The 63,752-nt window shown below is 34.0% G+C and overlaps 3 protein-coding genes and 2 pseudogenes across 4 annotated transcripts; 3 read left to right on the top strand and 2 right to left on the bottom strand.

The window, feature by feature from the left end:
- Window positions 1–4,503: 4,503 nt before the first annotated feature.
- LOC107865792 lies at window positions 4,504–7,006 on the bottom strand (annotated as a pseudogene).
- Window positions 7,007–12,616: 5,610 nt separating this feature from the next.
- On the top strand, window positions 12,617–17,071 carry LOC107861665 (linoleate 13S-lipoxygenase 3-1, chloroplastic). The gene is given in 8 exon segments (NM_001324819.1): window positions 12,617–13,048; window positions 13,143–13,423; window positions 14,055–14,295; window positions 14,395–14,721; window positions 15,157–15,350; window positions 15,464–15,765; window positions 15,876–16,139; window positions 16,270–17,071. Coding segments are annotated over 8 exon segments (2,730 nt in total). The 5' UTR covers window positions 12,617–12,684; the 3' UTR covers window positions 17,027–17,071.
- Window positions 17,072–25,451: 8,380 nt separating this feature from the next.
- LOC107861664 (trimethyltridecatetraene synthase-like) lies at window positions 25,452–28,023 on the top strand. Its single transcript, XM_047410253.1, has 2 exons — window positions 25,452–26,700; window positions 27,221–28,023. Exons 1-2 carry the CDS (start codon window positions 25,801–25,803, stop codon window positions 27,848–27,850), a joined length of 1,530 nt encoding a protein of 509 aa, XP_047266209.1. The 5' UTR covers window positions 25,452–25,800; the 3' UTR covers window positions 27,851–28,023.
- A 16,906-nt stretch (window positions 28,024–44,929) lies between these two features.
- On the top strand, window positions 44,930–47,956 carry LOC107861663 (annotated as a pseudogene).
- A 1,374-nt stretch (window positions 47,957–49,330) lies between these two features.
- LOC107861662 (exportin-T) lies at window positions 49,331–60,714 on the bottom strand. 2 transcript variants are annotated; one of them, XM_016706972.2, is made up of 15 exons: window positions 58,615–60,714; window positions 58,400–58,522; window positions 58,219–58,308; window positions 57,913–58,017; window positions 56,586–56,645; window positions 56,100–56,162; window positions 55,917–56,012; window positions 52,842–53,006; window positions 51,291–51,464; window positions 51,123–51,188; window positions 50,945–51,043; window positions 50,456–50,602; window positions 50,032–50,211; window positions 49,905–49,950; window positions 49,331–49,815 (listed from the first exon to the last, which is right to left on the bottom strand). In XM_016706972.2, exons 1-13 carry the CDS (start codon window positions 60,337–60,339, stop codon window positions 50,122–50,124), a joined length of 3,003 nt encoding a protein of 1,000 aa, XP_016562458.2. In that variant the 5' UTR covers window positions 60,340–60,714; the 3' UTR covers window positions 49,331–49,815; window positions 49,905–49,950; window positions 50,032–50,121. The 2 variants fall into 2 exon arrangements, with proteins under 2 accessions (XP_016562458.2, XP_016562459.2); XM_016706973.2 differs by having other exon boundaries at window positions 58,400–58,489.
- Window positions 60,715–63,752: the final 3,038 nt, after the last annotated feature.

Below are 63,752 nucleotides of genomic sequence, written 5' to 3'. Positions count from 1 at the left end.
GACTCTAATGCGGATACCGAACGAGAAAAAAAAAATCCCATGCCCACAGAAAACAACAAAAATAAATAAATAAATTATAATTCTTTTGACCTACCTTTCTACGTGATAAATCTAGACTTTAGAGCATATATATACCTCAACTAATGACCCATTTGGTCAATCTTCCAAAATTCATTTATTTTGAAAAACATTTATTGAAAAAATATTTTTTTAAAGTAGTAATTTGTGTCTAACTAATTAATTTTAAAAATATTTTTGCAAAATAATCACTTGACTTTATATTATTCAAGTCTATATGAGGAAATTCATTAAACTATTTTTCTTTAATTTAAGAGTTACTCAATTTTGATTTAGTTATAACTATCACATGAAGTCATCAGAAGGGGAAAGATGCATTTTATATGATTCTTTAGCAAGTTGAATAGTGACTTGCAGTAACACTTTAACGTAATCAAATGATATCTTTTGTTTAAAAGAAAAGTTTAATGACTTTATATGATACTCGGGCAAAGTTAACTTGAACAACATATTTAGTGTAGTTCATAAGTAGAGTCTGACAAAGTTTACTTCTTATATTACAAGAAATAGGTTCGAGTAAACTTGATAGATAAAATAATAAGGGAAAAAAATATTTTAATCCCTGCGTTATGATCTTATTAGGATTTTGGTCCTTGTGATAATTGACTTTTCACTTTTGACCTTTAATTAAGCAAACTAAATTGTTTTAATCCTTTTTAAACGGTGATTAATAATTTAAACAGACTTAAAGCTACTGTTAAGGATAAATACGGTACGGTATTACCAATATTTCTATTATAAAATAAAATAAATCTTTTTAATCATGTTTTCTGAAAGGCAAAAGATTAGGAAATAAATATAATATATTTTATAATAATAAACAAACGTGAAGAGACTCACAAAAGGAACTATCTGGAGCCTAAGAAACTACGCCTATGTCTGAACTGAACTTTGGGGAAGACAAAACAAAAATGTTGAGCCCTGGAAAACTAGGCGAGATACTAGTCCCAACTCTAAATCTAAATCTCTTGTTGTTCTTGTTAAGACGAGACCCTAAAGCTAAATCTCTTGTTGTTCTTGTTAAGGTGAGCTGCACAAAAATGACAAAAGGCACCATCTACAATCATTTGAGGCGATCCAATTTTTTTATACCAAGGTAAGCTTCCTAAGTTCAAATCTATTCTCAATAATCAGTATTTAATGGGTTGAACCTTGCGAAGAGATTAATAGAGCTTTGATAGTATCCTGTAATTGGACATTCTAGACTTTCAATTGGACAATCTGCTAGAGCTGCATGCAAATTAGAAGGAAGTACACAGAGCATTTGAAGATCCTTGCAATTATCTAGGAAAAGACATTGTAGCTTAGATAGGTTGTGAAAGTGGGATGATAGGAGAATGTAAAAATCATTTCCTCCTAAATTTTATGTGTTCAAATTCATTGCATCTTGAAAATTGTACGATTTAGAGATGCTTTCCAAGAGAGACAAGATAAAGATGGTATGTTTATATTGGATGTACGATTTTCTTAAATTCTCTCGAGATAAAAATTGTGCTTTTGCAAGTTGAGAAGATTTTTGCTTATGCATGTGGCCTGAACCAATCATAGGTATTAATTATGATTATTTGATATACAATGGAAATAATAGATGCAGTACTGAAGTTTGTATTAAAATAATAGAAACAAACATTATGCAATTTCTTTCCGTCTGTGTTGGCCTTGGTGGGCAAAGTTACCCATTGCTACTGAAACAAAGTTAAACAATAGAATATTTCATACCCTTTCCTATTGAGTATTTATTTCTTTATTCTCCTCTTTGTATAGGTCCAACTACGGTTAACGTTCGTATAACTGAAAATAACGTTTTCACTTCTAGTTTCGCTGGTACTAGTTTGAAATTTGCTCCCTTTTGTTTTACCGTTGGAGCCCATTTCAATCCTAATAATTTGACACATGGAGCTCCTAGAGATGAAATCCGTCATGCGAGTGCTTGGGAAACATAACAACCACGGCCAATGTCGATGGTAATGTGCTTGTTTTCTATTTTTTCATACCGCATTAACTCTATTTTTGTTTGTTAAGATGGATGATGACTCTCTGTATTCTTGCTTATTCTTACTTCAGTGGTGGTTCATTTTGGTTGGGTTTATTTTATGTACAGCAAAGGTGATTACTATCGCTATCTTGCATAGTTCAAAAGCAGCAACGATAAGAAAGAGGTTTCTGATCTTTCATTGAAGGCATATCAAGTAATGGTTGCTTGTGCCTGGCTTTTTTTGAAAAATATAGAGGTACACATGTCAATGGCCACACCATTTTTCTTTGTTCAGGCTTTTTATGCAAGAGCTGGCAGATTTTCTGTTTGATTACTTTATATTGAAGACTTAAATTCAGGCTTTTGACCTCTTAAGACTTAAAGTAGCCGTGATATACATTGTGTGTGCACGCAAATTATATATAAGTGTGTGTTTGACCAAACTTTTTCAAAATGTTTTTTAATGTATTTTTCTCAAATTGCCTTTCAAAATAGTGCTTTTAGAAAAACACTACTTTATTTTAAAGTTACCGATTTCAAAAAAGAAAAAAACTACTGTATTTTAGCTTCTGAAAAAATAAAAAACTTCTGTTATTCCTCAGAAACACTTATTTTCTCAAAAGCTTGGCCAAAAGGCTATAAGTTACGATTTTCAGTTTATTTAGAGCACTAACTTATGAGAAAAATCAAATGTATACTCTGGTGAACTTATTTTCTTTTGGAATAACAAGAATGAACTTTTATTTACTTTTTTACTGTATCATTCTAAATGTTAAACTATGTCAATCCACCAGGATTTAAGCATCAATTACACTAATATGTTTCAACCTGAGATAGTTTGGCATCTGCCACATTGTTAAGTGCATAATGTGGAAGAGAATTACTTGTGAAGTATTTTGTTTGCTTAACCTTACTTAATTTTAGTAATATCTGAACTACGCAAGGTATTTTTTTTTATTCAACATATTGGCCTAATTAGTACATTCTTGTGTAGTTGAGCAAAATACTTGACTATTATCTGGATGCTTTCAGGTTCATGTTATAATGAAGGATCTGGTTCACAAGTCAATTAGCTAGACTACAGTATGTTCACTTGCCATTTTAAATTAATATTTTGCTTTTCCCTTTGCTAATGTATACATGCTAACTGGGAAGCTAATAGATAGCAATTCTATAACATGTATGAGAATCTAGACTGCGATATACTGGTTACAGCCTACAAGTATGTGTTCCTTTATATATTCTTGGTTCTTTCAATTTCATGATGCACCACACGACGAAAGGTGATACTCAAGTGTTTTGTAATTTTCTGTTTTTCTGTTTTATTATCTTTTTCTTAGCTGGGGTCTATTGAAAACATCTTCTCAATCTCACATCTAAGGTAGGGGTAAGGACTGTGTAAACTTACCCTCCTCCCCAGACCCCACTTGGTGGGAATATACTAGGTATGTTGTTGTTGTTGTTGTTGTTGTAGGTTGTTATATCCACCTTATCTGGTCATTCGATCTCACTTTGTGTGCTCTATGTTTGTTATTGTTATATGTTTAGGATAATTTACTGACTTTACCTTTTGTGCACCAAGTAGATACTATTGACGGGTCCAAACTCAGTTGTTGGAAGAGCACTTGTAGTTCACGAGCTTGAGGATGGCCTCGGAAAGGGTAAAAGTTCTACATTTTGTATATTAATCCATTTAATCTTTGAATATAAAAATGTTATTTCTGTGTGTGCATCAAATTTATTTGCTAAACTGCTATACTACATTTACATTTTGGCATGTGGTAAGAAGAAACACTCTTTCTCTCTTTTCCCTGCTGCTCTCTCTTCCTTTTTTTATAGTTCTGGTTTAATTGGTCACATAAATTTAAATGTGTGACTCAATGTATGTGGGCGTTCACTAGAGTTATTATTTGTGTATGTGTTTACCTTACAGTTCCACTGGTCTGACGTTGTTATCTCAACTTATCTACTTACAAGAAGTCCATGTACTGCCCATCTCTCATATTTAATGATCTTGTTTTTTCTAGCTCCTGTTCTTACAAAAGTTACTGCTGCTGTTGCACTTTAATTTGGGGATGGACTGGTGTTTCCTTGACAGTTATTACGCTCCTAATGTTAGCTTGTTGCAGTAGGTAAATTTTTCCCTATTTGATTACTTTTAAGCAATATTGTCTCTATATTTTTTTCAACAGATAAGTCATAGGTTTGCTTTTGTTGTTGACAGTGACTGAATACAATATCTCAGGCTCTCTAGGAGCTGATACATATAAACTAATATAAGAATGAGATTGAATAATAGGTAATTGTTTATGCTTCATTGAATTTTAAAAGGAAAAAAATAATAATTCACATATCACTAGAGCATGATTAACTTTAAAGTCATTAAGAAAGAAACAGATCTAAACTCATATGCATCATGTCATCGATTTTATTTAACTTTATTTAAAGAACTACTTTTTTCTTAGCCCGTGGACCACTTCTTACTCCCTTGCTATTTTGAGAAAGCGCTTCTAGTAATTTTGATAGTAGGACGTATTGTTTTCCTATTTTCTCGATGATGATTGGCCTTGTACCTTCTCTGGAGTACTCACTAATTTCATTTAAAATAAATTCAGAATGCCTCAATTGTTCTTGACGTACCCTTGCCTGATTAAGTTGATTGACCTACAATGTACAAAAGATACTTAAGTCACTTAAGTTCTAATACAAACAACATGAGTAGAAAAACAAAAAAGGTGATTACATCTTGTTCTGCCACAAATGAGGAACTGAATTGCATTGATGCTACATTCTCAATAATAATGCTTGAGACCTACAATAAAATAAAAGTTTAGTATTATTACTCTTGATGAATAGAATCAAGTTATATAATTACTTACTTCTGATGCATTAGTAGGTGTTGAGGGCCCTTCCTTTTTGACTTGCTGGTACATCTGTTGATGTTGAGCTTCAGTTTGGTTTCTTGACATAAGAATAGGGCACTTTCTACTATTATGACCTAAGATCCCACACGATCCATACTTCTTTTTTCTGCCTTTTCTTGATATTTTTAACAAGGTAAGCTTTTCAGAATTTGTTCCTTTTTTAGTTGTCTCATCAATTTCTCTCTTCCTTGATTTTTTTGGTCTACCTGATTGTGCTTTGTATATGGGTGGCAGTGGTAGTTTGATCCCCGTCTTAGGCCATTGATCGATGTTGACAATTGGCAAGATTGATAAATCATAACTCTTCAAGTATTGCTTAACTGTGTAGCATTCATGAACATACATTTCAGGCTCGTTCTTCTTAACCCACATTGCTACAATAGCATGACTATAAGGAATTCCTGTTAATTTCCATCTCCTACAAGAATAGATTTTCACCTTTAGATCAACAGAGAATAACCTAAGATAGATGTTCTCAAATTGATAGTGAAATTGGTCAGATTTAATGACAATACATTCAGCAGCTTTAGCTTTATTCTTCTCTAGCTTCACTATGATCCTCGGACAAATTCTTCGATAGTACTTCATCATCTTATCTCTGTTCTTTTGAAGTCTGGACATCATGTATATTCTAATTGATTCAATCATTGTCCAAATATGCTTGTCTCTTACAGGTAGAAGTACACTGTTGAATAACTCACACAAATTATTCAATAACACATCACATTTTGGAAAAGAAGAGAAAAAAGCCCTTGACCAGTGAATGAAAGGCTTATTAATGAACCATTCTCGGGCTTTTGGATCTAATTTTGTCATTTCTTCCATACACTTAGAGAATTCAGGTCCAGTAGTTGCTCTAGCAGCTTTTCATAGGACATTTTTTAGTGTTTGTCCCCCAAAACCTTCCATCTTCAAATTATTGTGCATATGTCTGACACAGAACATGTGTGCAACATCTAGCATTGTCTCATCAAATGCTGGAAATAAACCTTTTTATTTATCTGAAATGAAAGTCCATGCAAAGAAATTTTGTGAGATGCCTAAGTCCTCATCGAGAAGTTTAAGAAACCAACTCCAAGTTTCACTCAATTCACCTTCCACTATTGCGAATGCAATTGGATACATGTTGTCGTTTCCATCAATGTCTACTACTGTCAATAGTTGTCCCCCCTTTTGGTTTCCTTTCAAATGACATCCATCAATTCCTATTATAGGTTGACATCCTGCTAAAAATCCCTGCTTACTAGCTGCAAAACACAAATAGAGTCTTAAAAATCGTTTTCTACCATTGACCATTGTGGTTGGATTTTCGTCCAACTTTAAAATACATGTAGTCCCTAGATTACTCATCCCCAGCTCTGCACAGTAATCCCACAACATATGATATTGCTCTTCTCTAGTCCCTGTTATTAGATCTAATGCCTTCCTCTTTGCCATATTAGCTTGATTTCGAGTAATAGTACAATTATGAGCCCTCATCACATGAGCTTGAAATTCTTTCACACCCCATCTTGGATTAATTCTAAACTCTTCTATGTATTTCTTAGCTAAAAATTCATAGTCAATAGTCCTGTTATCTCTTTGATTGCCACATGAATGGTCAGGGCCTATTGTTTTGATCATGAAAGGTTCATCTTGATTAGCTTTCGATGCAAAGATAAACCATTTGCAGTTTGTCACCTTACAAGTTGCCCTCGACCTCCTGCATTCATTCTTTTTGAATTTGATATCTTTTCTTTGACGTACAACATGCACCTCAACTGCCCATTTAAATTCTTTACTATTACTGAAAATCATATTAAGCACAAACTTAAAATTTGGGTCCTCCAAATCCCTAGTTGTATTAAAAACAATAGATTTTTTTTTTATTTTCATCATCAGAATCTCCACCTAAACTCATTAATTGCTCATCTGATGAAGCACAGTCATCTTCTTGAGTGTCTGTGGGGCACATATCCACTATGTTTGAGGTAACTCCAAACTCCATGATTTTTTCTTTAACTTGATTTCTCTACTTCTCCTATTAACACCAACCCACTCTGCGGTAGAGTCGGTGTTTTTATCAAAAAGCATATCATCTTCTTCTAAAGAATAATCAGAATCATGAAATGACTCACATTCTTCACTTGTGGCATCACTCTCATCATCTTTCTCTATTACAACCACTTCTACTAAGACCTTTTCACCATGTAGTATTGGGTCACCTTCAGAATCAACCACGTCATAGCTTCATTGATCCTCATCTGTGTGCTCGACGAATATTTCTACCTCTTTACTGCTGGAAATTTTATAGACAAGGCTATATATATCCAAATCAGTAGATAAAAGTCTCATATCCGTCTCAAAAAAGGCCCAAATTTGAACCAGAATTTTACTTTTCTATCATTAACTTTTCATTTTTTCATACACTGCCTCATCTGAATGATAGAATTTTCATCACCATTGCAATAGTCATAATAAGCTATTTGTCCACTAACATAGTTCATCTCTGGGTCAAACACCCACCAACCTTTGTAGTGTAGTTTAATGGCGTACACATTTGGATCTTCGCCTTTATTTGTCATTTGAAAAACAAAAATAAAAGTTGTAAGAGTTATTAATACTTACAACATTAGAGAAATATAACCAATCATATAAATTCAGGATGTGCACCATAATATTTAATTTTTATGATTCATGTTGAAAACGTTTTATTGAAATTATTCATTATCCAAAATATAATCACTATTATGTGTTGTTGCAGCATTCAATTTATATGATTGTATCAAGTGCATCATCACAGATTGATCATAAATATGCCTTAAAATACTTGATCATAAATTGACTGTATCTAGTGCATTATCACAAATTTAGATACATTAACTTAGCATTGTCTGGTATCTCAACGTCAAGGCATAAAGTAGGAAATTTTTTTGCTTTTTGTAATATTGAATTGTATGCATTTGCTTCCAATATTACTTCATATTTTGTAGATCAAGTAAAAAAATAAATATAAGCCATAATATACATATATAGATGTGCTTTCTTTCAAATGATGAACTATTAATTTTGATTGCCATATAATCAAAAGTTTGATCCTTTTTCATCGAGCATTATTGAAGATCTAGTCTAATTACTAATTAAACTTGACTGAGTACTTACATATCGGCGTGGATTGCAGTCCGCTCTTGTAACGTAGTTTCATTATCGAAAAGACTGATTATCTTCTCTTCACCAGGTGCAGTTTCTTTATGTGTCCTGAGAGTTCGCTAAATTATTTTCTCACACAAAAGGGAAAGTAAGGAGAAGAAGTGTTCATCAACCTACGGAAACAAAAGTTATTCATCCATGAATTAGATGATTCATCTCCATCGAAAAGAAAGGAGGAAGAGGGTTGATTATGAATGAGAGGAGGATGTTATAACGATTTGTAATAGTGTTACGCTAAGGGTTTTTTTGTTCATAAAAAAATATTTCTTGTAATACCTTATTTACCCCTAACAGTAGTTGTAAGTCCGTTTAAATCATTAATCACAGTTAGTAAAGGATTAAAACAATTTAATTTGCTTAATTAAAGATCAAAAGTGAGAAGTCAATTATCACAAGGACCAAAATCCTAATAAGGTCATAACGCAGGGACTAAAACAATTATTTTTCCAAATAATAAATAAAATAAGAGAATTGAATGGTCATCCGTGAAATTACCGTCTTAATTGTTTTCGGAAACTCTAGGAAAACCCGCAGCCGCTACACCCTCTGCCCTTCGGGTGAGCACTTTGTGGTGAGCGCTGTGTGCACACTGGGTAAATCCCTCACTGTGCAATAGCTTGCAAACCACACAGGAGATGTAAACCGCACTAGGTAAACTCCGTGCGACGAGCTCAATTGAGAAGGCATTAGGGATGGATCGAACCCGCAACCTCCGCTATGGAAGTCCCCTCAAACCAACTCAACCACCCCTATTCTTAAATTATACTTTTTTCTGGTCCAAACTCATTAAATTATTAGTGGCTGAGAATTATAATTTAATAATTTAGTCTTGGTCGAAATTCTGTTTTCCCTATTCTTTGGTTTAATTTTCTTATTCCAATTCTTTTCCCTCTTCGTCAGCTTGTTCAAATCTTACTAAGAAAAATCTTTCCAATTAATAGGATTTTGTTTCTCTTAAGGGTTGCATTATTAGACTTCTACTCCATAAAATAATAAAATATTGATGTAGGTTTAATTACTTGAGTCGATCTTAGACAAACACCTCATCCAAATAGTCACCGATTTTTGGCAATGGAATTTCTTGATCATCAATTCTTTTTATTATTCGACACCTTCGAAGAAAGTGCAACCATGTCTTTTGAATCGTTGTACGAGTGAGTGAGTACGACATTTTGATTTGATTTTTCACTAGTCAACATATTACTTGTCAATGCTTAACAACTACATACCATGACCCTAAGTATGAAATTAACAATCCAAGTCAAATTAAAACATAGAGAAAATTTATACTTTCAAACATTCTGTGGTCGGAGTAAGACCAACATCCCTGATTTTTCAATTGGAAAATATGAAACTATCTATTCAATTTTCGAAATTATCACTAAGATAAACTTTAATTTAAATCTTCATTAAGATCCTAAATTAAACTAGCCAATACTGTATATAAAACTGATGTAACGGCATAATATTAAGTTTTGAAATGATCACTAATAATATTTCATAGATTTTCCATAACCCTGCGTTGATTAATTTTGAATAAATTCTAGAGTTTAATTAATTAGTTGTGTACATGTCATTTTAAAGGCTCTATCGACGTGTAAACATTTCAAACTATGAATTATATAATCTTAAAAATAAGGTATAGCATACATGTGAAAATAAGAGGCATATAAAATACTTTTATATTAACGTGACGATGTGTATATAACTCAAACTCATATCCCTTTACGTGTTCGGTAGGAATTAGGAAGTGAAAAAGCGGCACTATTTAGTTATCAATTTCACCGAAATTACATGGCGGCACACAATAATAAAAGATACTGTACCTAAAAAATGGTCAACCTTTGCTGGTCGTGCTCTTCAAGGAGAATTCCAGCACGCCATTACTTGATAAAAAAAATTGTTACTCTACATGTTTAGTACATGATGTGTTTAACGTAAATATTAAATTTTGAAGATTCTCTTACATGGTTGGCCTCAATTTTTACTTATATAGTCAGTAGTGTCTGTGTCCCTTCCTTCTTTGGTCTATCACGTCAAGTGGTTTGGGAAAGCTCTTTCTGTGATACTCATGAGAAATGCAAATTATAATTGCCATGCACATGCATTACTCTGACCGATCCAATGTGTCTCTCACGGCTTGCAATAATATTTAATGGACCTACGAATTTCAATCTATGACTTCAAATATATAAATTTGAAATGATTTTGCGATTACACAACAAGTTTTTCTCGGTAAAAACACTTATTTGAAAAACACTCCTGAGAGCACTTTCAAAAAATTTGTTCAAATACTAATTATTGTTCAGAAGTGTTTTTTAAACTTATGGATCAAGGATAAATTGATTTCAACTAAATTACCTTTTTGAAAAATACTTCTAAAAGAATATTTTTAAAAAATAAACTGATGTTAGAAGTTTAGCTAACAAATTTTTAGTTTGTATTAGGAAGCTTGATAAACCTAGAAGCTACAATATGAATTTAGTTTACTATAAAACTAGTAGACTTTACCGCACAATTTAAAGAGGTTTGTTAAAAATATTGATACTATTAATAATGGATACTTAGAGTATTAAAAAATGAAATGACATAAATTTTATTGTTAATGTCTTATTATCGTACAAATAAAAACATTTAATAAATTCCGATTTGTTCGTTATTATTGTGAAGATAGAAATTTAAGTAAAATAAAATATTAATTTTTTGATTAGAATAAGAAAATCATCTTATAATTGAAATGTGAAAGCACATCGATATATGCAATGGTCAAACCAGCAATGGTGCTTGTCTTGTTTTTCATTCTTCCTCCTCACAACCAACTATTGATGTCTTGGAATAATTTTGTTCTTACGGTAATTATGACAATCACATTCTCAATTAGTTTTGACTCCTATAATAATTCATCACAAATTAAATTTGCTTAATATAAATTTCACCTCTAAAACATCAGGCTTTCATGTAGTACAATAAGAAAATACAAAAAATAAAATAAAAAATTAATTGATATTCAACGATATTCAATTATTCACAAGATCTTCTATAAAATCTATACAACATTCTGAATGATACTACTACTGATCATATAACTTACGACAAAATAATATTATGTTTTCTCCTATTTCTATCTTCTTGCTTTAATTGAGCAAACTTTTACTAAATAAAAACAAAACTTACTATAAAGTTTTGATTTAGTGACTAAGTAGGTCCGCCTAGTTATCACCCTTTGAACCTAATCTTATAGAACTCCTCTTGTTATCTTCATCAGTTTGTATGTACGTACTCGATACGATACCAGATCTAGCTAGGAGCATTACTGAATATTATATAGTGGATGCATGGACCCGCAAGAGGCCATTCAATATCTCAATGAGTGACTAACAGACAACCATGTCATAAACCACTTTGCACGTAACAAAAATCTATGGGCCATTGACGTTGGTGCAGCCCTTTTTTTTAAAAATAAAAAGAGAATCAACATCACTTTAACGGTTGCATGGACTTGTCTAGTATGATTTATATCTTCCGTATAATTTACGAGCTATCTTACAATGAATAAATTATCTTAAAGTTTTCACTCGAAGAACAAAAACTATAATGGAGGTTGTGGTTTTCTGTGGGTTCCCAGTGAAAAAAAAAACACACTTGACTGTCATTTTGAAGGAAGAAATGTACTTATAAACTGAGGCCCCAAAAAGAAATAAAAAGGGTTAATTTTGGTCGTTATTACAGAAAAATGGAGGAACTTTGCTCACTATTTGACTTTTTGGTTGATATTATTTCAATCGTTAAAAAAAAAGAATTGTTTTTGCATTTGACCCTTCATAGCTTCAACCTGGGATATTTTAAAATCATATTCAAAAATTAGGGGAAACTTTATTAGAATCTTTTTTTCTCAGAAGAAATTGGACACATTGGAGCTCTGTTAATGATATAGTAGCTAAATACAAGACGATGCACAGACAAATTTAGAATTTGAAGTTTATAAATTTACAACATGATCCAAAGTCAATATAGAAATAATAGTATATAATTGAATGTATTAAATATTTAGTAAATTTCTTATGTATTTCAAAATTCGATTTTTTTTTCGAATTTATGTAAACCCAAAATTGATTTTAATAAAAATTAGTGGAGGAGAGAGAAATTATCTTTCTTCCCACTTTCTCCTTGGCTTCCCACAACTCGGTTTGACTAAATTCCACCATGTGAAAAGCTTGCACTAAAATGAAATCCACTTTACATTATTATTAAGACAGGACCCCTGAAAAAAAAAGTTTTAGAGCTACCCCTTGATACTATTCATGTGAAGTAAATCAAAAACGTGTGGACGGTGAATCACAATTTTTTATTCAACTAATCCCTTTTTCTATATATACCCTTCTCATACATTTCACTATGCCCAAAATAATAAAAAACACATTCATTTCTACCTAATAAAGCCTCCATTTTGATTCCTCTTTCTCTCCGTCTTTCCAACTACTATATATTTGCAACACAAATTAAAGAAAGAAAATTATTATGGCACTAGCTAAAGAAATTATGGGTATTTCCTTGCTGGAGAAATCATCATCATCAATGGCTCTTTTGAATTCAAATTTGAATCAGAAAGAAAATCAGCTTTGGTTCAACCATCAGTTTCCTGGAAGGAGAAATTTAAGGACAAGGAAAGCATTCAGACAGTGTACCATGGCAGCTATAAGTGAAAATTTGATCAAAGTGGTGCCTGAAAAGGCAGTGAAATTCAAAGTTCGAGCTGTAGTTACGGTAAGGAACAAGAACAAGGAAGATCTGAAGGAGACAATTGTGAAGCATTTAGATGCTTTCACCGACAAAATCGGAAGGAATGTCGCCTTAGAACTCATCAGCACCGACATCGATCCAAGTAAGTCACTCTTTTTTATCAATGATTTAAAAGGTCTCTTATTAAAATTTCGCTTCCTAAAACTTTTTTTTCATTGTTACTGTAATTTATGAAGACACAAAAGGACCGAAGAGGAGCAATCAAGCAGTGTTGAAGGACTGGTCAAAGAAATCGAACTTGAAAACGGAGCGAGTAAATTACACAGCAGAATTCATTGTGGACTCGAATTTTGGGACTCCAGGCGCGATCACGGTGACCAACAAGCACCAACAAGAGTTCTTTCTGGAGAGTATTACTATTGAAGGCTTTGCATGTGGTCCAGTTCATTTCCCCTGTAATTCATGGGTTCAGCCCAAGAAAGATCATCCTGGAAAAAGAATATTCTTCTCTAATCAGGTATGCTTCCTTGTTTTCTTTTACTAATTCAACTTCTAATTAAAATTAATTATCATCGTATAAATATGAATTGTCCAATAGTAATTAATTTCTTCATGTTATTTAATTCAGTGTTTGACGTTTCGTTTCGTTGTATATAATTACTTTCCGTGGTCGTTACGACTGTACATGTGGATGATAGGATAATTGTCTTAGTTTGAATTATTACTAATACCGTATTTGAATTGATCAAAAGGAATTTCCAAATATTAGATTTTATATCATAATACGGAAACTATCAACTTTATGACCATTTTCAGTAAAGAAAATTGATTATTCTAAACTGGATGGATAGTTTAGTCACCAAAAAGGAGCAGATTAAAGAGAATATTTAGAAAGAAAAAAAGAAGAAACAAGAAGTAAGTAAAAGAAAAGCAACACCATCACGACTTAAGTGCCTACGTATAATGTCTTTTTATATGGCCCCCCATCCTTGTTGACAAATTCATAATTTGAAGTTTGTGTATCTGTATAGTGATTTCAACTTAATACTATAATGATAATGAGTTCATAGTTAAATATTTGTAAATTTATTAATATATAGAGAGTCTGAAAGAAAACTAACTAAAGTTGCTATAAATAATTTTCGCAGCCATATTTACCGAATGAGATGCCAGCAGGACTCAAATCATTAAGAGAGAAGGAGCTAAGAGATATAAGAGGCGATGGCACAGGCGTCAGAAAATTATCTGATAGAATATATGATTATGACATCTACAATGATCTTGGAAATCCAGATAAAGGCATTGATTTTGCTCGTCCTAAACTTGGAGGAAACGGAAACATTGCTTACCCAAGACGTTGTCGCACTGGTCGTGTTCCTATGGACACAGGTTAGTTAGTTACCATTCTTTACACTGTCAGTGCATATAAGTTAAACTTGTGATTCAGTTAGCTTACGGTCGTTGTCTTTTCATTTATATTTTTTGTAGATATGAGTGCGGAGAGCCGTGTGGAGAAGCCAAATCCCACGTATGTTCCGAGGGATGAACAATTTGAGGAGTCTAAAATGACTACTTTCTCAACTTCCAGGCTTAAAGCAGTGCTCCATAACTTAATTCCATCTTTGATGGCCAGCATCTCTTCTAACAATCATGATTTCAAGGGATTTTCGGATATTGATAGCCTTTATAGTGAAGGGCTACTTTTGAAACTTGGTCTTCAAGATGAAGTCTTAAACAAGCTTCCATTGCCTAAGGTTGTTAGCAGTATCAAAGAAGGAGATCTGCTCAAGTACGACACGCCAAAGATACTCTCAAGTAATTACTCGTTTCCTTTTTCTATCTTCTTTTTCAAGATGTGTTGCGTTGAAATACTGTAGACTTTAATTTCTATATATTGACGATATGTAAAGGTGGTTACACAATCTTGTCATCACAAAAGTAAGTGGCGTAGTTAAAAGATAATTACTAGTAACATTTCATAAATAAATTGAGTGGGAGTAGTTAGTTGATTGACTATTACAATAAGGTAGTTTTGTCTTGGGTAAAGGCTCCTACAAAGAGTCAATCAGGCATTGTGGAAGCACAGATCAGTGACCTTCCCATTCAACGTGCTATAATAATTACATGTTAAATTATTCATAATATAAGTTAAATTCTCTGAAATCTGGCTGTTTTATAAAACTTATTGTGTAATTCTTTTATCTAGTGATGATGCAAAATTAACATATGTGAATATTGTGTACATTGCAGAGGACAAGTTTGCATGGTTACGAGATGATGAATTTGCTCGACAGGCAATAGCAGGAGTGAATCCAGTAACCATCGAAAGACTTCAGGTTTTCCCACCAGTAAGCAAGCTTGATCCTGAGATCTATGGCCCTCAAGAATCTGCCCTCAAAGAGGAGCACATTCGTGGTCATCTCAATGGAATGACAGTTCAAGAGGTAACTGCAGTTGGATATACTTATACGAACAATATGAAATATTTTACATTATCAGTGTATTTTAACGTGCTGCTTTACTGATTAAAAATGTTCATTTCCTGATGATGTGACAGGCTTTGGATGCAAATAAGCTTTTCATAGTGGATTACCATGATGTATACCTGCCATTTCTGGATCGGATTAATGCACTTGATGGCCGCAAAGCATATGCAACACGCACCATCTTTTTCTTGTCTAGTTTGGGCACTCTCAAGCCCATTGCCATTGAGCTTAGCCTCCCCCAAACTGGTCCAAGTTCACGATCCAAACGTGTTGTCACACCACCTGTTGATGCCACTGGTAACTGGATGTGGCAGCTCGCCAAAGCACACGTCTGTTCTAACGACGCTGGAGTTCACCAACTCGTCAACCACTGGTAAGTAATCAACCCGAAAAATGAGTTAATGCATAAAAAACTGAGAATTTTATATTACTAGTACTAGTAATTTTATGGATGAGTATTACTAACTGATTTTTTTAATGCAGGTTGCGTACACATGCGTGCTTGGAACCATTTATATTGGCTGCACACAGGCAATTAAGCGCGATGCATCCGATTTATAAGCTTCTGGATCCACATATGAGATACACTTTAGAAATTAACGGTTTGGCTCGCCAGAGCTTGATCAACGCTGATGGTGTCATCGAGGCTTGCTTTACTCCTGGTCGTTATTGCATGGAGATCAGTGCTGCTGCTTACAAGAATTGGCGCTTCGATTTGGAAGGCCTTCCAGCTGACCTTATCAGAAGGTATAATTTCGCGTATAGTTAATAAGAATTTAAGTTATACACATGGACATGAGAAAAAAATTCTATTGTCACTGTAGTTTAACCGATTCGGCCAGCACATTAATTACTTGTGCTCTTATTCAAAATGCAGAGGGATGGCAGTACCAGACTCAACACAACCTCATGGACTGAAACTTCTAATTGAGGACTATCCCTATGCAGCAGATGGGCTTATGATATGGGCCGCGATCGAGGGCTGGATTCGCGATTACGTAAACCACTATTACCAAGACTCGGCCCAAGTTTGCAATGACAGGGAGCTCCAAGCTTGGTACACCGAGTCTATTAACGTGGGCCATGCTGACCTCCGCAATGAGGATTGGTGGCCCACGTTAGCTACTCCAGAGGACCTCATTTCCATCCTCACCACCCTGATATGGCTGGCTTCAGCGCAACATGCTGCGCTGAATTTCGGCCAGTACCCTTACGGTGGCTACGTCCCAAACCGGCCACCGCTCATGCGCCGACTAATCCCCGACGAGAATGATCCTGAATACGCGGTTTTCCTAGCTGATCCTCAAAAATATTTTTTCTCAGCTCTACCAAGTTTGCTACAAGCAACAAAGTTCATGGCCGTGGTCGACACATTATCGACACATTCCCCTGACGAGGAATACTTGGGTGAAAGACATCAACCTTCTACTTGGACCGGCGATGCAGAGATTGTCGAAGCCTTCTATGAATTTTCTGCAGAAATGAGGAGAATTGAGAAGGAAATCGATGAAAAAAATGTCAATACGAAACTAAGAAACAGGTGTGGTGCTGGTGTGTTACCATATGAACTATTGGCACCAAGTTCAGGCCCAGGAGTAACATGTAGAGGTGTTCCTAATAGTGTATCAATATGAGTATGTATAATTAATTAAGATGCAAGTACATATATATATATATATATATATAACCAATGTTTATAAAGTCCATAAATAGCTAGGACTGGTGAGTCTTCTCTGCATATATTCAAGATGTATGTTCGTATCTGCAGCTAGATTTTAATAAGAACATTAAACTAAATAAATAATTAGCTACTAATACTAGCTCAAGTCCAGCTAGAATACTTTGTGTAAGTAATTTAATTATGTGTAGATGCAAGAGGTGCTATAATAAATATATGAGTAACGTCATTGAAGTTTTATATCCATGAATTATTCCCACTGTGCTTTACATCTTTAATTTATGCGACCACATCAAAACATGAAATATATAAGTGAAGATGTTTACCTTCCAAACTCCGCAATGACAGGTCGAATTGAACCCTTCGTTTAAAAATTATACTACAAAAATATATTTTAAAATCATATATATAATTATGACAAATATTGGTTAAAAGTTTCTTGTAGATCACTAATTCAATTTTTTTTTTTCTTTTGGTCCAATTTCTTATACAATCATCAATCAACTTTACCTTCCATTCCCGCTAGTGCAGTACTCATCTGTTTTTGAGGCCAATTCCCACTAGTTCACTACTCAACTTTACCTTTCATTCCCACAATATGATTATGACCATTTTCTCCTTATATAAATTTGAAAATTCTCCTAGCATGAGTTAGACTTTTAAAGCTGAGTTAATGTGAAATCAAAACAATCAATATATATATATATATATATATATATATATATATATAGAGGAGGCTTATAGATATGCCTATGTGGCACCTCTCTAAAGCCTCCATTGCTATTTATCTTTTTTGTCAAATTTTTAACATTTTTATCTTATATTTTCCTCAAAATATTTTGCCACATCACCTTAAAATTTAATATAAATCTTGCTTACCCTCTAAATGAACAGTTCGAATCGAGTTATGCTCCAGATGTTTTTTTTTTTTTTTGATAATAAATAATGGTGTCTTACTGATTCGCGATCGCATTGATGCTAATCTAGAAGTCATCCTTATAGACTTGGACTAAAACCAATACAATTTTTCATGACAAACCACAATATTAATGTTCATGTCTTTCGTGCACTTTTCTTTTAGTTTGCCACTCCACATTTCCCGTTAAAACAATTTTTTACTCTTATACGGAATTGCAAGTTGATTTTACAAAGCTAAAAAAGTCTCTAGGGTGTATAGATAAATGATGTGAGATAAGGCATCAACTTTTTTTTTTAAACGTATTACATGTTCTTTTTAATAACGATATACCATGTTTTGGACAAGAATTGTGGTTTTATTTTTCTTCCTTTGCGCTTTTTGTGGTTTCTGATAAAATATAAAAGAACAGATTAATATTGGAAATATTTTTCGTGTATTGAATATTCTGTGCGATGTATAATTTAGCTACTCTCGATTACATTTTCTTTTCATTTCTCCGGTGCACATTTAAATGAGTGATACTTGTACTCAAATACTATAACATTTAGAGGTCTAGATTATAGTCATTTAACAAGTATCCTAACCATATTTAAGAACATGCAATTTTGGAAAAAACACTCTAATTTTGGTAAATTTGCAAGCAATCTCACCTACAAATTTTGGTACTTTTGTTCATCAAGACATAAGCGAATGCGAAGCGCTTTTTTCACCCAAACTAAGGCTGTGATCTTTAACATTTTTAGTTACTTCATTGACCATTAGGCCACACTTTCAGATGCTAGCCATCCTCATTATTTTGAGCTCTTAGTTTTGCCTTATCATTAACTTGTACTGGTTGTTTGAGATCCACATATATAATATAGTACGAAAGGAGTATTAACTGGTGAAATTGAACCATTGACAAGTATATGAACCTGTCGCCTGCCCATATTATTTGTCCAGTGAACTAATCAGAATCAATGGCGAAATGAAGTTCTTTTATTAATTAAACTAGGGAATCTTGCCGCGCGAAGCGCGGTCATAAAAAATGTATTAATAATTGATTTTATAGATAATTATCTTTTTATTATAACGTACTTGTGAAATTATAATTTTTTTAGTTTCATATACAACATATAGTATTATCTAAATTTTCATTCAAATTATATTAGATTATCATTTTAGAATATTTACATATAAAAAGATTTACCTCATTTCGTAAAGGGGAAAGGACAAAAATAACATCTAAAACTAAAATAATTCTACAAAACTAACACCTAAATTCTAAACCCCGGTAAATAGTCACTCGGGAAAATAATTCCAAACGAATGGCCATTTGGCGTGTGTGGGGAGTGGCATCTAGGGAGTGGGCATCATTAGTTATGCTAATTGTAATAGATACTCCCCATATTATTTGAATAAAAATGCCGTCACACCACAAACTTATAAGAGGAAATAAAAACAAATTACTTATTTACTACTTAATAAGAGAAAATTATTGCATTGAACTAATTATAACTTTGTCCGCAGTAGAAATCAATTGATCAATAGCATTTTTATTCCTTGCTTTACATAATTTGCACATTGGATATTTTTCAACAAAACCAATCATTTGAATGTAATAGAAATTGGTCTCTCTGTATTCGTTATTCCGTATACTTTTAATAAAAATTACATTGTTTCGTTGGTAGTAACTGATGGGAAATATTTCTTGTAGGTTATATAATAATGATACAGTTTCTATACATATACATATTCTATATAATAATTATATCATTTTCATACACATTCTATATAATTTTTAACTACAATTATTATTTAGATATATATTTTATACAACTTTATATAGTTTCTACATGCATTCTAAAAATGTATCAATCTAGTATAAGAGAGTATCAATTGAGTATATGGACATAGCAAGTGTATCAACGTAGTATAAAAGTGTATTAATGTGGTATAAAAGAGTATCAATTGGGTATAGGACTTCATGTGCTTGCATAGAATTTCCTTTCTCTTTTTTAAAAAATGTATCAATATAGTATACAAGTGTATCAATTGAGTATATAGACTGCATGTGCCCAATTGGGCCAAATAGCATAAATACCAACTTTTTGGAAGTAATTACACTCTCTCCCACTTTTTTAATTACTTTACTCTCTCTCCCTATTAATATACATAACATAGCCGACATATACATAGCATTCTGTGTATATATTGGAATTTTGTAATATGTTTAGGGAGTTGGGATTTTTTATAATATTGAAAACATAAGTTGTGTATTTGTATAATTTTTAGTTAAAATAGCCGACTGATTATAGTTGTTCATCTTTTCAAATTGTGGCCATTTTTAAAAAAAGGTCAGCCCATGTCCTTTTTCCTTTCGTAAATTGGGTTATTGCAATTTCGAAAAGCGATATATGAGAAGTTTTTAAGAAAAAAAAGTAATATAAAATGTATAACGAAAGAACATAAAACACTTGATATACAAGAAAAGTTTGGTTCTAACGATAAATTTAAATGTTCGTCAAATAAAAAATGTATGCTTAATAGATTTATCTAAGATAATACCTTTAAAAATTACCTCTTTATATGATAGGAAGAACAACTTCAACTCTTCATTTTTAATATCATATTTTCAAAAACCAACGAAAGATATATATATATATATATATATATATATACTCATTTTAAATATTATATCTTTAAAGAAAAATCAAAAGTCACTACAGTAAACTTTATTAATTATATAATTAATAAAAAAAGCGTTTATTCCGCGCTATGCGCGATCATTGAGCTTTCTTAAATTCATAATATAATTTTTTTAATTATCTAAATTATAGAGAAAAGTGTATCTTCATTAGTTTGTATTTCAAAAAATTGACAATTCAAGAAAATAATAATTCTAATGTTAATTTCTATGTGTATTTTGAATTATAATCTTGGATGAGATTTTTCATAAAACAAACTATGAATTTAATTATATAGACAAAATGGAGGAATACTATAAGGTATCATAAACTTATAAATTAAATTTTGGGGGTTATGAAGATTAAAAAATTGTATTTATTGATATTATTAAGAGTATAATTGAAGAGGTGTGAGTTATAAATAATTACTTTTATTAAAGACATTAAATATAAATACAAGAAAAATATTCAAATATTAGGAGAAATTATCATATATATGTGTGTGTGTACGCGCGCGCGTGTGTATGCATATATTGATATTTGAGTATTCACAAATAATTTTTAATTTTTTCTTCGATATTTGACATGATTAAGAGAGTTTAAGGAGTTATTTTTAAATTTTCGAAATAAAAGGTTTATTTCGCACTACACGTAGTCATTGAGCTTTCTTAAATTTATAATATAACTTTTTCAATCATCTAAATACTATAATAATCAGAAAAGTGTATTTTCATTAGTTTGTATTTCAAAAAAATTGACAAATTATTAAAAATAATAATTACAATGTTAATTTATATGTATATTTTGAATTATAATCTTGGATGAGAATTTTCATGAAACAAACTATGAATTTATATAGACAAAATGGAGGAATACCATAAGGTGTCATAAACTTATAAATTAAGTTTTGGGAGTTATGAAGATTAAGAAATTGTATTTATTGGTATTATTAAGAGTGCAATTGAAGAGGTGTGAGTTATAAATAATTATTTTATTAAAGACATTAGATATAAAAAGAAGAAAAATATTCAAATATTAGCAGAATATATATATATATATATATATATATATTAATTTTTGAGTTTTCACAAATAACTTTTAATTTTTTCTTGCATATTTGACATGACAGTTTAAGGAGTGATTTTGAGTGATTTTAAATTTTCTTTTTTTACATAGCACATAAATGAGCAAAGTTTAATAGCGTTGATGATGAAAGTTATTTAATTTTTTTTCTAAAAGAATGAGTTCAAAGTAATTAAAAAAAACTGAGAAAAAAAGATAGTGATATTTTGTGACCAAGAAAAGTGTCCAAATATTTTTTTTGTTACTTATATACTATGTTTCAAATATAGAATTTGAACAAAATAACAAAGAGCAATAAATTATATATGAAAGATAAAACGAACAAAATAATGAAAAATTCATAGGAGACGGATAAAATTCGACCTATTAAAGAGTACATAAATTAATTGTTAAAATACATTTAATAAATAAATATTAGGGAGAAAAAGAAAATGTTGACTGATAGTTTGGATTTTAATTACAATAATATAGCAACAAATTAAAAAGAAAAGAGAAAATAAATATTATGCTTGAAATAAAAGATGTCCAAGCCACATTGATAAGAGAAAAAAAATGAGAAAAACAATAATTATGATCCTTATAATGAATATTTCTCATATTTTTAGAATCATAACTTACAAGAAACACGTACAAAAGAAACAAAATAAAGAACTTTAAGAGTTTTAATAATTGAACTATTACACTAAATTAAATTAAATTAAATTGAAGATATTGGGAGAAAAAAGAGAAGGAAAACATCTTCTTGAGAGTGGAATCTATAACTTCCAATGTGTTGATTTGGAATATGATTTTAAGAATTAAAAAATGTTCATAATGTTTTGGACATTGCAAAAAACCTTCAAGCTACAATATGATGAATGAAACTTGTAATTTTTTCTTGAAACTATATCTATTTTCTTGATGTTGAAAACGACTATATGAGCATATGTTCGAAGAAGTATAAGTGCTTTCACCATTCATCTCAGTATGATAATTTTATTTCTTAAGATTTGGAGAAAATAAAAAGAAGTATCCATCAAATTCATATTAGATTGTTATTTATAGAATGATTAGACTATAAAAATTAAATAGAAGGGAGGTGAGAAGACATATTATTTAAGTAGTGAATGTAAAAAGTTGGAGGATTTTTTGTAATCCATGAGATATAATTAGATGTGTTAAATATAATTATGATAGAATTTTATTACAATTATTTAAATTAATTAAATAATGAAAAAAAAAGATTCAAAAGAAAGAGAAAAAAGAAAAATAGGAATGGAAGTCTCTAAGAAATGCCATGTAGAATTGTTTACGAGTCTCCTTTATATATATATATATATATTGATTGATTGATTAGGATTTTGAGCTCATTGTTTTTTTCCTCCTTTTTTTTGTTTGAATTTTTGCAGGTGGATGGTTGTTAGAGCAGTCCACTGTGTGATGAGAATAAATTCAGACTGAGAGTAGTAAAGGGTCAATTGCATTGAACTTTCTTTGCTTATTAAAGGAAAAAATTAAAGTGGCTATGAAGATTAAAGAAATAAAAGTCTTTATGTTACCGACGCGATTTGGTTCATATTTCTAGTAGTACTTTATTGGGTTGTTATAGTGTGAAAATCAAACACTTCACAAATAGGAAATACAACTTTGATTATAGTGTAATATCTTTTGGCAACAACATCTATACTTTCGAAAACAAATAACATCTCTACTTTTACGAGAATAGAAATAAATTTTGCATACACTTTATCCTCCTCAAAATTTATCTTATGAAATTACACTGAAGATGTTGTTGTTGATTATAGTTCAATATAATTTAAAAAGAACGTTCTTATAACTAAAAAGAAAAACTATTTCTCATTTTCAAAATAATAATTAATTATTCCAATTTTTGTATCATTTAAGATCAAGGGTCACTAGTTAAAGTCATTACGTCAAGCCAAATTTCGGTGCAAGTCTTACAGAATTCAGTGGAATGTGCATCATGTACCAAACTTGGATTACTTGACCATATGTCACGGGCGGACCCATGTGTAATTTTGGGGTGCTATGGTATCCACTAAACTTGACGTAGATTCGGTATATTTATATAAGAAACACAGAATAAATGGTATAATTTAGAGAAAATAGTCTATTACCCCCCAACCTTTAGTCGAAATCTCAACTACATACTCAACCTTTCAAGGTGACCTATTACCCCTTGAACTGTTTTAAAATGAAATTATTACTCCCGAACTATTTTAAAGTGGAATTATTACCCCCGAACGCGCTGCCACGTATTATGCCACGCAATTTCACGTCATATTACCTTTTTTTTTTTACTATAAAAATTTAATTCCACGTCATATGCCACGCCATATGTCTTCTTCTTCTTCTTCTTCTTCAAGAAGAAGAAGAAGAAGAATTGAAGAAGAAGAAATGTCATTAATGAGTTCTTGAATGCCATTAAAGAAGAAGAAGAAAAATTGAAGAAGAAGAATGGAAGAAGAAGAAATGCCATTAATGAGTTCTAGAAGAAAAAAAATTGAAGAAGAAGAATGGAAGAAGAAGAACTGTCATTGATAAGTTCTTGAATGCCATTGAAAAAGAAGAAGAAGAAGAAGAAGAAATGAAGAAAAAGAAAGAAAGAAAATAATTAAAATTATATATATTTATTTAAAAAAATATTAAAAATAATTTTTTAATAAATTATTTTCGTTCTCATGCTCTTTAAAAGAGAGTGAAATACACTCTCTTGCCATGTCAATGTTGGGGGTAATAATTTCATTTTAAAATAGTTTAGAGGGTAATAGGTCACTTTTAAAGATTGAGTGTGTATTTGAAATTTCGATTAAAGGTTGGGGGTAATAAACCATTTTCTCTATAATTTATTAAGAAGCACCCAGAGAACAAACATATGATTGGGTGCAGTAACTTGAGAATGTGACTCCCATATTCAGTTTTCTAGGTTCGAATCCCTGGTCTGCCACTGCCATATGTTACACATATTTCTATTCTAAGTCAAAACGTAGAAACTTACAACTCATTACTCTTTATTATTTTATTTGATTTATTTTACACAATCTTATTTAATTAAATGAAAAGAAATTTTTTAAAATTGATTTTAAATGTATGATCTCTTAACTATAAGTTTTGTTTGATAATTTCACTCTAGAAGGGCCTTATTAAACAACTATTATAGAATGCCTCTTGTCCGTCTTTTACTTAAATTAACTTTGTCCAACATCCATCTTTACTTTTCAATGCATTATCATTTCAAATTAATGGACTCTGGGGTAGCTTTTTTTTTTTTTTTTTTTTTTTTTTAACTAAAAAGTAATATTTCCTTTATTTAAAAATAAAAAAGAAAAATATCTAGTTTTATTTGACACGAAATTTTAAAAAATAAAAAGAATTATTGAATTTTTTTATTTTAAATTAAAGATATGTCAAATGTACTAAAATAACCTTTAATCTTGTGGTGTTAAATATGTCACGTGGAAAATTAAAACTAAAAAATTACTAAAAAAGAAAAGAAATTATTTTTTTTAAATCAGATTAAAAAGAAAAATAGATTTCCTACTATTCGTTTCAAATGAAATCTCTTTCTCTTTCTTTTTTTGACAACTTGCACGTGATATATTTAAGGTTATAAAATTAAATGACATTTTAAAATATTACATATTTTTTAATTTAAAATTACAAAATTCAATATATATATATATTTTAAATCTTTGTATCAAGTGAAAATCAGATACATATCGTTTCTTTTCGTGGGCTTCCTCATACTATTGTTCAAATTTGTTTCACACCAGTTGGCTGTTGATAAGGAGAAAATAAGAAATAATTTCTGAGAAGACTAAAGGCAACTGAAACAAAGTTTCCCGGAAATTATTTGGACTTTTTCTCTACAGAAGTCCACTCTCCCAATTAAAATAAACAGAAAATAATCGACCAAAAGTAATAAAATACATCAATTGACTCATTAAATTATTCATGTACGCATCTCTCCAATGCTATAAATACAGCCCATCAGTTTAACCATATACTCCACAAAAACAACTAGTTTCAATCACTATCAGTCCTCTTCAAAAATCCACCTCAATGGAAGGTACTACCTGGACTGCGTATGCTGCAGTATTTCTTGGTACTCTCTTTCTTTTGCTCCTCTCCAAATTTTTACGCCAGAAGAAACTCAACTTACCTCCAGGCCCGAAACCATGGCCGATCATCGGAAATTTACACCTGATGGGCAATCTTCCTCATCGATCCATCCACGAGCTCTCTGTCAAGTACGGGCCCATTTTGCAACTACAATTCGGGTCTTTCCCTGTTGTAGTAGGATCCTCGGTTGAAATGGCCAAAATTTTCCTCAAATCCATGGATATCAACTTCGTAGGCAGGCCTAAAACTGCTGCAGGAAAACACACCACCTATAATTATTCTGATATCACATGGTCCCCGTATGGATCATACTGGCGTCAGGCACGTAGAATGTGCCTGACGGAGTTGTTCAGCGCGAAAAGGCTGGATTCATACGAGTATATTCGGGCAGAGGAACTTCATTTGATTCTCCGAAATCTGAATAAGTTATCAGGGAAGCCGATTTTGCTGAAAGATTACTTGACGACCCTGAGTTTAAATGTTATTAGCAGGATGGTACTGGGGAAAAGGTATTTGGATGAATCCAAAAACTCTATTGTTACTCCTGAGGAATTTAAAAAGATGTTGGATGAATTGTTCCTGCTAAATGGAGTACTTAATATTGGAGATTCAATCCCCTGGCTTGGTTTCATGGACTTGCAAGGTTATGTTAAGAGGATGAAAGTTTTGAGCAAGAAATTCGACAAGTTTTTGGAGCATGTACTTGATGAGCATAACGTGAGAAGGAAAGCAGTGGAAAATTACGTTGCTAAAGACATGGTGGATGTTCTATTGCAGCTTGCTGATGATCCATCTCTGGAGATTAAGCTGGAGAGACATGGAGTCAAAGCATTCACTCAGGTATACACTTTATTCTGTATACTGACTGTATATGACTTGGACTCAAGAAAATATAGGAGTAACGTTCGTTGAAAGAAAAAACTTAAAAGGGTAAATAGTTAAGGATAATTTTAATTAACTACGCACTAGCTCCCTATTGTTCCACTTGGGTGACAGTACTATTATGAATTCCTCTACTCGATAGGTATGGACATTGACAAGATATTGTGGAACTTTAATGGTGGACCCAAAATTTATTTATCATATTTCAAGAAAAAGAATATACTCGTAATAATTGAACTATATCAATGATAATGTTTCTGAAATGATATCACTTATCAGATCCAGTTTCTGTTTGTAGATATATTACAAGATTTTTTTTTTTTAAAAAAATAGGAATCAACTATATACAAATTTTATAGCTAAACAATAAAATTTGTCTCCATTCTATTTAGTGATAGAAGTTGGTCGATTTATTTGTATTTATTTTTTCATGCTTGATTATAGTTGATGACGATTAAAATGTGAATTGTACAATCAGGACTTGTTGGCTGGTGGAACTGAGAGTTCAGCAGTGACAGTGGAATGGGCAATTTCAGAGTTGTTAAAGAAGCCAGATATTATCAAAAAGGCTACAGAGGAATTGGATCGAGTAATAGGCCAAAACAGGTGGGTACAAGAAAAAGACATCCCAAATCTTCCATACATAGAGGCAGTTGTGAAAGAGACTATGCGACTGCACCCCGTGGCACCAATGTTGGTGCCACGTGAGTGTCGGGAAGACTGCAAGGTAGCTGGCTACGATGTTCAGAAAGGAACCAGGGTCCTCGTGAGCGTGTGGACTATCGGAAGAGACCCTACATTGTGGGATGAGCCAGAGGCATTCAAGCCCGAGAGGTTCCTCGAGAAGTCCATCGATGTCAAAGGACATGATTTTGAGCTATTGCCATTTGGAGCTGGGAGGAGGATGTGTCCAGGCTACAGCTTGGGGCTTAAGGTGATTCAAGCAAGCTTAGCTAATCTTCTACATGGATTTAAATGGTCATTGCCTGATAATATGACTCCTGAGGACCTCAACATGGAAGAAATTTTTGGACTCTCCACTCCAAAAAAGTTTCCACTTTCTGCTATGATTGAGCCAAGACTTCCACCAAGTCTTTACTCTGTTTGATTCAGCACTAATATGGTTTCATCAAGATAGAGTGTTTGCCTTTTTGAATTGGTGTTGTAAAAGTCTTTTGTAATCTTGTATCTTTTTCTTTGCTTGAAAGTGGTTTGTAGTGAACTCATTAGTATGTATGTCATAAATCATACAGTAATAATGCAGATAACTTTTTCAGAATCTATTTATGTTAGAGTAGAGCTATTTGTTGTAAGTTGCAACAATTGCAGATTTCCTTAAGGAAGCTTACATCCATGAATGGTAAAAATCTCATCATTGGTGCACCAAGGTGTGACCTAGAGGTCAATGAAGTGGGTGAGAACCATGAGGTCTCAGCTTCAAAGCCCAACCTTGGTGCATGCAGTTACCTATTACCTATTGCTGGTGGGAGGTGACACGTATTTCGTGGAATAAGTTGCGGTCACGGTTATAAAAAAAAAATCCTATCATTGGTATTTTCTTTTTCAATTGTTTAAAAAAATTTCAGCACAACTTATAATCCTATGAGAATTTCGGTTGACAATGCGCGAATATTAAACAATGTTCCAATTTTTTTTTAAAAAAATGTTTCAGGTTACTGAATAGGTTTGTTTAAGCAAATTTAAATTGGTGAAGAAGAAAAGCAGGGGATCATGATGCCAATAAAGACATGTTTTAATAGTTTCTTTCTCATTTGATCTTGGTTAAATTAATCGCCAATTTTTATTCAACTAAATTTGTTAATTGTCTTGTGAGCTTGACGTATTCTCCTATGAGTTCAAAATCAAAATATGTCATGAAATAAAAAAAAAATCAAAATATATCATGTTTTTAAAGTGGTATCATAAAATGCTTAAAGAATTATATGCATTATTTTTAACGGAAATGAGCAAACGTAATTAAGTTTAACTCTCTTAAAAAGACAGTTATGTGAGAGAAGTTACATAACTCTATTAAAAAGAGAGTTATGCATTTCTTTTTACATAACTCACTTTTTAAGTGAGTTTTGTAATAGAAGTCACACAACTCTCTTAAAAAAGGAGATATTCATTTTTTTCTATATGCATTTTTTCTACATGACTTACTCAAAAAGTAAGTTATATAATAAAAATTACATAATTTGCTTTTTTCCTCTACATAAATATACTAAAAATTATATAACTCACTTTATAAAAACTTACATATTATATGAACAATTAATTTATCTTTGAAAGTTTTATATTTTTAGAAAGAAGGCTAACTATTACGAAACGGAGAGAATAAAAATCACTGATTATGTGAGTTATTGAAATATAAAATAAGTTTAAAAAATGAGTTATCCATTGAATATAGCTCTTAAAATATGTGTGATAAGTGCATAACTTTATTTGTGATATAAAATATAAATATGGTGCGAAAAATATATGAGTTATGCAAAAAGTTGACATATTCATAAAAAAACATTTGTCAGTCATAAAAAGTACCATTAGAAAAAATGTAAAATTCACAAAAAAAATGAGTTATCCTTTCTATTTCTATAAAACTCACATATTTATACACACACATATATATAAACTCACATTTATCATATAAAACTCACTAATTATATGAGTTATGTAGAAATAAAATGCATAACTCACTATTTAAGTGAGTTATCCATTATATAAATATAACTCTAAAAATATATGAATTATCTGTAAATAACTTTTTCCACCAACATTCATATTTCTCCTATTTAAACACAAGTATACATTCTAGACTCTGCATTCTTTATTCAACTCCTCTTTTGAAACTGAATTTTTCTTCTTTAAATTCAATTCTTCTTTTTCAAACTTGTTCAAATTCGACTCTTCTTTTCAAAACTTAATCAAAGATTAAAGAATGAATGCTGAACGTGTTAAAGTTGCACTTTTTTAGAATGACAAAATTATTCACGAGGGAAATACAATATATTGTAGTATCTCTCGCAAGTTCAACGTCAAGTATCCAATTTCAATTGGTTACAGAGACTTCGAGAATCTATTTTTAGAAGAATGAAAATAAAAAAATGATGATTTTGATTTATTTATAGTTGGACAGTATCCAAATTCGTTCTCATCACAAGGATTGGTAAATTATGAAGAATGGATTATCAGTGACGATGAATTGTTGATTAAATTTATATATATGTATATATGTATGTATATATATATATATATATATATATATATATATATATATATATATATATATATATAAATATGTGAGTATGAGCGATCCAGTTTTATTAAATTTAAATCCGTACATAATTCGGATTCTATTAAATTTAAAATATATTAGTCCCAAATAAATATTGCGGATTAATATAATTGGATTAATTATTTAAGTCCAAACATATATGGGTTTAATTAAAGTCTAATTCTTTATTGGGCTAACCCATTGATTTGGGCTACAAATGATGAGCCCACTTTACTAAGCCCAAGATATTGTCATATTCTAGAGGCCCAAATAAGCACCACACGTCAAATGACGTGGCATACCAAGTTAAGTGAAGGATCCAATAGGACCATGCCACGTGTCAAAATGATGCAGTAAATTAAAAGCCCACCATGTCACTTAAATTTGATTGGTCAAAGGAAGTTCATGTTTATCATGACTCTCTACTTCCTACAACTATAAATAGAGGCCTCATAATTCAGAAAACGGACCAACAAGTTTAACAAGAAGCAAGAGAGCTCGTGGATCAAAGAAGCAGATTTCTCTACAAATTCAAGAACAAGCTCAAGATTTCAAGATCAAGAGTTCAAAGTTCAAGAACAAGCTCAAGATTTCAAGATCAAGAGTTCAAGGTTCAAGAACAAGCTCAAGATTTCAAGATCAAGAGTTCAAAATTCAAGAACAAGTTCAAGCTTCAAGATCAAGACTACAAGATTCAAGAACAAGCTTAACGGCCCTTGAATTCAAGTACAAGTCGAGATTAAGTTCATCAAGTCTTCAAATCAAGGTCAAGTTCAAGATCAAGACCGCAAGATTCAAGAACAAGCTACCAAGTCCTTGGATTCAAGCACAAGTCAAGATCAAATCCGTCAAGTTCAAGTTAAAATTTCAAGATCAAGGTCGAAACTCTTGAATTTATAGTTGAAAAGGCGAATCAGAGGAATCATAGAGATTGTAACACTCACTTATTGAAATCAATAAATCGATTGTTGCAGTCTTTTTCTTGTCTCGGTTATTATTTTTGGTCTCGAGAATTTTATTGTCCAACAAATTCTGGCACGCCCAGTGGGACAATCTCTACCTCTCATCTCAACTTTTCAGACTTTGAAGATTAAGAACGCTGAAATGACTTCTAAGAAGATCAACTCTCAATCAACTACTTCCAAGGCTGCTGATTCAAGGTTCTCTGCCAAGTAGAAAGCATCCTTAGTGTTACTTTCGGGAGCTTGGGAGCTTTCACGAGGAGTAAGGCAAATATGTTAGGATAACAAACATATCCAGTGTCGTCTGCGCCAACTCCATTTTTTGGATCTTCAACCCCAAAAAGAATGAAGTCCAATGCAAGTGCTACGGAAGGAGGAAACAGTTTCGCGGAATCGCTTAAGAAGAATCTTGCTCTACTTGAGCATTCTGGTTCCAAATACTCTAGTGCAAAGAGCGATGGTCGTTCAACAAACGCATCATCCCCACTTACATCGCATAAGTTGAGCACTTCAAAGATTAACCTATGCGATAATCCATGTAACTCTCTGACGTCTTCGGTGATCATGCAAGCAATGGTAACTGCTTCCAAGGCTGCTGATTCAAGGTTCTCTGCCGAAGTAGAAAGCATCCTTAGTGTTACTTTCGGGAGCTTGGGAGCTTTCACGAGGAGTAAGGCAAATATGTTAGGATAACAAACACATCCAGTGTCGTCTGCGCCAACTCCAGTTTTTGAATCTTCAACCCCAAAAGGAATGAAATCCAATGCAAGTGCTTCGGAAGGAGGAAACAGTTTCGCGGAATCGCTTAAGAAGAATCTTGCTCTACTTGAGCATTCTGGTTCCAAATACTCTAGTGCAAAGAGCGATGGTCGTTCAACAAACGCATCATCTCCACTTACATCGTATAAGTTGAGCACTTCAAAGATCAACCTATGCGATAATCCATGTAACTCTCTGACGTCTTCGGTGTTCATGCAGGCAATGGTAACTGATGCCTCGTCTATGGAGGAGCAACTTGTGAATCTGACAAAGGCAATTGAAGGCCTGACCAACTATGTTTAGAATCAAGAGGCTAGGATTGATAAGATAGTTGATAGGGTGGAAGGCTTGATAGACGAAGAATCTAGCCATGCACTGGGAAAAGCTCCAGAGGTTCATGAGATGGAAAATCCTGTGAAACAAATACCACCAACTAAAGAGGTGCAAGTTTCTGCTGAAGGAATGATCCCGATTGGGCAATTGAGGAAATTTATTGAAGGGACCCTCAAAGACAAGTATGATGTTGTCACCAAGTCTTCTCTTGCGTATGCCAAGCCCTACACTGCGAGAATAGATAGCCTCAAAATACCTGCCAGCTATCAACCCCTCAAATTTCAACAATTGGAGGGAAAAGGTAATCCAAAATAATATGTCGCACACTTTATTGGGACATGTAATAATGCTGGAACTTACGGTGACTATCTTGTCAAATAGTTTGTTCGTTCCCTAAAGAAAAACGCCTTTGATTGGTATACGGACCTCGAACCTAACTCCATCGATAGTTGGGAAAAATTGGAACACGAGTTCCTAAATCGGTTTTATAGAACAATGTGTACAGTGAGCATGATAGAGCTCACAAATACTCGGTAAAGAAAGGATGAGTCAGTCATTGACTTTATCAATCGATGGAGAAATACGAGTCTAAACTGCAAAGATAGGCTCAGTGAAGCTTGTGCAATTGGGATGTGCGTCCAAGGAATGCATTGGGTGCTTCTTTACATCTTGCAAGGAATTAAACCAAAATCCTTTGAAGAGTTAACTACTCATGCTCACGACATGGAGTTGAGCCTGTCTTCTGCTGGAAAGGAAGGAACACTTATCCATGACCCTCGAAGGGGAAAGTATAAGCAAGAACCCAAAAGATGGGGTAAGTTTATCCCCAAAAATGATAACAAAGAATCCATGAATGTCGACGTGTCTCCTGTGAAGGTCACCACAAAGATAAGCAAGAAGCAAAATGTGAAGACGACTTCTGGAACACGTCTAAATCAGAAAATTTTAAAGGAGATGCAAGAAAAGGAATATCCCTTCCTTGACTCTAATATGGCTGAGATTTTTTATGAACTCCTTCAGCATAAACTTATTGAACTCCAAGAGATGAAGCGGCCCAATGAAGCTGGAAGGACTAATGACCCTAATTATTGCAAATATCATAGGCTCATAAGTCACCTTCTAGAAAAATGCTTTGTCTTTAAAGATAAAGTCATGCAACTGGCAAAAGAGAAGAAGATCTTCTTCGATGATGAGACGGTCAGTTCTCATCAAATATCCATTACTTTTGGTTCGCTCGACCCAGTCCAAATATGCGTTGGAGAACATAATGAGGAAATATTAGAGCCTGACAGGTCTTCAGTTAACGAAGATGATGATGAAGGTTGGACTCTGGTAACTAGACACAGACGCAAGAAGACAAGTCTTGAAAGAAGATGTATGAGCAGCCAACCAGAAGAAGAATGGTGAAGAAACCAAGGAAGCAAAAGTTGGTTGAACTTTCAAAGAAGACAAGGGTGACGGAGCTTCACCACCAAAAACCTCGACATCCGGTGACTTTAGAGGAATTCTTACCAAGTTGGTTCCGCGGAAAGACTACCCAAGTTAATCTTGAGGCATCTTGTTTTAACACTGCCAAAGAGGGGGCAAAGGGTGAAAATATGCCCATAGAAGTTCCTTCAGCCGTTGAACCACTTGTTGAACCTCTTGGTCAAGAGGCACATGTACTCGTGATACAAGAATCACATTCACAAATAACGATCTTCTGTTTGGTGAGGTCCTACATAACCGTCTCTTATACATGGTGGGTCAGATTCTAGGAAAAAAGATCAATAGAATCTTGATAGATGAGGGATCCGGAGTCAACATCCTACCTATACGCATGATGAAAGAACTTGGTATCGCTACTAATGAACTAGACGAGAGTCGTATAATGATCCAAGGATTTAACCAAGGGGGCCAAAGGGCCATGGGATCTATCAAGTTGGGGATTCGTATGGATGATTTTCAATCAAATGTATTGATGCATGTGATTGATGCCAAAACTTTATACAATATATTACTTGGTAGGCCTTGGGTTCACGGGAAAAAAATTATCTCATCCTCTTACTATCGATACTTGAAGTACCTCAAAAATGGAGTTGAAAGAAAGATAGTAGCTAATGATAAGCCATTTACTGAAGCTGAATCACACTTTGCCGATGCAAAATTCTACTTGAAAAACTATGTCATGAATAAGAAAAGGGTTGATGATGTCACCAAGATCAAGTGTGATGATCTTGCAGCCAAGAAGGCCGTGGTGACTGTTGAAAAAGTCACCACCAAGAAGCCTCTCTCTACGTCAAATGAAGAAAGCATCGTTCCTATGAAAAAGAAGGCAACTCTTGTTCTTCGCTATGTGCCAAAGATAAAGAAAGAGAAAGATCACCTATTTGATGCCCAAGATAATAGGCTGAACAAGATAACTTTACCTATTAGGAAGATTGACGCGATAAATCCATTCTCAAGGCTAGTTGTGGCTCAAAATCCACGATAAGATATAACACTCCCTACGAAGCAGACAAAGGAGGGCTTTGACCTAAATACATATAAGTTATTTATAAAGGCTGGATATAATCCTAATGACCCATCAAGGTTGGGTAAACTTCCGTCGAAAGGTACAACAAGGCAGGCACATAAGGGCCTAGAATACACACAACTACCTCCAATTTGCATCTCCATAAGAATGGTGGTTAGTAACTATATCACTGTAGAAAAGGAGTCTACCGCATCCAAAAAAAGGCCTTCTGTCTTTGACCAACTTAGAGAATCAACCGTAAAAGCTTCTATATTTGAGAGGTTAGGTCCTCTAAATAAGAAGAAAAGTAACAAGCGTCGGAGAAGTCATCAAAGTACGATAATGCACTCCTCGCCTAAGATCCAGAAGGATTTCCAAAGTTTGATTCCTTCTAGAATGAGGCAGCAGACAAAATTGGTGGTTTCATGCAATAAGGTGTTAAAATCGAAGGTTCATACTGTGGTTTATACCAAGGAACATGAGGAAGATGAAGAAAGTATTAGTTCCTCATATCATGTTATGACCCAAAATGAGAAAGATATCTCGTCTCAAATGAAGGTTGATGAAGAGATAAAAAAAAATTTCATGTGTTATTATATATCCATTAACGATGATGATCCTCAAGAGGATGAAGATGCTCGAGATGCTCTATCTCAACTTGAAGAAGGAGTAAAGGCCACAATACATCCCCTGAAAGAATTTAATCTTGGAACCGATGAAAACCCACGACCAACTTTCCTGAGTGCTTTTTTAGAGATGGGGGAAGAAATAGCATATATGGATATACTCAAAGAATATATGAATGTATTTTCTTGGAGTTATAAGGAAATTCCTGGCTTAGATCCGAAAATAGCGGTTCATCAGTTGGCAGTCAAAAATAGTGCTCGTCCTGTTAAGCAAGCTCAGAGACGCTTTAGGCCAGAGTTGGTTCCACTGATCGAAAATGAAGTTAACAAACTCATTGAAGCTGGCTTTATTCTCGAATTCAAATATCCCACATGGATTTCAAGTATTGTTCCAGTACGGAAGAAGAATGGCCAAATTCGAGTTTATGTCGACTTTTGAGATCTCAACAACGCATGCCCTAAGGATGATTTTCCAATCCCCATACCAGAGTTGATGATTGATGTCACCACTGGTTATGAGGCAACGTCCTTCATGGACGGTTCATCTGACTATAACCAAATCCGCATGGTGCCAAAAAATGAAGAGCTCATTGCATTTCGTATGCCTTCGGAGTTACTTTTTAAAAGTTTCTTGGTTTCATTGTGCGACACCGAGGAATTGAAATTGATCAAGCCAAGGTTGATGCGATTTTGAAGATGCCCGAGCCTCGAAGTATTCATGAATTAAAAATCCTCCAAGGAAGGTTAGCTTATTTAAGGAGGTTCATCTCAAACTTGGCCAGAAAATGTCAACTATTTAGTCGTCTCATGAAGAAGGATACTTCCTTCGAATGGAACCAAACTTGTAGTAACGCCTTTGAGAGTATCAAATCATACTTAATAAAGCCACCAGTTCTTATAGCACCCTTACATGGGAAACCATTGATACTCTACATCACGGTACAAGAGAGGTCAGTTGGAGCACTACTGGCTTAAGAAAATAGTGAAGGCAAAGAAAACTCATTTTACTATCTGAGCAGAATAATGACACCAAATGAGCTAAAGTATTCTTCGATTGAAAAGTTACGTTTGGCATTGGCTTTCTCTTTCTAAAAGATGAAACACTACTTTCAAGCTCATGTTGTTCGTCTCGTGTCTAGGACAAATCCCATCAAGTTTGTGATGTCAAAACCAGTCCTAAGTGACCGACTTGCAAGGTGGTACCTTTAATTTCAACAGTTTAAGATTGTGTACGTTCCCTAAAATGCTGTAAAAGGACAAGCATAGGCTGTCTTCTTGGCAGATCACCCAATACCTGATGACTGGGAGTTGAGCGATGAACTCCCTGATGAAGATGCAATAGCTGTTGAAGTTAGATCACCATGGAAGATATACTTTGATGGTGCTGCACATCGAGATGGAGTTGGTGCTGGCATAGTGTTTGTCACTCCACAAGAAGAGGTCATTCCTACTCTTTTACCTTGACGAATAGTTGCTCCCATAATGTTGATGAGTATCAAGCGCTCATACTCGTACTAGAGATGGTTGTCGACATAAAAAAACTGCAATTATAAGTTTTTGGTGACTCCCAATTGGTGATAAAGCAACTGTTGGGAAGCTATGAAGTTCGGAAACCCGAGTTAAGACCATATCATGATTAGGCACAGAAGTTGATGGGATGGCTTGGAGAAGTAACCCTACAGCATATGCTAAGGAAAGAAAATAAGCAAGCTGATACACTAGCTGCTTTGGCTTCAACTCTAACTCTTGCGAATCAGACACGAGTTACTATTCACCAAGAATGGGTAGTACCGCCATCAAATAAAGATGAAGATGTACAAGGTAAGGTTGAATACCTCATCGCCGTGTCTGAAGATGTAAAGGAGGATTGGTGACAACCTATCATTGACTACTTGTGTCATGGGATACTTCCAGAAGATCCAAGGAGAAAGACTGACATTCATCGTCGTGCACCTTGCTTCCTTTATTACAAATACACACTGTATCGAAGATCATTTGAGGGAGTACTCTTATGGTGTTTAGGAGAGAAAGAAGTAATTCAAGCCTTGCAAGAAGCGCACTCGGGAGTTTGTGGATCGCATCAGTCTGGATCGAAGCTTCATTTTCATATTAAAAGGATGAGATATTATTGGCCAACGATGGTGAAAGACTACTTGGACTATGCTAAAAGATGCAAAGCTTTTCAATTTCACGCAAATTTCATACATCAACCTCCAGAGGTACTACCCCCAACTGTAGCATCTTGGCCATTCAATACTTGGAGAATGGATATTGTTGGTCCACTACCAAAATCTTCTGGTGGACAATTATATATCTTGGCCGCAACAGATTACTTCTCAAAATGGGTCGAAATTGTTGCTCTCAAGGAATTAAAGAAGGAAAATATTGCAAACTTCATTCGAGTGAACATCATCTACCGCTTTGGAATTCCTCAGTACATAATAACTGACAATGAAAAGCCTTTTGATAACAAGCTGATGAACAAAATTTGTGATCTCTTTGGTTTCAAGCAACTTAAGTCTTCTATGTATCATGCTGCTGCCAATAGTCTAGCCGAAGCATTCAATAAGACTTTATGTAATTTGTTAAAGAAGGTCATCTCCAAGTCCAAACGAGACTAGCATGAGCGAATGGAAGAAGCTTTATGGGCGTATAGGACAACTTATCGTACACCGACGCAAGAAACCCCATACTCACTTGCTTTTGGAGTTGAAGCGGTCTTGCCACTTGAGCATCAAATGCCTTCTTTGAGACTGGCTATTCAAGAAGGGCTCACCGATGAAGAAAATGCTAAGTTGCGTCTTACGGAGTTAGAAACTCTTGATGAGAAGAGGCTAGAGGCTCAACAAAATCTTAAATGTTACCAAGCCCATGTATCTCATTCTTTCAACAAAATAGTTCGCTTGAGGTGCTTCTAAGTTAGAGATCAAGTCCTTGCAGTAAGAAGACCCATTATCACTTCTCGTAAGTCTAGGGGCAAATTCACCCCAAAGTGGGATGGACCATACATCGTACAAGAGACATATTTAAATGGTGCTTACAAACTTGTTGATGCAGATACCGTGAGGATTGGACCCATCAATGCCAAGTTCTTGAAAAAGTACTATCTTTGAAGGAAGATAACACTCCTTCAGGCACGAGTATAAACTGCATGTCTACTCCTGGCCCGTAAGAGAATGGCTAAAAAAAATATCCGCTAGGTTGAAAACCTAGAAAGAGGCAGCCTAGGCAAAAGTTAGGATGCAAATAAATAAATAAATAAAAACAAAAAAAAACACTCACCCCAGAACTACGTTGTGACTTGATCTTCTTCATTGAGGTAGGTAGGCGCTTGGAATTTTATTATGAGTTCAGTTGCATGAGTGTTAGAAAAATACATGTTCCCCCCCATATAAAAAATTCAATCTTCAAAAGACTTTTAACATCATTAATCTTCAGACTTGCACCAAGTGTTGGTGACTCAATGGGGGCAGATCCCTATGAAGTATAAGCTTCTCGGACATAAGTTGAAGTCTTCAAAATCACTAAGTTTTCATGTTGGAGCTTTCAAGTTACCATATTGGAGCCTGCAAGTTCATGAAGTCTGATAGTTGAAGTCTTCAAATGACCTATGCATATAAGTTGAAGTCTTCAAATTCACTAAGTTTTCATGTTGGATCTTTCAAGTTACTATATTGGAGCCTGCAAGTTCACTAAGTCTGATAGTTGAAGTCTTCAAATAACCTATGCATATAAGTTGAAGTCTTCAAATTCACTAAGTCTTCATGTTGGAGCTTTCAAGTTACCATATTGGAGACTACAAGTGCACAAAGTCTGATAGTTGAAGTCTTTAAATGACCTATGCATATAAGTTAAAGTCTTCAAATTCTCTAAGTCTTCATGTTGGAGCTTTCAAGTTACCATATTGGAGCCTGCAAGTTCACGAAGTCTGATAGTTGAAGTCTTCAAATGACCTATGCATATAAGTTGAAGTCTGCAAATTCACTAAGTATTTATGTTGGAGATTTCAACTTCACCATATTGAAACCTGCAAGTTCACGAAGTCTACAAGTTGAAGTCTTTAGATGCTCTACGACTATAAGTTGAAGTCTTCAAGTCTGCCATATTGAAGCTTTCAGAGTTTGAAAGTTGGAGTCATCAGATGCTTTGATCTATAAGTTGAAGTCTTTAAATCCTTCTAACCTTCTTGAGTTTACCTTTCAATCTTCATGAAATTACCTTTTTTCTTATGGCGAAAACAAGTAGTCATCCCGATGCGCCATAAGATTACTCTGAAATTACCCTTTTCTTACGGAAGGGACGAGTGGTCATCCCATTGCGCCGTAAGATTACTATAAAGTTACCTTTTACCTTTTCTTATGGCGGGGACGAGTGGTCATCCCGTTGCACCGTAAGATTACGATAAAGTTACCTTTTACCCGTTCTTATGGCGGGGACGAGTAGTCATCCCGATGAGCCATAAGATTACCCTGAAATTATCCTTTTCTTATGATTGGGACGAATGTCCATCTCTTCATGCCATAATACTACCATGAAGTTACCTTTTACCTTTGCCATAAGACTACCATGAAGTTACCTTTTACCTTTACCATAAGACTACCATGAATTTACCCTTTACCTTTACTATAAGATTACCACGAAGTTACCTTTCTTATGGCAGGGACGAGTAGCCCATCTTTATGCAGCATAAGATTACCATAAAGTTACCTTTTCTTATGGCGGAGACGAATAGTCATCCCTATACGCCGTAAGATTACCTTCTAGGATTACCTTACTTATGGTAGGAAAGGATATCTATCCCTTTGCATCATAAGACTATATCCTTTATCTAAAAGGCATTATCCTGAGAAAAAGCTTGTATTTCACCTAAAAAAAAGAAGAAGAAAGAAAAAAGGGAACGAAAAAAAAAATAAGGAATGCTTACCTAAATATGGAGAGTATCTCGATCGGCAAAGATGGATCAAATTACACCCCTGAGTTTGCTCGCCTATCAAAAGTGTTGTAAATATTAGAGTTCTCTTTCCAATAAAAAAAAGGACACTCACAATTTCAACACTCTCACGCCTAGATATGATTTGTTTTGTGAAGCCACGCAAACCTGAAATTAAAAACGTATCACAAGGCAGAGGCAACTTAAAAAAATTATCTAGGATAATTCTGAAGGTTTTAAATCATGAATTTTGGATATGTTATATATTTTCGAGTTTATTTTATGAAAAATCAAGCGGTTTATGATTTAATCGCTCCTACTTTGAGATATGAAAGTTTTAGTGAAGACGCGCTGATCTGAAATTTTCAGCATGGCAAAATTTAAAGTCAACTTCAAAATTTTGTCTAAAATAATTCTGAAGGTATTAAATCATGAATTTCGGATATGTTATATACATTTGAATCTATTTTCATAAAAAATCAAGCGCCTTATGATTTCGTCATTCCTAAATTGAGATATGAAGATTTTTATACAGGTGCCCAGATCTGAAATTTTCAGCATGATAAAATTCAGGGTTAACTTCAAAAAATTATCAAGAATTATATTGAAGGAGCTTAATTCTAAATTTTTGATATGTTGTAGCTCTTGAAGTCTAATTTCTAGAACATCAAACGGATAATGATTTCAATACTCCTACAATGAGATATGAATTTTCTACCACTAACATGCTGTGCTGAAAAAAAGTGACGAAAATAAGAGAAAAGTGGGAGCAAATGAAATTACCTCAATATTATTGATGAATTGAAAACCCCAAAATTGCTATTGAAAAAGTGGGGTAGAGTTGTAAGATGGATGTTTTATTCTCCAATATAAATTCAGATTGGAATAATTTTCATCTTCAAATTCAAATTGGAGATTGTTTCCTTCTCCAATATAAATTCAGATTGGAATAATTTTCATCTCCAAATTCAAATTGGAGATTGTTTCCTTCTCCAATATAAATTCAGATTGGAATAACTTCCATCTCCAAATTTAAATTGGAGATTGTTTCCTTCTCCAATATAAATTCAGATTGGAATAACTTTTATCTCCAAATTCAAATTGGAGATTATTTTCTTCTCCCATACAAATTCAAATTAGAGATTCTTTACTTCTTCAATCTAAGTTCAAATCGGAAGAGTTTTATTCTTGATTAAGTAAGGCGATGAAAAAGTCTTCCAAAATCTGTTTGAAATTGGATATCATGCCGCACCAATGGGTCATAAGTATAGAGATTCATGAAAAAAAATGAGAGAGTTTTGAGAGGCAATATCAATATGGTTTGGCTTTAAATTTTTGAATGAGGTATTCATATGTATGAGGATCGTTGAAGCACGAAGGAAACATGATTAAATAAGCATACTTTAAGGCTAGTCTCCAAAATATTAAATGTCTCAACAAGTCTTGAAGTAGGGGGCATTTGTGAGAGATCCAATTTTATTAAATTTAAATCCGTACAAAATTCAAATTATATTAAATTTAAAATATATTACTCCCAAATAAATATTACGGATTAATATAAGTGGATTAATTATTTAAGTCCAAACATATATGGGTTTAATTAAAGTCCAATTTTTTATTTGGTTAGCGCATTGATTTGGGCTACAAATGATGAGCCCACTTTACTAAGCCCAAGATATTGTCATATTCTAGAGGCCCAAATAAGTGTCACATGTCAAATGACGTGGCGTGCCAAGTCAAGTGAAGGAGCCAATGGGACCATGTCACGTGTCAAAATGATGCAGTAAATTCAAAGCCCATAAGAAATATCATGTCACTTAAATTTGATTGGTCAAAGAAAGTTCATGTTTATCATGACTCTCTACTTCCTACAACTATAAATAGGGGTCTCATAATTCAGAAAACGGACCAACAAGTTTAACAAGAAGCAAGAGAGAACTCGTGGATCAAAGCAGCAGATTTCTCTACAAATTCAAGAACAAGCTCAAGATTTTAAGATCAAGAGTTCAAGGTTCAAGAACAAGCTCAAGATTTCAAGATCAAGAGTTCAAGGTTCAAGAACAAGCTCAAGATTTCAAGATCACGAGTTCAAGATTCAAAAACAAGTTCGAGCAAGACTACAAGATTCAAGAACAAGCTCAATGGCCCTTGAATTAAAGTACAAGTCGAGATCAAGTTCATCAAGTCTTCAAATCAAGTTCAAGTTCAAGATCAAGACCGCAAGATTCAAGAACAAGCTACCAAGCTCTTGAATTCAAGCACAAGTCAAGATCAAATCCGTCAAGTTTAAGATCAAGCTCGAAGTCCTTGAATTTATAGTTGAAAAGGCGAATTAGAGGAATCATAGAGATTGTAACACTCACTTATTGAAATCAATAAATCGATTGTTGCAGTATTTTTCTTGTCTTGATTATTATTTTCGGTCTCGAGAATTTTACTGTCCAACAGTGAGTTTTATATAAATAAGAAGGATAACTCTTTTTTTTTTGTGAATTTTATATTTTTTCTAATGGTACTTTTTATGACTGACAAACGTTTTTTATGAACATGTCAACTTTTTGCATAACTCATATTTTTCGCACCATATTCTTATTTCATATCACTAATAACGTTATGCGCTTATCACACATATTTTAAGAGCTATATTCAATGGATAACTCGTTTTTTAAACTTATTTTATATTTGAATAACTCACATAATCAGTGAGTTTTGCTCTCTCCGTTTCGTAATAGTTAGCCTTCTTTCTAAAAAAATAAAACTTTAAACGATAAATTAATTGTTCACATAATATGTAAGTTTTTATAGTATGAGTTATATAATTTTTATTATATTTACGTAGAGGAAAAAACAAGTTATGTAACTTTTATTATATAACTCACTTTTAGATTAATTCATATAGAAAAAATGCATATAGAAAAAAATGCATAACTCTCTTTTTAAGAGAGTTGTGTGACTTCTATTACATAACTCACTTAAAAAGTGAGTTATGTAAAAAGAAATGCATAACTCTCTTTTTAATAGAGTTATGTAACTTCTCTTACATAACTCTCTTATAACTCTCTTTTTAATAGAGTTATGTAACTTCGCTTACATAACTTTCTTTTTAAGAGAGTTAAGTTTCTGAAAATGCATAACTCACTTATTAAGTGAGTTATGTATATTTTCAGAAACTTAACTCCGTTTGCTCATTTCTGTTAAAAATAATGCATATAACTCTTAAAGCATATTATGATACCACTTTAAAAACATGACATATTTTGATACTTTTTGGTACCACTTTAAAAACATGACATATTTTGGTTCCGGACTCTTCTCATATAAAGTTGATGATGGGAAAGCAGAAAAGTTTCACAACTCCACAGTCCCACTACCTCATGCACTGGAATACAACAAATACTCGCTATCGATAGAGGAAGTTGATATGCGAGATGGACAAAGTCGACTTCATCTAATGCTTGCTCTCATCTTGCGAAGAATGTTTTTAGTCCTTTTTCCTGTCTGTCTACTTTTCAAAATAGTTGGCCTTTTTGACTTGACACTCCCCTTAAGAAAGCATTTATTAGGGGTTTATTTTACCAAATTAGTTTTATTAATTATGTTTTGAAGAAATAAATTTGAGTAAATATACTTTGTTTAGTCATTTAATGTTGAGGGTAGTATTGAAATAACATAATAAAATACTCTTGATTTCATCAAAAGGGACAACTAAATTGAAATAAATATTTTTAGAAAAAGGGACAACTAAAACGAAACGGAGGAAGTCGATTATAGTCACAAATTAGACCTATAAATAAGATGTCCTTTAAAGTCGAAATCTTACATCTAGTTCTATCTAGACAGTTACAATAACTACGCCTTAATTACAACTTCTTGGTATTAATTAGGCCGAATGGCCTGACTGAAATCTTTACTTGTTCGATTTTGACATTTCGCCCCTCTTAGCGCACAGAGTTTCATTCGAACACTCGAACTTTTCACCCTTTACATCCCGACCCTAGTGCTAGTAAACTTCTTTTAACAGTAACATGAGGTCCTCAGGATGGGAATCAAATCGAGATTGAATAAACTGGGCCAATTACCAATTGATGTTGCTCGTTTCACCTTGAAAATGTTTCACATCAATAAAGGAAATGGATTGTTTTTCCTTTATACAATTTTGGTCAACATTCATGTCATGGGACAATTTTGTCCCATTTTTTTTCTTGTTCGATATTGAGCCCCCACGCGATACTGTCTCTATTGGTTTGTTTTAAAAAGTCTAACAAGGTTGGCAATATATTTCTGCTAATTTTAATAGCTATAAGGCTTTAAATAGCCTTGAAAGCTCAAAATACGTAGAATATATCTTCAGCAAAGAAAATATAAAAATCTTCAGCAACTGAAAAAAATCTCAACAGATATTTAATATAGACATTCAAATATGCCATAACACAAGCGCTGGCATTCCCGCCACCAAAACCTAAGGTGGGAAGAACTATAAGTAAAGGACGAAAGATTCCATGAACATAAAAGATCATTCATATTGTCCAAATAGAACCTAAAAGATGGGATGAGTAATCCATAAGGTCATATTACCTTTAGTGAGCTGATTTATAGCTATACAAATAGCTGTCATTAATTTTAAATCACAAGTTTCAAATATTTAGTAGGAGCCGTCCTACTGCTTTTTGTTACCATTACAAATATTTTGGTAGGAGCATAAAGCCTAATAATAGCCCAGAGTCTGGCATACTAAAAGAAGTTAAATGGTACGACGACTATATGGCATCCAGGCATTTCACGTAATACTGTTTGTTTGGCAGGCGAATAACTGATTGAAAAAACACTTGATAGATTGATCCAAAGATCCCTCCAACACGTTTATAGTGTGTAATCCAATAATTTACCAATAACAGAAAGTACGTACGATCATAGAGAAACAATTGCAAAAGACTATCAACCTTCACTCCAAGATCTATAATATAAGTGCAACTCATTTTCGAGCCATAAACTCCACCACTGAAACCACTTTGAATCTTTTATTAGTACCAACAACTAACTCAATGGAAAGTACTACCTGGACTGCATATGCTGCAGTATTTCTTGTTACTCTCTTTCTTTTGCTCCTTTCAAAATTTCTTAGCAAAAGAAAACTCAACTTACCTCCAGGCCCAAAACCATGGCCGATCATCGGAAATTTACACCTTATAGGCAACCTTCCTCACCGTTCCATCCACGAACTCTCCCTCAAGTATGGACCGATTATGCAACTGTATTTCGGGTCTTTAACAGTCGTGGTGGGATCCTCGGTTGAAATGGCTAAAGTTTTCCTGAAATCTATGGATATCAACTTTGTAGACAGGCCCAAAATGGCTGCAGGAAAGTATACCGCGTACAACTATTCGGACATCACTTGGTCTCCTTATGGACCTTACTGGCGCCAGGCACGTAGGATGTGTGTTATGGAGTTGTTCAGCCCAAAACGGCTCGATTGGTTTGAGTACATTCGAGCAGAAGAGTTGCATTCTCTGCTTCATGATTTGAACAAATTATCGGGGAAACCGATTTTGCTGAAAGACTATTTGACAACTCTGAGTTTAAATATTATTAGCAGGATGGTACTGGGGAAGAAGTACGCGAACGAGTCCCACAACTCGATTAAGGACAAGTTGACCGAGATGGTCTGGTTAAATGGTGTCCTCAATAGTGGAGCCGGGGATTGATTTTATGGACTTGCAAGGCTATGTTAAGAGGATGAAAGTTGTGAGCAAGAAATTTGACAGGTTCTTGGAGCATGTTCTTGATGAGCATAATGCTAGGAGGAACGCAGAAGAGAATTATGTAGGCAAGGACATGGTGGATGTTCTGCTGCAACTTGCTGATGATCCATCCCTGGAGGTTAAACTGGAGAGACACGGAGTCAAAGCATTCACCCAGGTATCACCTTCAAAGTCCTAGGGTGTGTTGGTATGATGGAAAATGTTTTCTATGAAAATAAGTTGATTTCTTACTGTTTTCTTGTGTTCGGTTCTTAAGTAGAAGAGATTATTCTAAAATTATTTATATATAATGTAGGCAGATATTATGGGAGGTGATAGTGGAGGGTAGGGGATATGGGTTGGTGGGAGTGAGGGTCCGGATGAAAATGAGGTGTGTTAGAAGGTGGGGAGGACACAATCAATGTGGAAAGTCACTTGTGTAACTTGTTTTCCATACTTCCATTACGAAAGTAATTTTCCTCAATTTTAAGTAACTTATTTTCCCAAAGAAAAATGTTTTCCAAAATAATCTGACCAACCAAACATAAAAAAATCAGAAAATGTTCTCCTCCATACTGAACACACCCCAAATCTCGAAATCTCGAGGGTAGAAGAGGAGAAATTCCAATCGGAGCAAAGGCTGGGTCTGTTCTAACTGCCACCATTGTGTCCGGTGTCTACTGCACTGTAATACATAAAATAAGAGTTAAAACTAATGTTAATCAAGCACAGCAGTGATAGTGTTGGTCTAACTGCCTTCATCGAAGTCAAGGTTTAACTAGTTCAGAGACAAATTTGAGTAAAACATGAATTGCAAAGTTGAGTAGATATGTATTTCTTTACAACGTTTGGTTATGGTTGATAACAAGAGTAAAATATGTATTGCACAATCAGGACTTGTTGGCTGGTGGAACAGAGAGTTCAGCAGTGACGGTAGAATGGGCAATATCAGAGCTGTTAAAGAAGCCAGAGATTTTCAAGAAGGCTACAGAGGAACTGGATCGAGTGATAGGCCGAAACAGGTGGGTACAAGAAAAAGACATCCCGTATCTTCCAACATAGAGGCAGTTGTGAAAGAAACTATGCGACTGCACCCTGTGGCACCAATGTTGGTGCCACGTGAGTGTCGGGAAGACTGCAAGGTAGAAGGCTACGATGTCCAGAAAGGAACCAGGGTCCTCGTGAGCGTGTGGACTATCGGAAGGGACCCTACACTGTGGGAGGAGCCTGAGGCTTTCAAACCTGACAGGTTCCTCGGGAAGTCCATTGATGTCAAAGGACATGATTTCGAGCTACTGCCATTTGGAGCTGGAAGAAGGATGTGTCCAGGCTACAGCCTGGGGCTCAAGGTGGTTCGCTCCACCTTAGCTAATCTTCTGCATGGGTTTTAAGTGGTCATTGCCTGATAATATGACTCCTGAGGACCTCAACATGGAGGAGATCTTTGGTCTGTCCATACCACGAAAGATTCCACTTGCTGCTATGATTGAGCCAAGACTTCAACTAAATCTTTACTCTAATTGATTCAGCAGTAAAGTGGTTCCATCGAGAAATGTTCTTTCTCTGTTTGTAATGGACCAATGGTGTATGGGTTCCTATATAAAAGAAATAAAGTACGTCGAGGAAAAGAGAAATTTGATGGCAAACAAGTTATATGTGATAACAAGATTTGATATCTCAACTTGTCAAATTTCTTTGAGACAATCAGTCTGATTGATTGAAGTTTTGGTCACATCTTGTGTAAGTACAAGTTTCAGCTCCTTATTAATCCACGGACTATTCTATGAAAAAATAGTGTGGGAGTAATGTTATAGCGAGTTGTGTGAAATAAAGTAGTGTTATTTCTTTTGAACTTTGAAAGTATAGTAGTATTGCGACATTATCAAGTTGTAACAGTGGTATTACTTATATTGCTTTGTTCGAGTATTATATTTTACTCAGTGGTGCCTATATTAGTAATAGGTATCATGTCCGAAGATTTTTTCTTCCATGTAACCTATCATTTGCTAAATTTCCATTGATCCCAAGAGATCATAGGTCCTTCAAGATAACTTTCTTTCAGGTGATTTTAGTTTTACCTCCTCCCCTTTTCACTCGCCACTCAAAAAAAGAACAAAAAATTATCTTAGGCAAAGTGATGTATATGCACCCAATTAGAAAAGAATTTAAGTTTTGTGCACCGTTATTATACAAAATATTCTACACTGCCAGTTAAACTTGACTTGCTATTGCAGGTTACTTAATTTTTTATTTTTTTATTTTTATGTAAATAACATGTCAAGTTAAGTGATAGTGTAGAATATTTTGTGCACAGAAGTTCAATTCATTAGAAAATTATCGTGAATATCCAAATACCGGATGCAGCTTCCTCGGATTCTGTATCCGACTGGTCTATAAGAAAAGGCCCATTATTTTGTTGGTATGGCCTTGATATACTGAGTGAACCAACAAAAAATCATTAGTATAGGAGCTAATTACTCTACTAACCACTAATTTCCACTAAATAAACATCCAATATATGATTAACGCCAGAGACACGGTTAAGACAATAGGTCCATGTATCTCATATATATATATATATATATATATGCATGTATCCGGAGGGTTACGGCTAAGTCATGATAGATCCATGTATCTCGCATACATGCACATCTATCGGGGTTTGCGGCTGGTTGTCGGCCATATATCCAAAATTGTTAACAAGTAGAATAGCATGTAATTAATTTGAAGTATGGAGAAATCTAGTAGAGTCAAAATAAGTATGTTTGGTTATTTAGGCAGACGCCTAAATCGCCAAGCTCTTATAAGTATGTTTGGTTATTTGGGTACACACTTAAATCGCGAAGCTCTTATAAGTATGTTTGGTTATTTAAGCTCTTATTACCTTTTAAACTTAATTTTCTTTCTAATATTTATACTTCTGGATCGAATTATCCTGAAATCATTTTTTTGGTATTATTATTTAGATCCCCAAATTATTTTGGTCCAGTTTTTGCTGCCGTCTCTGTTCAAATTTTGCTGCAGTCTGTGACGGGCTTTGGGTGTAGTTTTGAATTTTGATTTGATGCATCTTTTCTGCAAATTTGATACAAATGGCATGAACGCAACAAATAAATGAAGAAACAGGTGCAAAATACCAACTTATTAAGTATTATAACTTCATAATTGAAAATGAAGTTATAATTTTGTAGATATTAAGACAAGTCATGCAACTCAAATGACGAAATGAGAATTCACACAACCAGCCCAGCTTATTTGGAAGGGAGGCGTAGTTATGGTAGTTGGATGGACCAGCAATAGACAATTCAATATCTGAATGAATGATTAACAGACAACCATGTCATAAATTCCCCATTAGAAACCGACTAAAACTATAAGAAAAGAGCAGTAAAAGACAAAACCGAGTATAGCACTTCCTGGTTTTGCTCGCCAGAAAGTGAGAAGATTTCTCTCATGTTGTACGCCAAGGCCATTGTTAAACTGATCTTTATTCGAGAATCACACGTCGATGTACAAAATAACAAACCTAACTTTTGAACCAAAATAAAACGATGGCCTAAATACAATCAAAATGCACTACTTTATGCAAACACTGGCAGCACCCAATAGAACTCTCAGTGCCACAGAACAAATCTGCATATCAGTAGATCTAAACTGAAGATGCTAAAAATCAACATTGGTAACCACCCTGCCCGCCACACCCCCACTAAAAGTCCCAACCCACCTGCAGATTTAAAGGCACATATAGAACTAACAGAAAACTTTTCAATGTTAAAAAGAAGACGGTACCAGAAAGCCATTCAAAGGCGTTGTAAAACAAAAATCCCTCAAGGCGCTGTAAAAATAAATACATTTACACAAAAACGCCTTCAGCAGCCGCCTCCACCGTCATGAGCAGCAAAATTGTGTGATAAATTAACATCTTCATATCAAGAAACTGCATCCGCAAATTTACACCTACCAAATGCGAGCATAAAATATATTAGAACATAAAACATGAATAGGAGTTCCGAGTTCAGCAATGTAAGCATTCAATTTGCCTATACCCCGCTGTCCATGAGACTCCAACAAACAATATTTACAGAAAGAACCCTGCAAAATCGAAAATAACAATATTAAATATGTTCAGCATGATTCTATAAATATGGTCCGCATATACACTGGGATACATACCTATTGAAAAAATTAATTAACCAGGACAACTGGTTACAACAAGAAGCAAATCGGCAACAATATAGTGATTGATCTCATTGTACGGAAATGCTATCTAAACACCAAGCTTCCATTTTGTTGACGTCTCAGATTTTCAATAAGTGACTGGTAGAATGATTTCAGTGCTTTAATATCATTACCCTGCCAATAAAAGCACAGAACCGGAAAAGTCAGTAAAAGCAGATAATCCAATTATCATTCTTTCTGTTTGCATGTAGACACTAACAGAGATTTTTCTTCATAATCCCGCCCTTCAAAATAATAGAGGATTCTGAAACTGATGTTCTCTACTTTCTCCAGTTTTTAAAACAGTGCTTGAGCAGATAGTCTTATCGCCATCCATTACTAAAATTTAATTCAGCATGTCAAATAAAACGGAGAATACCTGCAATTTCTGACAATACTGCTCAGCCAAATCCCGAGGGCAATGAGCACTTTGGAAGCTTTTTGATAAAAAATGAACAAGAAAATCATTGCCAAATTTCTCAAACATGACCTTCTGAGCCAATACAATCTCGCCGAAAAGAACAAGCTGCCATGGTAATCAAAAAGACAAGGGAGATTATATATGCAACCCAGGAAAATCAGACTCTTGCAATCGTATTACTATAGCAAACATCAGGATCTAGACAATGAGGCAATCAAAGAGAGCAAGTAAATTGCTGCAGCAGGAAGAAACAGGACACATTCAATTTGTCACCAGAAGGAAAAGGCCACAAAAACTTGACAAAATTATATCAGCCACACGAGAATGAACTAATTCACAGTAACAGCAGAATATTCATATCAAAGCACCGCATGCTGACATTGTTGTGCCATGACCAATAACAGACGGTTTATAATGTTAATTAGACTAGTCAATGCACCAACTTACTGTATTTGCATCACGGAACTCAAAGGATTTGTCAAGGACACTGTACAGACAACAGTTGGTTGCAAAGGCCTCCACCACAAAACTTCGGAAACCAGGCACCTGGAGCAGAGAAGACATTTTACATATCAATAAGCACAATTGATCTTTATTGCTGCAGTGAAGCTCAAAAACAGATCACCTTTTCTTCACCATAAGGACTCGCGCACCAGTCTTTGATTAGTCTTATAAATATCTGTACACATGCCTGAATAAGGATAAAGAATCAAGTTCCAATAAGTGGGATATAACATGTTTTTGCAAAGTTCCTGAACACTAAATAGCACAAGTAGACTAATGCTAAACTAACCTTACGAACAAGAATATCCTTGTGATTACAGGATGCATGCAATATCAGCTGCATCATCTGATCCAAGTAAGCCCTACTTTTGGAGGCTAGGAAAACTGATGACAGATCATGTGTAGCAATCACGTGAAGGAAAGTGTAAAACGTCCTCTGAAGCTCCTGTAGCTCACGGATTTCCTGAGATGGTGTACAACTATCATGAAAGGACAGTAAAGAAAACTATAAAAAGAAGCATCCTTAGTTCCAAATGCAAAAGCAAAATCCAGGATATACATTTAGATGGTAATAACCCTACCGGGATTATCGTCTGCGCAGTTTGAGCCTTTCAGAGATTTTCCTATACACTGGTCTTATCCTTCAAACAAACTGAGGGCAGATGCTGACCAATTTAATCTGAACGAAGGAACAATAACAATGGCAACGGCAACAAATCACGGATGAAGAATCCGAACGAATCTTATAGAGCTCAATAGCAGCCATAGTCATCCATGGTGGTAGAAATGGAAGCGGGACAAAAAAGGAAGTATCCAGAGGATAACCATGAATGTAAGGAAGCAAGGGATTACTAGGAATTGAAGACAGGTGAGGAGCAAGGAAAAACAGGGATAACCATGAATATAAGGACGCAAGGGATTTAGAAGACAGATAAGGAGCAAGGAAAAACAGGGATAACCATGAATATAAGGACGCAAGGGATTTAGAAGAGAGACAAGGAGCAACGAAAACAGTGATATGCAAGGGCGAAACAATTGGTACACAGGAAATAGGGACATAACAAGGGCAGAATAATTGGTACTACACGCTTGAAAACTAGCGCATGAAATTTATGACATATCAAATGAGCTGGGAACTGACTACTGACTGGGCTATGCAAACAGGGATAACCATGAATATAAGGACGCAAGGGATTTAGAAGACAGACAAGGAGCAAGGAAAACAGTGATATGCAAGGGCGAAACAATTGGTACACAGGAAATAGGGACATAACAAGGGCAGAATAATTGGTACTACACGCTTGAAAACTAGCGCATGAAATTTATGACATATCAAATGTGGGAACCGACTGGGCTATGCATGTGGGAGTTCTCTTTTGACAGCCGGATGTTAACTTTGGTCTTGGACATAATCGTGCAATGTTCGCTTCTTTAACTTTGGTCTTAAACATGGTCTGTAATGTTCGCGAAAATCCTCTATTAAGGTCCATCTGCTAGAAAATAACTGCACTTTTGAACTGTACCATCTTGCAAAAAAACATACTAATGGATATCTCCTTCCCTCTCTCTTTTCCATGTGCAGGCCATATAAAAGAATGCAGTCCATGTCCAATAGAGCAAGGATGGGCATGAACTATTAAGGAGTTACCACATCTTATACTCTTGGTATTTATGATGGTAATTCTCTACATGCAAAGGATGGGTTCATGACCCAACTCCAAATAAAGATAGAAGGGAGAAAGGTCTTGACTGTAGAAATATGTTTGGGATCTCAACAAGAGAAGTTCCTACATGGCGATGCAGGAAGCACGAAATATACCACTAAAGAAACTTTGCATACCTCTGTATTGCTTCCAGGACCTGTAGGGAAAGCATCTCTAGGGAGAATATTAAATACTCTACTAGCAATAGCAGGGTAAACTTCCTCCAGAATGTCTCCAACTCCAGTGTTGAATTTGCAGATAAGCTGATTAAGCAACAGCAGAAATCCTGCCAGTTCTTTCGGCTGTATTGAGAAACAAAAAAAAAGTTAATTCTCATGAAAACACTGATCCTTCATGGGAAATGAACACCACTCATATGCTTCTCTGAACAAAGTTACTTTTGCCATTTTACAGTCTGTTACCATCTCTTTAATACCACGCTATTCATGTTTAACATAATTTGGTTTTACACCGATATATCAATAACAATACAGTTGTATGAAGTTTTTGCCAACATGGTTTTTCAGTGTTACCAAAATTACTACTGTTGATTTTTATCAATTTTATCTGAATGCATCTCAATAACGTTGTACTCGTCGATCATATACCATGCTTCCATTTATAAGATTTTACACCTCCAACATTTCCTAAGCTTGCCTCTGATTTAGGTTAGAAACTTCGGTTAAGAGCCATTAACCATAACCAAGAAATTACACAATACTACCAATTTAAACCTTCAACTATCTTAAGATGCATGCGATCTGTTATCTTAGCAAATGATGCTCATTAACCTAAAGTGTGGAGTACTACAGAAAGTCCTGTGGGCAGGAGAAGAATGGAAACATACTAAACATCAAAAAGCCATAAAGGATAAATACAAATTAGCAGTCACTATGCGAGAACAGTATCAGGAGATACAAAGGGTTTAGCCGAAAGTCTACAACAGTGGGTTTACACCGTGAATCTAACCCAGTTGCTTGTTTATGCCAATCATGAATGAGGTCTTACAGCGTATGCTATTTGTAGATGATAGGCGTGTTTGGTATGAAGGAAAATTTTTCCTTGAAATGTTTCCTTGGAAATAAGTGATTTTCTTGCTTATTTTTGGTGTTTGGTAGTAAACAACAAATATTGTCCCAGAAGTGTTGATACATAAAACTAAGAAAATAGTATGAGGGGTGCACGGGGTGAGGAGTGGGGAGTCGAGGGGGCAAAGACGTGGGATGGTCAAGGGGTGAGGAGTGGGGAAATTAGGGGGTGGGAAGTGACAATGAGGTTAGAATGACACCATGAAACTTGTTTTCGCAATTTCCACCACGGAAGTCATTTTCCTTGTATTAAAAGAGCTTGTTTTCCTAGAGAAGATGTCTTTCAAACTGGATTAACCAATTAAACATGGAAACTAAAAATGTTTTTCCCCAATACAAAACAAAACCCTCTATCAATGAAACTAGTGAGCTTGAATATGAAGTTGCGCTACAAAGGATAAGGGTTTAGGATACATGGAAGTGAGTTGGGGTGGCAAAAGTAGCCCACGAAAACATGACCCACCCATTTATTAGCTCAGTCCATTTTAGCCACACTCATCTAAGAATTGGGCTAATAAGTTGGCCAAAATTGACCCGTAAAAACCTCATCAAAATACATTCAAAAAGATTTTTAGTTGATATGGTGTATATAATCGTAATAAAGAAACATCAGTTTTATTAGGTACTTAAAAAGTTATAAAACAACAAGCAAAGAAATGAGAACTTAGTAAGAAATGTGTGGGTTGAGTTATGACTCGCTTTTTAGCACTTTAGCCCATTCAACCCAAGTAACATTGGGCAGTTCAATAACCTGCTCATTTATTAACTCAACCCATTTTGACCCACTTAAATCCAAAAGTAGCATATGCGTTGCAAGTTTATATAGCATAAGAAGAATGAAGAAGTTGAGGTGAAACTGAAAGGGACTTTGAAGTCTAAATCCAGATAATTTGAAGTGTTCCAGGAAGATGGTATAATAGATGAAGACGTGACAAATCGAATTGAAATAGGAGAGTTGATACGCTAAATAGATCCAACATTTGCTAGGAATATTTTTAGCAGCTTCAAAATTTGTACAGATGGAGGAAACTCTGAATAGATACTATTGGAACAAAAAGATTCCACATGGAGCGACATGGATAGAGGATTCACACAACAAACCCAACAAGCTTGACACTGAAATGAGGTTGGTGTTGTTGCCTATTGCTTTCAGCAAAATTTAGATCCAAAATTAGCGATATATCGAGTCACTACATCTTCAATAAGATCTTTATTTGTTTCAACACATCTCATGCACCATAGTCCACCAATTACATGAGAAACCACAAAATAAAATGTGACCTAAGCATCGATTCAGTAAATGAAACAATGAAATGCAATTTACATATTGACACATATTAATGTGAAAAGCATATCAATATGGAATGAATACCCAAAAAAACAAAAGATGAGATTATAAAATGGGTGATTCTAAATGGTTATTTGATAAGAGGTAATTATTGTTATGTTTTATACGTTACTCCGTCTCTTTTTTGACCACAAGTAGCATTCAACTCAATTACAATGGTTATTAGGATCTCCAGAATCTTAGAAAAGTAACTTTGACCTTAATAACATCCTAATGTTTCAAAACTTTTATTGCATTGTTTGTGCACTCTTAAGTTAGAATTCATAAATTTCCAAATGAAACAAATTTTGTCAATAAATCTAGTGCTGCAAATTCCATTTTATACAGGTTTCATATAATTGATATTACAGTAACACTTTAACAAGGTTTTGAATAGTTAAGAATTTAGCGATTATTATTTTCTCAATGTTTATCTAAAATATATGTAAAGATCAGAGAATGCACCGCAAAATTAGTCAAAGGTTAGTCAAATTGATAATAAGATCTTCATTAGAGATTAGAACTTCCTAAACTTAACCTAAAATACATACATCAGAAGAAAAACGCATTACATTTGTCAGAGTTGTCTTTTCTCAAGGAAAACTACTTTTCTCAATGGTTTCCTTCTCAAACTATGAGCCAGAAGACACAGAATTAAAAATTGTTTATGGGTGAAATCACAGTTGATCTTACAACAACAAATAGGTCCACATGGTGATACGTAATAAGATTTAAATTGCAGTACAATAAATAAAATATGCATGGACATTGGTTTAAATTTATAATAATGACTTCACCTCACTTTCGGCTAGCAATTGCTCCAGTGCCTTTGGTAGATATGGAAATACAGACGATCCTAGTATGTCCACCATGCGGTGAATGAATGATGTGACCTAGAGGAGTTGCATAATCAGAAAAAGGGATTGCATCACAAAAGATGTATCAAATAGAGCAAAAATAAAAAGAAACTATATACATACCTTGCACCGCAAAGGTTCTAGCTTTGGGTATATGATAAGAATACGTAGGAGGACATCCAATGTCTGGATGAAAAAGAAATCAACATGATAAGAATTGATGGAGAAGTAATACTTAGATTAAGGATTTATTTGACCATAAAAATCCAATATCTGTCCATTGTCAAAACAAAAAATCCAATAGCTGACTCCTATAACAGATGCACTAGAAAAAACAAATAGTGCAAAAAAGAAAGGAAATAACAGCACTCTTTGTCATGCACTTGTTTCAGAGAACCAAGTCAACAATCAAAAATCCATTAAGAAACACAAACCAGATACCAGCCTCCTTAATAACGACAATATTAAAAGGAGAATATTCAGGATTGCGTCACATTGTAACAACATACAAAATAATTGACGTGCATATTGATAATCAAGTGTCGCACAATGTATTGTTACCAGTAGTTGATAAACTCAAACAGGCTAAAACACGAGATAGAGTTCAACCTGTTTAAACATGAGACCAATTGCAGGACGACTGGCAGTTACAAGACGCTCGCTAAAACCCTGGAATGAAGAAACATAGCGGTAAGGGTAGGAGGAATAGGTTACAAATGCTGAATCAATCACCAGTGCTCGAAACATGAGTCAACAAAAACAAATAAATCCCAAGAGAAAAAATTTCTTTAAGAAAGGTATCATAATACAACAAACCCATTGTGATCCCACAAGTGGGGGATGGGAAGGGTAGTGCATACGCAGCGTTACGCCTTCCCTCAGGTATCATATTGCTGAAAATATATTGACATCTTCTAGTACTTTTTAGTTTTAATTTTAATTTGTAAAATGTTGAGGATTCATATAGCCAATCCCAACTTGTCAGGGACTGAGGCGCAGGTGTTATTCTGCATAATGTTGGCTGAGAAGAATTTAAATGGAGAAATATGTTAAGCGGGGATTCATATATTAGACCCCAACTTGTTTGGGACTACGGCATAATTTGTACCAGATATGGTATTACTCAGGTAATTCTAAAATTGCTGGATTGGGAGCAGTGAAGAATGCAATCTTAACAGCAGACAACATAAAGGGAGGTGAATTATTGTGAGTTGCTTATGTAAGGAGTTTGGAGAGGACAGTAACCACATTTTGCATTGTAGCTTTACATCAAACACGGAACTTGGATTTCTCTTTGTTTAACATTTCACTAGCATCAAAATCTGACGGTGAAGCATTGTCGAGTAGTATGCTATAATATAAGATAGGCACGGAAAGAGAGCAGCTTGAAACGCATCAGTATGTCTCTTTATGTGGCTAATTTGGTACTCTCTCCGTCCCAAATTACCCATCCCAAATTTCCTAATTTGATTTCCCATTTTACTTGTCTTTTTTCATTAATCAATAAGAGACCAAAAAAAAAATTTCATGTTTTACCCTTTGCATTAATTATTTTTTCTTCAAATTAAAATGTAAATATCATTTAATAGGGGTACGATGGTAAACTAGCCATGTTATTAATTATTTTTCTTAATCAATGTGCCATCTCAATTTGGGACGGGTAATTTGGGACGGAGGGAGTACAAAGAAACAGGGATATTCAAAGTAATGAAATATATATATAAAACCAGTATTATCTTTTTTGTCTTCTGTCATACTTTTGGTGCAAAGGATAATCTCACATATTTGGGCTACCATGAAAGACAATTGTGATTGAACTGCACACCAACTTCTTACATACTTCTGGCACGGCACTTTTGTGCTAGGAAATAATTTGATTTTCAAGGATAAAGAAATTATAAGAAACTGCAGTGAGTTTGATAGCACAAGTAAAAACCTTGCTGAGAGCATTAATGGCCATAATTATCTGCTGGATATTTCTGATCTTTTCTGGAGACTCTTCAGGATTCTGAGCTTTGGCATTTAAAAGCATAGCCTCAACCTGCTAAAAGTATCTAAAGTCAGTTCATCTAATTAATGGAAGCAAGAGTCCAGAAATACTTGCATTCCACATTAAAAATCCAATCATACAATGAGAACATCATATGTTATATTCGAGTGCATATATGCATCAATCAAACTAATCAACAACATCAAAAAAAAAAAAAAAATCAATTTACAGTTCTTTGGCTAATGGAATGACCTGCTGACAAAGAGGAGTAAGCAACGCCGTTAAGTACTCTGATTGCTTTTCAAGTGGTACATCTTCCATTCCAATTAATAAGCCAATCGCCTACACCATGCCATGAATGTCAGTTAGGAATAGGCCAGCAAGTCAAAAAAATTCAGAAGCACATATACTAGGACAATGTCAGCAGATGTACCTCAAAAATGTGACTACCATCTTCACAACCTGAAAGCTCCTTGGAGGCAGCATAAATTGTTGTGAATTGAGCAACTGTATCTTGTAAACTCTGAATGAACATATCAAGTGAGGAGTTCAGAAACTGAATCCAAAGAAAAGAAAAGAAAATGAAATATTTCCCGTTGACAGAAACTTGGGAGATAAAATGGAGCAAGGGGGTGGGAAAATCGATACCTGCAGAATTGTCTCTATGTAAGGTACAAGCTTTGCTTTGAGCAGCTTCACAATCCTCATGAAAAGATAACTTGCCCTTCGACTCACATTGCTATTTGGATGATGTATCCCTCTTTCATCAAGAAAGGCACTTAAAACCAAGGGAATGTATTGTGTGTTCTCCTGAAAAAATTTCATATACCTCGTAACTGTTTCCAAGTAGATAAGTGCAACAAGCCTGTTGTTGTGGCAAGGAAACTTCGTCGACAAAAGCATTGGTATTAGTTCTCCCAAGAGACCATTTCCTGTTTTCATGGTTTCATCATTAAGTGATTCCCCAAAGGCATACAGAAGAGAGAGTGCAGCTTCTATCTCCTCAACATCCACATCCACATTAGATGCAACAGCACTAGCTAAGGAGTTCCTTATGAAAATCTGAGTTGCATCAGGTGCTACACGGCCCACACTCCGAAGTAGAACAAACAAATCTTTCCTAAACTCAGTCATCCGATCTTCCTCTTCCTTCCCTAATTTGTCCAACACGTCGAGGTTATTACGATAAGCAGGGTCAAATCGGATTTGAGACCGAATAACTTCCAGTATCTGGCCTACATGAAGTGACTGTGTCTCGGTCAATGGAACCAGACTCTTCAATGTGCCAACATACCCAGAGAGGAACTGCACAATACTGAAAGTTTCATCAATTTCACAATTTTGCATTACATAGAAAACAGAGGGCAAAACCTCATTCAATAGTTCAGTTGGGACAGCTTTTCCATCCTCAGAGTTCAAACGCTTCAAACATTCCAAAACCTCAGTTGAATATCCCGTAAGCAAAGAAGCAACACTTGATACCAACTCGATGTCATTATCCTCTGCTACCAAACCAAAAACCTTTCTAATCTGAAGGCTCTGCAAAAGAGTGAGTTTTGCTTTCGGATCCATACGCTTAGCAGCAACAGCATGGATGCTACCAGCAGCGGCACCTCTGAGTTGACAAGGAAAACCACTCACCAACATCAACTCAAATAACAACCCAACAAACGCGTCATTTGCTATCAAACCTATGTCGATCCACGAAACATACCTCCTCATAGAATCTAAAACACTACAACACAAATCCGGATCCGAATTCCTATACATTAACAGAATATCGTACCAAGCCCTAACAACCTGAGATATACACTGCTGCCTCATCGCATCCTTAATTTGCCCAGCTATAGCCACCTCCTCTTGGCTTCTTGGATAGTCCAAACTAATCACTTCTTCATCCAATGCATTAAGAACTCGACAAAACATATCAATAACGATAACACCTTTACTAAGATTCGACAAAAAATCAACAAATACCGAAGGCCATATCATCGGGTACTCGAAATAAATTAAAGTAACCATAACTTGAGCAAGTTTATTCTTAATAAAAGCTGGACCATCCAAAACCCTTACCAAATTCTTATCATCAATGCTCTCATAACACGCCAACGAGAACACAGATTTTCGAATAAACGATTTCTCCTCTACACCCATAGACGAATACCGAACCCGAAGAACCTCGTGCAGGCATTGTAAACACCAAAACTGAACTTGTACCAATTTCGAAAAGCATAAACGCTCAATACATATACTACAAATTGATGGAGTTTCTTTAATTTGTCGACAATAACCAACTGCTTGTGCTTTAAGAGCAGAATCAACTGCTCCAGATTCATCAAAACTTATAAGTATTGCCTTTTCTAAATCATCCATAATTGTTCGTTAAACCCACTAAAACCCTAGTTGATGATCAGATTAACACTTGTTTAAATCCGAATAACAACTTAATAATGAATTTGATTAAATACTTAATATATTATTAACCAGAGATCTTTTAGGCTTACCTCAAAGTGCTTGTGGGAAAATTAATCACCAGATTAAGTGATTATAATGAGATTAAAAGAAGTAGGGTTTTTGAAATTAGCAATGGAGAAAAAAACTACGGCCCAGACAGAATTAGGGTTTCTTAACCGGTAAGATTTTTTCTAATTTTTTTATATATATAAGAAAAAAAAACTGAAAGAAGTGAGACTTGGTGAAGAGGTTGAGGAACAAGGAGAGGAGGACGGAGGCTTTTGTGAGATTCTCTCTTTAAATACTCTCTTTACTCGCCTATCAACTCTTTCTTTTTTTCCTTTTTTTTTTTTCCTAATGTGTTTAATGTTTTGGTTTTAAATTTGATATTTTTTGAATTATGATTTTCCTTTTTTTTTTATTCGATATTTGATATTTCCTCTGAGATTCAATTAAAATTGAAACCGCGCGAAATAAATTTGATTCTATTTTTCGACGATTTATATTTTATTTTATTAGTCAAATAGATAGAAGGAAGAATATTGCTGACAAAGAAAATTTTATTGTGATAGGGGATACTCTTGCGTTTTTTCTGAATGGATGTCAGATAATCCTCGAGAAGCAACAAATTTCCGGTCATGTATTACCATATTTTGATTATTATTATTATTAAGTCTAATTAAATTTGAATTTATAATCAAAAAGTTTAATATTAAAAATAAAACTTGTGAATTTTTTAGAAGTACATTGAAAAAGTACTACAATTAACCTTTCAATAAGATTTCTTTTATACTATTATCCTTCGCTTTTTAAATGAATAGAAGGCAGGTTAATATAACAACCTACGTGTTTCTCCCAACAAAATCTTGTGCAACAATGCATGGAAAATTGTTTCGTAAGTACTCGTAAAAATGACAAATTTCCAAGTACTTAATTTGATAAAAAGGAAATAATGTTCCCTTTTTTAAAGATTTAAGGCATTTATATTAGAAAAAATATGTAGTATTAAGTCTAAGATATCTTAATTTGAATATTCATTTTAATATTAAGATATTTGTGTTAAATCTGAATAATTAATATTTAATTTTAATATCGTATTCATAAAAAATTCAAGACAAATTTGTAGAATAGCTGCTAATAATTGCAGTAATTAGTGATGGTAGCTTTTGAACGTTGATTATCATTGTCAGTGGTGATGTGAATAGTAATTTAGTAGTGATAACATTTGTCAGTGTTGGTTGATCGTGGTAAATAGTGATGATGTCTAATAATGATGAGTCATGCGATATATGGAGATGATTGTTATGGTAAAAATGATAACGATGGTTGGTGAAAGAAATAACTATTTGTGATGATGATGGTTGTGATAGTTGTGATTGACAATAGAGGCGAGGCGAGCAACAACAGATAAATTATTTTTGTTTTACATAAATCTTTGAATGTATAACATCATAAAAGTTTCAAAACTTTATAATCATTTATATTTGTTCAAACTTATTAGGTGACACTAAAAAGATAAGTACATTAAATAAATAGAATTTAAATTATTAAATTTGAATCTAAAAGACAACCTATTTAGTGATAGAAGTATGAATAATTGAAAAATAATTAATTTATTAAGTATAAATAAATGAGTCTCAACAATTATATTATCCATTAATCTCTTTTTTCTTAACGTTAAGTCATGATCAACTAGATTAAATGTGGACTCTTTAGTTTTCGATATCACATGAGCCTTCGCCCCCCGGCCCCCGCCCCAATATGGTATGATATAGCTAAAAGTATATCTAATAGACTTTATTTTACTTATTTATGCCATCAAATTCATTTTTATCTGAAAATGATCGAAAAAAATTAGAAGTCGTGCATACATTACATTTTTATATAAGGGTAAAATCTTTAAAAATAGAATTATGCGAGTTATGAATAAGTATATATCAATAACACAAATCTTATGTCAGGATCTGTTGTTGTTGACATCAAATAAAACGACCCTTAATGTTGTCTTTGATTTTATACTGTCATAAACAATCCTCAAATATAGTTCAAAGTTCAAATTAGATGTGCGATAAAACTTCACTTTGAACTTCTTTATTCTACCTCTTGTTTTTTCCTTTCTTTTTGTTAAAGCTATTTCACAAGAAACTTTCAGAAAATGGGCCTTGTTCATTTTTTCTTGGAATCACTTAAAGGCCCAGTCCATTATATGGGAATTGTGATGGGGCAAATTCTGAGTTCACTGTATTACTAATACCACCATTTTTCAATGTATTAATAATACAAAGAGTTTTAATACATGCATTGACTTATTAAAGATAAAATTGCCCCTCAAATCCTACTAGAATAATTTCTCAAATCATTTTCCATCATACTTAACCGTGTTTGACATATTATTTTCTCAATTTCAAAACCCATCGTGAGCTTTACCATGTTACAGCTTAATCCGACAAGGAAGCTTTATGAACTTTACCAATCTTATGGCTGGCATTTAAAGTTTTTGCCGTCAAAAAACATATTCACCAATCCAACTGTAAAGGATTATTGGGTGTGAAGTTTTTCATCATACTTAACTGTGTTTGGTATTTATATTAGTCATGGAAAAACAACATAATTTTCACTAAATCTTCATCTTCCTTTTCGTCAATCAACTATTACTCTTCTCCACTAGAATTGGATGTTTGGTTAATGAGTAAGAATTTGAAATTGAGTTCTTTATTTTTTTTAGGTTACGGATCTGAGAAAAGAGGATTTGAGTTTGAAGTTTTGGATTTACTTAAGGAATTGGTGGAGGGGTTGAATGTTGAAGGTCCTAATTTCGTTGATCTAAGCTTTAATAAAAGAAAATCAGATAAAGAAAGTGTAAAGGATATTTTTGTCAACAAATATTTTTTATAAAAATTATACAATATATATTATTTCTAATACATCAAACAGAACAGTGTGTAAAAAATAATATCAGTATAACTAGTGCAAGCACAACAAATACCAACCTTATTAATGCAAGCATTACCAATACACTTTATTCAACATTATCTTTTATATATTTTATATTGTTTATTGCAAGTCTTTTCTACAGTTATTAAATTAAAATTTTAATTGTAAGTTATATATTAATTAAAATTCCTACTATTTTTTCGTGTGTATCTCTTCCCCCTCCTCAATAACTGTGTTAATAATTATTATATGAGTAAAATCTTATCAATAAATTATATTAATTTATAAGCAGTTCTTATCTTTTTAGAAAAAGTTACAATTATTTACTTTTTCAAGTAATGCACGTTTGTAATTGAGTTTATATATATATATATATATATATATATATATATATATAT

The sequence above is a fragment of the Capsicum annuum genome, chromosome 3, assembly GCF_002878395.1.
Source record: "Capsicum annuum cultivar UCD-10X-F1 chromosome 3, UCD10Xv1.1, whole genome shotgun sequence".
NCBI classification, from domain to species: domain Eukaryota; kingdom Viridiplantae; phylum Streptophyta; class Magnoliopsida; order Solanales; family Solanaceae; genus Capsicum; species Capsicum annuum.
The sequence above is the reverse complement of the archived record's forward strand: the minus strand, read 5'-3'. Positions and strand labels throughout refer to the sequence as shown.

What these genes read in the sequence shown, in the direction of transcription:
- LOC107861664 (XM_047410253.1), top strand. Translation starts at nt 25,801, where the DNA reads ATGGAAGGTACTACCTGGACTGCGTATGCTGCAGTATTTCTTGGTACT. An exon ending in GAGTCAAAGCATTCACTCAG is followed by an intron (nt 26,701 to 27,220) that starts GTATACACTTTA and finishes TTGTACAATCAG; the next exon opens with GACTTGTTGGCTGGTGGAAC.
- LOC107861662 (XM_016706972.2), bottom strand. Translation starts at nt 60,339, where the DNA reads ATGGATGATTTAGAAAAGGCAATACTTATAAGTTTTGATGAATCTGGA. An exon ending in TTGGTCTCATGTTTAAACAG is followed by an intron (nt 56,163 to 56,585) that starts GTTGAACTCTAT and finishes TTTTTCATCCAG; the next exon opens with ACATTGGATGTCCTCCTACG. An exon ending in AGTATTGTCAGAAATTGCAG is followed by an intron (nt 50,212 to 50,455) that starts GTATTCTCCGTT and finishes TTTTATTGGCAG; the next exon opens with GGTAATGATATTAAAGCACT.